This window comes from Arvicanthis niloticus, chromosome 1 (assembly GCF_011762505.2).
Source record: "Arvicanthis niloticus isolate mArvNil1 chromosome 1, mArvNil1.pat.X, whole genome shotgun sequence".
Taxonomy (NCBI): Eukaryota; Metazoa; Chordata; class Mammalia; order Rodentia; family Muridae; genus Arvicanthis; species Arvicanthis niloticus.
The window spans coordinates 146313953-146386041 of NC_047658.1; the positions used below are offsets into that span (position 1 = coordinate 146313953).

General features: G+C 36.2%; 1 protein-coding gene across 4 annotated transcripts; it reads right to left on the bottom strand.

Annotated features, from left to right (window-relative positions):
• Positions 1-744: 744 nt before the first annotated feature.
• Positions 745-43152, bottom strand: LOC117704180 (cytochrome P450 2C40-like). Of its 4 annotated transcripts, XM_076920415.1 has the most exons (10): positions 42959-43097; positions 36341-36516; positions 35892-36013; positions 35535-35684; positions 32480-32640; positions 31215-31391; positions 16036-16177; positions 13377-13564; positions 5233-5374; positions 745-1166 (listed from the first exon to the last, which is right to left on the bottom strand). In XM_076920415.1, exons 2-10 carry the CDS (start codon positions 36343-36345, stop codon positions 985-987), a joined length of 1269 nt encoding a protein of 422 aa, XP_076776530.1. In that variant the 5' UTR covers positions 36346-36516; positions 42959-43097; the 3' UTR covers positions 745-984. The 4 variants fall into 4 exon arrangements, with proteins under 4 accessions (XP_076776530.1, XP_076776526.1, XP_034352107.1 ...); XM_076920411.1 differs by lacking the exon at positions 36341-36516 and having other exon boundaries at positions 745-858; positions 35892-36054; positions 42959-43152; XM_034496216.2 differs by lacking the exon at positions 36341-36516 and having other exon boundaries at positions 35892-36054; positions 42959-43151.
• Between the last annotated feature and the right edge of the window lie 28937 nt (positions 43153-72089).

Genomic DNA, 72089 nt, shown 5'->3' on the forward strand with positions numbered 1-72089 from the left:
GAGCATCATCCTCTGAATGTGTTAGTCTCTGGCAGACCTCTAAGGAGACAGCTATATCATGTTCTTGTCAGCATGCACTTCCAGCCATCCACATCAATGTCTAGCTTAGGTGACTATACATGGGATGGATACCCAGGTGGAATGCTCTCCAGATGGCTCCTCCTTCAGTTTCTGTCCCACGTTTTGTTTCCATATTTGCTCTCTTGAGTATTTTTGTTACTCCTTCTAAGGAGGACTGAGGCATCCCTACTTGGTCTTCCTTCTTCATGAGCTTCATGTGGTCTGTGAGTTGAGCATTTTTTAAACAAATTTAAAATGTTTTAATTTTGATCTGGGTAACAACAAAGAAGGAATGGCATCACCCTGAGAGTGTATTCCACCCTTATTTCTGTACCTCTTGAAGCTACTCCTGATTACAGTTTCTCAGTTTCAAAAGTAAATACTTCCGGTAACTTTAGGTGATTCTTAGCTAAAAAGATTTGTCATATCTTTCTTACCAATAATTTCTTTTTCATATGTATTAACAGAGGAAGAGTATAGGCTGTGTGCATGTGTGTCTGTCTGTCTGTGTATTTCTCTCTCTCTGTCTCTCTCTCTCTCTCTCTTTCTCTCTCTCTCTCTCTCTCTCTCTGTGTGTGTGTGTGTGTGTGTGTGTGTGTGTGTGTGTAAAGGTGTAAGGCATCGGAGCTCAATCTTTGATTTTTGTCCTTTAGGAGCTCCCAAAATGAGTTCAGAAACAGGTAATCACAGTAGAAACCTTTTATTTGCAGTGAACTTTTTTCCCTCAGGATCTTTTACATTGACTTCAGAAACTGTATAATGGGGAACTGATATACTTGGGCAATTATAGAACAGAATCTGCAAGAAAAAATAAGTATAAAGTTGCGTTAGTGGGACAGTGGTTAATAGAGGTTTCTGTGGGATATTTCAGAAAACAGCATAGCACAAGCTTTCCTCGTCTTCATTTCTGTTTCCTGCTCTTCATTAGACAGGGATGAAACACATCTGGTAAGTGGGAGGCCCTGAAGAAAATCCAGAATATACTGGTGTTATATCGATGTCCGCTGGGTCAACCAGAGATTTAAGTTTGAAATTCTGTAAAATAGTGGTCAGGAATAGAAACAGTTCCATGCGGGCAAGGCTCTCTCCCACACACATCCGTTTTCCTATGGGAAATAAAGAGTGAAAGAAGGTAACTATGCCTTGTACATCAATGAGTTCAAGAGGCACTGTGTTGTAACTGGCTTAAGAAAATAAATTTGAATGAGTTATTGGATGAGTGGTAAAATGTATTGATGGTTGAATGGATAACTACTTACGCAAAGGCACAAAGCTGAGACATATTTTCTCTGCTAACATATGATGTTAAAAAATATATTCTAGCTTCAGGTTTCTATCTGTGCCTGAAAGCTGACCCAGTGCCACAATTCTCCCCAACTCATTCCTGCCCAGTTATAAATTGTTCCCCAAGAGCTATGACATTTCTAACCTCACAGGTGAGACCACTACTACCACCCTAATACCTGTCCCAAGAGGCACCTGCCCAGGGCCCAGAGGAACCAGGAACCCCCAGATCCAGCCAGTTTCTATCTGTCTCAAGGAGCCGACCCTGTGACACAGTCCTCCACACCCCAATCCCACCTGGAAATAACTTGCCCCCATGAGTGCTGACACACCTAAGCTCATAGAACCACAGGCTCACACAAGGGACAAGCTCCAATCAGAGACAACAAGACCAGTTAACACCAGAGATAACCAATTTGAGAGCAGCAAGTGCAAGAACATAAGCAACAGAAACCAAGGCTACTTAGCATCCTCAGAACCCAGTTCATCTACCACAGGGAGCCCTGGAATCTCAACTCACGTGAATAGCAAGATCCTTATCTAGATTCACATTTCATGATGATGATAGAGGACTTTAAGAAGGACATAAATAATTTTCTTAAAGAAATACAAAAAAACACAGGTAAACAGATAGAAGACCTTGAAGAAGAAACTCATAATCCCTTAATGAAACACAGGAAAACACAACAAACAGAAAAACAAATTTAACAAAACCATCCAGGATCTAAAAATGGAAATAGAAACAATAAAAAAACACAAAGGGAGACAACCCTGGAGACAGAAAACCAAGGAAAGAAATCAGGAGTCAAAATGCAAGCATCATGAACAGAATACAGAAGATAGGAAAATCTTGAGCTGTAGAAGATACCATAGAAAATATTGACACAACAGTCAAAGAAAATTCAAAATGCAAATAGCTCCTAACCCAAAACATCCAGGAAATCCAGAACACAATGAAAAGATCAAACCTAAGAATAATAGGTATAGAGGAGAGAGAAGATTCCCAACTTAAAGGGCCAGTAAATATCTCCAACAAAATTATAGTAGAAAACATCCCTAACCTAAAGAAAGAGATGCCTCTAAACATCTAAACAAGAAGCCTACAGAACCCCAAATACATTGGACCAGAAAAGAAACTCCTCCCATCCCATAATAATCAAAACACCTCATACACTGAACAAAGAAAGAATATTAAAAGTGATAAGGGAAAAATGTCAAATAACATATAAAGGCAGAACTATCAGAATTACATGAGACATCTCATCTGAGCCTCTAAAAGCTAGAAGATTCTGTGCAAATGTCATACAGACCCTAAGACAACAAAAATCCCAGCCAAGGCTACTATACCCAACAAAACTCTCAATAACCATAGATAGAGAAACCAAGATATTCCATAAAAATTTAAATAATATCTCCTGTAAATCTATGATAAATAATAGATGGAAACAAATTGAAGACCTCAGAATATGGAATGATCTGTCATGTTCATGGATCAGCAGGATTAACATAGCAAAAATTGGCATCTCATCAAAAACAATCTACAGATTCAATGCAATCCCTATCAAAAGTCCAACTCAATTCTTCACAGAGATAAAAAGAGCAATTATCAAATTTATTTGAAACCAGGATAGTGAAAACTCTTTTCAACAAGAGAACTTCTGGGGAATCACCATCTCTGACCTCAAGTTTTATATAGTGATAAAAAACTGCATGGTATTGTTACTGAGACAGACAAGTAGATCAATGGAATAGAACTGAAGACCCAGAATTAAACCCACACACCTATGGTCACCTGATCTTTGACCAAGAAGTCAAAACCATCCAGTGGAAAAAAGACAGCATTTTCTACAAATGGTGCAGTTTCAACTTGTGCTCCACTTGGGGGAGCTGTCTGAAGGAAAGAAGGAGCTGAGGGAAATTGCAACCTCAGAGGATGAACGACTTCAGCTGGCCAGACCACTCAGTGATCCCAGAGACTAGACAACCAATCCAGGGGTGTACAGGAAAGGATACATGACTCCAGATACATATGTAGCAGAAAATGGCCTTGCCTGATAGCAATGGGTGGAGAGGATCTTGGTTCTGTGGAGGTTTGATGCCCCAGTATAGGGGGATACTAGAGAAGTGGGGTGAAAAAGGGTGGGAGAGATCACCTACATGGAGTCAAAGGCAAGGGGAGAGAAGGTAGATGGGGGATGGAAAGTTTATGAAGGGGTAATCAGGAAGTTGGATATCATTTGAGATTTAGACAAATGGAATAATTTTCAAAAAGAGACTAATCCTTTTCCAAAATAAAAAAAAAGAATGCAAATTGATCCATCTTATCTCTTTGTAGAAAGTTCAAGTGCATATGCATCAAAGACGTAAAACTAGATACACTGAATCTATTAGAATAAAAAGTGAGAAAAATCTTTGTAAACATTGGCACGGGGGAAATTTTCTTGAACATAAAGAACACCAATGGCCCAGTCTCTAAGATCAACTATAGACAAATGGGATTTTATAAAATTGAAAAACTTCTCTAAGGCAAAAGACACTGTCATCAGGACAAATGGCAACCTACACATTGGGAAAAGATCTTTACCAATCCTCCATCTGATAGAGGAGTAATATCCAATATATACAAAGAATGTAAGAAGTTAAAATCCAGAGAACCAATTAACCCTATTGAAAATGGAGTACAGAGCTAAAAATAATTCCAACTGCGGAATCTTCAATAGCCGAGAAGCACCTAAATAAATGTTCAAAATCCTTAGTCATTAGGAAAATGTAAATCAAAATGACCCTGAGATTACATCTCCCACCAGTCAAAATGTCTAAGATGAAAACTCAGGTGAGATGCAGGAGAGCATGTGAAGAAAGAGGAACACTCCTTCATTGTTGATGGGATTGCAAGCTGGTACCACCACTCTGGAAATCATTCTGGTAGTTCCACAGAAAATTGGACAGTACTACCTGAGGACCAAGCTATACCACTCCTGGGCATATACTCAAAATATGTTCCAACATATAATAAGGAAATATGCTTTTCTATGTACATAGCAGCCTTATTTATAATAGACAGAAGCTGGAAAGAACCTAGATGTCCCTCAACAGAGGAATAGATACCAAAAATGCTGTACATTTATGCAATGGAGTACTACTCAGATATTAAAAACAATGAGTTCATAAATTTAGCAGGAAAATGGATGTAACTAGAAAATATCATCCTGAGTGAGGTAACCCAGTCACAAAAGAACACACTTGATATCTACTCACTGATAAGGAGATACTACACATGAAGCTCAGAATACCAACCATACAGCTCCCAGACCTTATGAAGCTCAAGAAGAAGGAAGACCAAAGTGTGGTTGCTTAAATCCTACTTAGCAGGAGGAACAAAATAATTGTGGAAAGTAGATGGAAGGAGGGACTTAGGAAAGAGAGAGGCAGTGGAGTGAAAAGGGGGCAAGATGAGGTATGGAAGAAGTTAAGGTAGATATACAGAGGATCAGAAAATTTAACAGTTGTATAACAGTGGGGGCTGGGAAACTAGAGGCAGCTACCAGAATGTCCCATTTTCCAGGAAAGCAAGAGGCTCCCAGGACCTAACAGGGATGGCATTAGCTTAATCTTGTTTATTCTCAAGAATAACATCTTTTGTGTCCCCAAGATGTACGTAAAGAAAAATTGCAAACGGCTAGGATGGCAAGGAAAGCATTACCACAGTGAATCCTTATTTGACTCTGTCAAGGAAAACGTGTCATCATTATCAAAAATAGTGCACAGTCACTGGGAGTAATTCTGCTGATCATGCACAAATTCCAAGTCTACCCACAACTCGGAGCCATGGTACAAGTTCCCACATAACCTCATGTCACTGGAGCCCTGGGAATGAGTTTCTATTACCTGCTGAGAAAGGCATGAAGTAGTCACTTTTCTTAAAGTTTCCATTCCCATCTAGAAAGTGGCCAGGGTCAAACATCTCTGGGTTGGGGAACTCTTTGCTGTCATGCAGCACTGATGTCAGTGATATCATTACCATTGTTCCCTGCAAACAATACACAACAGAAAATGTAATGTACAAATATATCAGAGTGTTAAACATTATATACACTTTACTCCATGGAGGAAGTACAAAAGTAGTAGGAACATTTCAAGAAACAAATCATGCAAGGAGCAGGGAGGAGTCTGATACTAGCCACAGTGGTGTGAGTAAGGTGCCTTCAGTGACATTTGAAGTTGGCATTAAGCATTTGGTGCTAATGCTTCTGACTATTTTCTCTTTTCCTGCAGGTTTGTCTCATCACCTGCTGCTCTAGTTTGTCAACAGATTTTCATTGGTCACATGGGTCATGATTTCAAATGGAGACTTGTTTTCTGTGTGAAGCAAACAAGAAGTCATTCATGCTGGTAAACAAGCAAGGGCTAGAAAGACAAATTGTTCTTATTTTTCCTCATGAACATAATTCAGGTCTTAAATATTATAGATGGAATTCTTTGCCCTCACACTCAGAGTTTATGCATATAAAAACATGTGCAAATAGACAAAAAGAAGGGAGACTGTCGAAGTAAAGTAACTAATCAATCAGGATAAGAAGCAATAGAACCCTGTTCCTATTTTTCTTATTTATTCTCTTTCATACAATACATCCAGACAGGATCCTCCCCTCCCTCTACTCCTCCCATTGTAGTCACTAAGCTCCCCTTTACCCAAGACCACTGCCCTGTTCTTTACCTTCACAAAATAAATAAATAAATAACCCCCCAAAATAAACAAAAAATGTTCCCCCCTAAGGTTATCAACTGAACATGTCACAACAAGATCTAATAAGATTAGTAATAAGTCCCCGTATTAAAGCAGAATGAGGAAACTTAGTAAAAAGAAATGTTCTTACTAAGAAGAGCAGGGACAAAGGAGTCACACCCCACTCCCATTGTTAGAGGTCCCACTAGACCAAGCCAATCAACCATAATGTATTTTCAGAGTACCTGGTGCAGACCCATGCAGGCTCTGAGATTGCATCTACTATCTCTTTAAGTACCCATGAGCCCTACTCAGTTGATTCTGTGTGTCATGTCCTCCTGTTATCTTCATCCCCTCTGTCTCCAACAACCTTACCTCACCTTCTCTTGTGGTGTTCCTAAACTCTACATTATCTGTGGGTATGCATCTCTGCATCTGCCCCAATCTACTGCCTTAGTAATCCTCTCTGATTACAACTATACTGGGCACTAATATAGTTGAATATAATTAGAAATAATTTAATGGATTTCTTTTTTTTGCCAGCTGGGTTCATCTCTACTATGGGTACCTAGGATGTTCAACATTCAGATTTGGCCATCTACACCTACACACTGTCCAGTCTATACCCTCTGACTTGGCATGGGACTCAATTTACACCAGTAAATGGTTGGCTAGTCTCACAAGTTCCGAGTTTCTATTACTCTAGAATATTTTCCAGGAAGGACAAATTCCTGTGTGAAGGTTTTATGCCTGGGTTGATATCCTAGTCCTACTACTGGAATCTTTGTCTGTTGGCCAAAAAATATATATATATATATATATGTCTAGTCCCTAATCTCCTAAAACTCGGAAACCTCTCTAGGGTCCCCTTTTTAGACTCCAAGGCATTTCTATTGCACTAGATTTCTGTGGGGAGCCGACAGAAGGCTGCTATCATCCTTGCAGCCATCTTGAGCCATATACTCTGACAAGAGACTTGATTACAATAGCCTACAACAGCTGAGCACACTGATAACATCTTGTTATAGATACCCAGGATTTTCCCTTGGGTGTGTGAGACTTAAAGGTGTGTGACTTAAGGACGAAACTTAGAGATCAGATTTAGAGACAAGACCTAAGGGCATGACTTAAAGGCATGGCTTAGAAGTGAGACATATAAAAGGTGAGAGGCAGACAGAAGAAAGCTACAAATTATTAGACATTAGGTAGTAGGTACTTGAGACTTGGGACAGGCATTAGTTATTAGGCACTTGGCACTTGGAGGAAGAACCTGGATTTAGACAGTAGACCCTTGAGATTAGACACTCAAGACTTGGAAAGAGAACTAGGGATTAGACACTTGTACTTGGAAGAAAACTTGAATGAGAGTTGAAACTAGAGCTTGAAAAGAAGCTTGGAACTCGGAGGCACTAGGGACTAGGAACTTGAGACTCGGGACTTGGACAAGGAATAAGAGACTTGGAGAGAAGAAGAGAGACTGAAGAATAAATGGGATTGAATCACACTCTGGTCTCCATTCTTCATGTCCATCCTCACTCTCTCTCTTGCTGAACCCCGACCCGAGGACCAGAGCAGCTTGAGGCAGTGTGGGCTCTAACACATAGCCCCCAGTGCTTTTGGCAGTGGGGATTCCAACATTGACAAGGTGGTCCACAATATTTTTGGCCCCCAAATATGGGACAGAACAGTTCTCAACAGATTTCCACAAAAATACCAAAAAACTAGCCAATTCTAGTCATCTTTCCTTAAACTCTTGTTTCTTCCCCCTTGTTATTTAACCTGTCATGATTTGTGGATTGTAGCATGATTATCATTTACTTAATAGCTAATATACATGTAAGTTAGTTCATACCATGTTTGTCTTTCTGGGTCTGGGTTAACTCACTCAGGATGATTTTTTTTCTAGTTCCATCCATTTGCCTGAAAATTTCATGATGTCATGTTTGTAGCATCTGATTGATACCCCACTCTGTAAATGTATCACATTTTTTAAATCCTTTCTTAGTTGAGGGGCATCTAGATTGTTTGCTATTTCTGGTTATTCTGAATGAAGCCAATATGAATGTAATTGAGCAAGTGCCCTTGTGCTAGGATGGATCATCTTATAGGTATATGACTAAAAGTGGAAAATCTGAGTCTTGAAAGAGATCAATCCAAGTTTTCTGAGGAACTGCTCTATTCATTTCAATTAAATTATCTTCTTGTGTAAGTTTGCACTCCCAACAGCAATACAGGTAACTTAGGACTAGTGACTGGGAATGAGACTAGCAACTTAGAACTAGAACTGGAATTAAGACTTGAGACATTACAGCTGGAACTGGGATTAGGACCTGAGACTTGGTCCTAGGTACTTGAGACTTGAGACTTTAGACTTGAGACTTGAGACAGGTAAGTTGGAACTGGGAAAGAGACTAGCAACTTAGAACTAGGATTAGGACTTGAGACTTGGTGCTGAAGCCCAGGACCTGAGACTTAGTACTAGGAACTAGGGACTTGGAGAGAAGAAGAGAGACTGAAGAATAAACGGGACTTAATCACACTCTGTCTGGTCTCCATTCTTCACATCCATCCTCACTCTCTCTCTCTTGCTGAATCCCGATCTGTGGACTGGAGCAGCTTGGGGCAGTGTGGGCTCTAACAGTTTAACCACATTCCAAGGCAGGTTCCAACATTGACAGAGCGGTCCACAACATTTTGGCCCCCAACGTGGGGTAGTGCGGTTCTTAACAGAGATCTTTTGATGTTCTAATATCTTCTATTTCTTTCTTCAAAGACATGAAGTTTATCATACAAGATTTGTATTTACTTGGGTATGGTTAGCCCAAAGTTTTAATATTGTTTGTAGCTATGGTGATTGATTATTGTTTTCATGTTTTCTTTCTCATTACTTATTCACTTGTATGAAAGAGGGTTATTGATTTTTTTTTTCAAATTAATCTCATATTTACCCACTTCCCTGAAAGAGTTTATTAGATGTAGGAGTTACCCTGTAGAATATTTGGTGTTCCTTGTTCATCCTGTCATATCAACTGCAAATAAATATAAACTAACTTCTAGTTTTCCAATATATAGCCACATGATTTCCTTCACTTATTTTACCATTGTGTCTAGATCTAGTTTCTGATACTAGTGGGATTTTTTTGATAGGCCCTCCCTTTAATTTGAGGATAGATATAAGCTTGATATAAATTTCATTTATGTTTAGGTATGTGCCTTGGATCTCTATTTTCTCCAAGACTTTAATCATTGCAGGGTGTTGTTTTTTGTCAAAGACTTTCCAGGCATCTATGGGATAATTCTAAGATTTTGTCTTTCTATTAGTTTGGAGGGTAGATTATTTTGTCTGGTATTTGTATGTTGGACTATATTTATATCTCTAGTATGCAACCATTCATAATAGTGAATGATCTTTTTGATTTGATCTTGGATAAATGTTGCAAATATGTTATTGAGTATTTTTACATTTTCATTATCTAAGAAAATCATCATGTAAAACTTTTTGTTGAATCTTTGTGTGGTTTTGATAACAGGGTGATTGTGGCTGCATAACATGAATTTTATGATGTTCTTTCTGTTTCAATTTTGTGGAATAATTTGAGTAGTATTGTCATTAGTTTTTATTTGAAAACCTTATAAAATTGTGTCCTGAAAAACTTAAGGACTGCCTCTATTGCTTTAGGGTTTATAGGTCTATGTACACTGTTTATATGATCTCAATTTTACTTCAATAAGTGATGTCTATCAAGAAATTTTGTGGGGGCCTCCCTGCTTGAACTGCACTACTTCTAAATCCACCATTAATGCTTCTTCTCTCCAACAGGAAGACCAGCAACAATGTTCCTGTTTTTCAACCAAAAATTTTAACATTTCCTTTTCTCCCTAACAGGAACACCTAAAGCAACAATGTTTGTGCTTCTCAACCAAAAATTTTCTTGGTTTTTGTTGTTGTTGTTGTTTAAATGTCTCCTTTTCTCTCTAATACTTGTGATATGTGCCCAACATTTTTTTCAATTTTTAAAATTTCTTCAAGGTTCAATAGTCACCTAATCTAATTCCACAGGTCAAATCAACATTTTGATCACCATTTTCCATCTCTTAATTAACAACTAGTTTCCTTTTACAGATAAACTGTTGCTGCCTACCCCAGATACATAATTAACATGATATTTTTCTCCCTCAGCCATCCAAAACAAACTCAAAGGTGCCTTCTAAGACTAAATTTCTTCAAACACCTTTGCTTTTCTAGGATCTCAATGACACACCATGACATGCTTGCTCCAGAGTAGCTTAATACTGGCTACCCATGCTTTGCAGATACCCCCCTGCCAGGGTGCTGCTTCCCTGTTGTGATTATCCTATAGGTGCTCCCACAAGTCCAGTGGAGACAACACCATCTCCTGGAAACTTCCTGGGACACAAAGCTGCCTTCTTCCAGCTACCTTGTCTGACTGAAGACCACAGACATGCATGCTGAGATCCAGGGACACACACTAAAGACTCCAGAGACACACACTAAAGACTTCAGAGACACACACTGAAACCCAGAGACATGCTGAGTCCTACAGAAGACAGATCCAGACCTTCCAGCTACAGATAAACTCTCTTGTCAAAGTCAAATAGCTAAAGTTACATGTTACTAAGGAAAACATAATGTCTATATAGATTAATCAAATGTTATTACCCTTAAACTGTACCACCTGTGTTTAATTGTTCCAATGATTCCTTGCCTTCCTAACCCTTACCCCCAGCCTCCCTTATACTATGGCTTAATTGTGCCACACCCTATGGCCTTCATATTGTTCTCTTTTGACTTCCTCTTCCAAAATTTTCACTACAGATGACAGTGACCCCCTTCTTTAAAAAAAAAACAGGGGGAGTTGTGGGGTGGTGGGCTTTGAGAAGCAGCTGGGTGCTTGGTCGTGCATAAGCCTGGAAATCTGGACCCTTATTTGACAGCAGGAGTTTGGCTCTGCTCCTAGGCCCTGGTTCTTTTCATTTAGCTTCAGCCCTCCACAGCCACTCCCACAGAGAGGTCTATGGCCATCAGTCACTAGGAACAGGCCTCAGGCCCTAGAGAAATTTACATACTAACGAGTTGTCTGAAGGCCAGAGTGTGGAGCCAATTAAGCATTCTGTCCAAGCCCCTCCCCCCTCCCTATTTAACTCAGGTCTGCCCTGAGTTTCAGGGGGTGCACATCTAGACTCAACTACCATTCCTCATGAAGATAAAGCCTGTAAAACTCACAGACTTTCTCATGTCATTGGGGCTATGCCATGAGGAACTGTAGAGAAGGCCTTTAACCAGCCACTGTAGCCACAGCCACAGCACTTAACTTCCCCCTAGAGGAACTCTCAGCATTCCCAGCCACCTTACCCACAGAAGTTCATTTGTTAGATATAAGAATGTCTATACCAGCTTGCTTCTTAGTTCTCTTTGCTTGGAAAATAATTTTCCAACCATACACTCCAAAGCAATGACTGTCTTTGATGATAAAGTGTGTTTATTGTATGCCCCCAAAGAAGGATAGATCCTGTTTTTTCATTCATTCTGTTAGTCTAAGCCTTTTGGGGGAGGGTCAAATCCATTAATATTGAGAGATATCAGTGTCCAATGATTGTATTGTTTTGGGTGGTGCTGTTCATGGTGTGTATGTAGAAGGAGGTAGGCGTCTTTATTTACTTTAGTTTTTCTGGTGTATGGTTATATATTTTCTGTGTTTTCATGGGTACAGTTAACCTCCTTGGGCTAGAATTTTCTTTGTAGTATCACCTGTAAGACTGGATTTGTATATAGATAGTCTTTGAGTTAAACTTTATCATTGAATATCTTGATTTTGTTTGTATGGTGACTGAAAATTTTTCTAAATCTAGAACTATGGACTGATATCTTTGTTCTCTTAGGCTCTGCAGAACATCTGCTCAGTCCCTTCTCCCTTTTAGAGTCGCCATTGAAATAGCAGGTATAATTCACATATGTCTATATTTATATGGTTCTTGATTTCCCCCTTGCAACCTCTCAATATTATTTCTTTGTTCAGCATATTTAGTATTTCAATTCTCATATTGTGAGGGAACTTTTATATCTGGAAGAATATATTTCAGGTCTGCTTCTTTCTTGTATTCTTGTATGAATCTCCTTTTTTTAAGTTAGGAAAAATTTCTTCTGTGATTTAGATGAACATATTTTGGAGGGTCCCTGCACTAATTTCTTCTTTTATTCCTATTATTATTTGGTCAAATAAATTTAGTCTTTTCATAGTACTGCAGAGTTCCTGGATGTTTTGTTTCAAGAAATTTTTTAATATTTAACTTTTTCTTTGACTGATATATATTTCTTTTATTGCATTGCCAATGCCTGAATTTTATTCTTCTATCCTTGTTGGTGATGCTTGTGTATGTAACTCCTGTTTAGATACTTAGTTGCTTTTATTCATTCACTCATCTTTACCTCATAATATTTATGTCAACTCCTCAGTTCTCTAAATGGATCATGAATTAATAGTATAATTCACATTTTGAGTTCCTCAGTTCTTTCTATTCTCTGAGTGCACACATATTCTAAGTGTCCTGATATACTTCTAATAAAAATTTTATTTTCATTAATTTAGAAATTAATAGCATTTTAAATTAATGATTTCTAAAATTTATCAATAATATCTTAATGGACCAATAATAACTTGAGTGGTAATGAAGTAAAAACATATAAAAATAAAATCATAGATAAAATGTGAACCAGAAGCCACCTTGAGTTCTGCATATGTTTTCAGTGAAAACATCAGTAACTAGTAAAATATATGAGATTAGGTAAAATAAAATCACATAATAATTTGTTACTATACACCATGCTTAAAAATGGTAACAAAAAATACTCATTATTTGGGTAAAACTCAAGAACTTTATACAAGCTATATCACTGAAAGGAAATTGTTATGACTCAAATAAACCAAACATAAGTCAAAATATGATGTAGCCTTTTTCATACATTGAAGAGTTAAGCATACAAACTACTTCTAATTATTTGTAGATTTTCCTCTCAATAATACAAATTCCAAAAGGTATTGGCTGAATTCAACTCTAATTGGAAAATATACATGAGAACCTAAACAATCAATTTTTATCCAAGTAATCTTTTAAAAACAAAGCAAATGTCCAATTGCCACTACCATGTCCCTGCCTGCTCATAGCTGGTTTCCCAATTGTGAACCAGCATAAGCAACGGAAAACAAAGTGTGATGGAGAGGAGTGGAACTACACTGAAACTGAAAGCATCAAGAGCACAGAAGTATAGCAGAAGAAGCAAGCTTACCTTGGGGATGAAGTAGTTTCTGAATTTAGTGTCACAGGTCACTTCATGTACCACACTGTTTGGGGCAATGTCAATGAATCTCTGGAACTCATGCACCATGGCATTTGTATAGGGCATGTGGTTTCTGTCCTGCATACAGGGGCTTCGATGTCTCCCAATCACATGGTCAATCTCTTCCTGGACTTTAGCTGGATACAAGCAATGACAAGTATTGGAATAGAAAAAATGTAGCCTGTATCTCCCATTAATTTACAGCTACCTAGGCCATGAAGTAAGTGGCTCAGTAGCATTTTGAACATACATTTCCTGCTGAGGAATAAACTTAGATACATAGGATTATTCTAGTGTAGTTTACACTATGATCCTATCACATACATAATATGATTCATTATATGCTAATTGTTTTTATCCATGTAATCAAATAATATGAGAAATAATAAATGTTGGTAATAATAAAACAGAGTACAATTAATGTGACATTATAGACATTAATAAAAGATGTGAGAAATAAGTTATGAAATTAGAGAATGTAGTAGTGATTTTAAAATTATGTCTGTGAAGATCTTGGTGAAATATTATTCTACCTATCTTATTTTTAATTATCAGTGGGCAGGTTCATCACCAGCAACTACTTAGAAAAATATTTTTATTTTAAACGATAACTGTTTCACGTACTCAATCATACACAATATTTATTGAGATATTGGTAGCAGAAAAGAACACATCAATTATTCCTAAATCCTATTTATAAATACATATCTGCAAGTAGAAATGGAAACACATATACACATGAATGCCCACACATGCATCAATCTTTGATTGCCATATTTGGTAATATAGACAAATTGTTGAAAGAGTTGAAGATGTATAAATATAATTCCCTATTTGTAATATGAGTTTATTTACATTATATACTTTTTTGATTAGTATATGTCATTCACATTAGTTTTAAATTTTCCATTTTATGATTTAGAATTACTTCCAAGTATTTAAGTAGGTGTTACAGCTCAGAATAAATGTGCACTTAATGAAGACAAGAGAATACCCATTAATTCTGTGTTGTCTCTCATTCTCTGTTCATTCCTGTAGCATCCCTCAGGTGAATACCAATCTGGGGCTTTCTAATTCTGGTGTCTAGAACACACTTTGAATGTGTCAACAAGTCTCATACATTATACAAGTATCTGGAGTTAATTGCTTTGTAGAATATTACCATAGACAGTATGATGGGAAACATCCTCAATGGTTTCATCAAGAAATCAACATAGTGAGCAAAATTTACAGTTGAAGATCTATCTTTACACTTTTGCTTTTCAATGCAAAAGACAATCACTGGCTGTTCTTGAGAATTCTGGTATAGTGTCAGTATTTTAAGTGTAGATTGTGGATAAACCTATCATCTTTGTGCTTCCATTCCATTGTTTACATTCTGGTCTTTATATTATCATTTCTGATGGATATTTGGAAAAAATGTCTATGCAAAAGAGGGAGATGTTTATAGTGCATTACAGTCTGGGTGGTAGATTCAGCAGTTGATATTCATGAAATGGTGGAGAAAAGCTCTAAGACTATCTATTCAACATTGCCAGTTCTGCACTTTCAGACTCTAAGCTATTCTTTCACTGTCAACCATTCAATGTTCTTTTATACATGGATTTCTGTTGACTTTTTAAAATAATTCTATGCTTTATGTGTTGGAAACTATCTCCAGATGGATGAAGTAATTAAGGGAACAGTAGTCAGGGCAGCCTCTGGTTCCCAACCTGATTTTCTATTTAAAATTGTTAGATGCAAAGAGGAAACCTTAGGGACACTGGAGAGGCACAGTATGCTTTTCCTATTCTATAGCAATTACTCAAGCATGTGTTCCCCCATCATCTTCCAGGGTATTTCCCCAATCACTCTTCATTACTGTTGTATTATAGATATATTTTGAAGGATTCTGTTGTCTACTGTTTTCTGATTGTCCTACCCTAAATGACATAATTCTGTATTATAATTACACTATTGTCATTTCAGTGGATATTGACAAAGGATGAAAGTGTGTTCCATTAATGGGGAATGCCTAGTTATATTTAGACATAAAATTTTTGTGATGGTGTTATTTGTAAAATAAAACTTTTTAGTATATTTTGAAAAATATTGTTCATCAGAATTTTTATTCAACATGATAAAACTCTCTATTTATAAATTTGACATCATAATGTTGGTATCAAAGGCAATAAATTTATCATGAACCAAATGATTTAAAATGCTTCACAGAATAAAAAATTTCCAAGGAAAAGACGTTAAATACAGGACTTTATTTTATGCTTTAATGAGCTGAGTTTTCTTTTATCTACCACAGAATTAAATTTATCACAATAAAGAAGGCAACTGCAAGAATTCATCTGCTCTGAGGGCCTGAATTTGGAGATGTAAACAGCATGAGACCAATATATGTTCAAGGTGCTTACTACAGATCACCTGCCAGAAAACTCAGACAAAGGACTAGTGTTTTAACAGCTAAGGACTCTTCACTTCATTCAGTCATCATTCTCACTAAAGCTAATGGAATAGGAAGTGAAATACTGATATTTAGAACAGCAACATGCAGGACACAATCTGCATCTTCCTAGCATCTTTAAGGAATGCTGTGCTTCATCACCTATGTGCTTACCTGTGATGTGTGGGTGCTTCATCAAGAGCAGAAGAGCAAACAACATCGTTGATCTTAAAGAATCTGTCCCACCAAAAATCAGATCAACCAGCAATGCTGCCAGGTGTCCATGGGTATAGTTCAACTGCTGATTGCCATTTTTCTAAGAAAGGTTTGATAGAATTATCTGACAAATATTGTCCATATACTAGAATCATCTATAATTGAATATAAAATATTGGACAAACCTATATTGTTGTTAATACAGAATCTAGAAAGTTCATCGTGGCAAAAACTATTATAGAATTTCAGAGATTGTTTTGTAGATGGTCTAAACTTCATTTTCCAAACTTATTTTTCCTGTTTGTCAGAATTGCATTCCCAAGATTATGTGTTTGTGTGGGTGGTGTGGGGGGTGTGAGTGCACAATACATAATAAGCTTACAGAAATTTTGTTTGTTGTTTATTCCAATTAAAACACATGTAAAGACAGATTTAGATTTCATCTTCCCTGGGCATAATAATATTCATTTAGTCAAATAAAGCCTACACATTAAACATAGTAACAACATTGAAAGGTCTTGACTCTAATGCTTTACATCTCCTTCATTATATCATTACTAGGTTACAAGGAGTCTCGTTGTACCTGAGTTTCATAGATCCTTTGGACTTTTAAGGCATTCCTGGCTAGACTTCCCCTTATTTATTAAAAAGCAAAATTTGACTAGTACAAATAGGGAAGTGGGATCCATTATTCTAGCTGCTTGAGGTATGAATAAAGAATTTGCTTTAAAATTTTCCTCAAAATATTTGTATGGAGTAACAATCACTGCACAGTCTGCCCAAATTTCAGATTTGTAAATAAGATAATGAATCACTCCTAGCAAGATTAGGTAGGTTCACAGTCAGTACAACCAAGCTCCACTCTATGTGAAAGTCAATTAACTGTATGATCCATGTAATATGGAAGGATTGATAATGAACATGTAAAAACAAGATACTAAGTCATGAAAACAGAGACAGACACATCTGTGACCTTCATAAGATAAAGCAGAGAAGGAGAGGAATGCAAGTGACAAAGCTGCAAAGATGGTGCTGCAGGTTTGTCAGCAAGTTTATGCCTTTAAATGTAGAGGCAGGATCATAAATAAAACATAATTACTGTTTTCTGTCATCTTGATATCATCATGTTTTCTAGATGGCCTTCAGTGCATCTAATATTGTATAAACAACTTTATCAAAAGCACTAGCATTCTCGGTATTGATACCAACCATACAAAGACACTCATCTCCTGTTGTAATGCAAGGCCAGATGGTTTTAGTACAGAAATCTATTGGACCTTCAAAGAAGATCTAATACCAATACTTCCTAAACTATTCTACAAAATAGAAATAGACGGAATACTAGTTAATTCATTCAATTAATGCAAACTTATGCTGATACATAAGCCACACAAAGACTCAACAAAGAAACAGAACGTTGGATCAATCTCACTTATAAATATCAATGTTAAAATACTCAATAAAATTCTAACAAAACAAATCCAAGGACACATCAAAATGATCACTTTTCATGATTAATTAGGCTTCATCCCAGGAATCCAGGCATTGTTCAATGTATGGAAATCCATCAACATAATTCATAATATAAACAAGCTTTAAGAAAAAAAATCAAACGTTCATCTCAATAGATGTTGAAAATGTCTTCCACAAGATACATACCACTTCATGTTAAAAGTCTTAGAAAAATCAGAAATTCAAGGCATATACCTCAACACAACAAAGTCAATATACAGCATACCAACAGCCAGCACCAAATTAAATATAGAGAAATTTGATGTAATCCCACTAAAATCAGGGACGAAAGAAAGCTGACCACTCTCTCCATATTTACTCAATATCATATTTAAAGTTCTAACTTGAACAACTGAACAACAACAGGAGGTCAAAGGGATACAAATTATTAATGAAGAAGTCAAGGTATCACTATTTGCAGATGATATGATAGTATATATCAGTGATATATACTATCATATCATATATGAAATATACTATCATATATATATATATATATATATATCAGTATATTTACCAAATTTTATACAAGAGAACTGCTACATGTCACAAACAAATTCAGCAAAATGACTGGATATATTATTAACTCAAACTAATCAGTGTTCTTCATTTATCCAAATGATAAACTGGCTGAGAAGGAATTCAGACAAACAATACATCACAGTGGTCATAAGTACTATAACTTATCTTGGTGTCACTTTATTAAATCAAATGAAAGATCTGTATGACAAGAAAAAAAACTCCTTGAAGAAAGAAATTAAAGACTGCAGATTATAAAAAGATCTCCATGCTCATGAACTGGTAGGATATAGAGAAAGCAAAACATTCCTTCATTGCTGGTGGAATTTCAAAATGGTACAACCACTATGGAAATCAATTTGGTGGTTCCTAAAAAAATAAAAATAAAAATACTTCTACCTGAAGACCCAGCTATACCACTCCTGGCTGTATACCCTAAAGATGGTCCATCATACCACATGGACACATGATCTACTATGTTCATAGCAGCCTGATTTGTAATAGCCAGAAAATGGAATTAACCCAGATGTCTCTCAATTAAAGAATAAATACAGAAAATATGGTTTATTTACACAATGGAATACTCTTCAGCGATTAACAACATGAATATCGTGAATTTTGCAAGTAAATTGATGCAACTAGAAAATGTCATCCTGCATGAGGATACTGAATTTGAAAAGGACATGTGTAATATGTACTCACTGATAAGTAGATATAATACAAAAAGTTCAGAATACCCATGATACAACTCATAGGCAGTATGAAGTTTAATAAGAAGGAAGGCCCAAGTGTGGATATTTCAATACCACTTAGAAGAAGGACAAAATAGTCAATAGGAGGCAAATAAAGTGAGGTACCTGGGTGGGAGAGAGGCGATCAGGGGAAAGGGTTTAGGATCTGGTTATGGGGGAAAGAAGAGAGAAGCCCAGGGTGTAAGGAAAATGAATGGAAACATGCAGCAATTAGGGATTGGAGTCAGGAAACCTATAGAAAGCTGCAAAGACTTGTGATGTGAGAGGTTCCTAGGACTCAATGGGGAAGGTTTTCACCAAAATGCCCAACAGTGGGGAGACAGAACTGGAAGAGACCACCTCTAGTACAGAGATATGGCACCCAAGGGAGATATAATTTTATCTACCAATCTTCAAATTTTTTGCTCCACAATTGTTCCTGTCTAAATAAAATGCTGGGACAAAAATGAAGCAGAGACTGAATGAAAAGTCATCCACTGATTGGCCCAACTTGGTATCCATCACATGTGCAGGCATCCTACCCTGACACTATTATTGATGACATGTTGTACTTGCAGACAGCTTGTGAGAGGTTCTATTATCAGCTGACTGAGACAGATGGAGATACTTGTGGCCAACCATTGGACTGAACAGAGCAACCACTATTAAAGAGATAGGGAAAGGACTGAAGGAGGTGAATGGGATTGCAACTCTACAAGTTGAAAAACAGTATCAAGTAATCAGACCAACCAGAGCTCACATAGAACTAGGTAGAAACCAAATAGCATGTATGAGCTGGTCCTTGGCTCGCTCTCTCTCTCTCTCTCTCTCTCTCTCTCTCTCTCTCTCTCTCTCCATATATATATATATATATATATATATATATATATATATATTCATCAGTAGGAGAAGATTTGCTTGATCCTGTAGAAACTTAATTCCACAAGGAAGAATGATGCAATAGGGGGTGAAGTAGGGGTGCATGTGTAGGGAGAGGGCCACTCTTTCAGAAGAAAAGGGGATTGGTGATGAGGTGAAGAAATTGGAAAGGCAAAACTAGGAAGGGGGCAACATTTGGTTTTAAATAAATTAAGCAATTTAATAAAAAGTTTAAAAAGGAAAGTGAGTTTAGCCTTTATTCCTCAGTTTTCTCTAAAAAATCATCAATGAAAGTTCTTTAAGAAAGTTCTTCTCTAAAAGGTTCTTCTCTCTAAAAGTTTCTTCTCTTGCTCTCTAAAATGTTCTACAAAAAGTTCTCTAATAAATGCCTCTCAAAAAGTTTTCCATGCTCTCTTTTCTCCTAGTCTCACTTTTTCCTCATGCTCTGTAATGCCCTTGCTCACAATGCCCTTGCCCCCAGCTGCCTTTCCTCCCAATAGTTTTATTGTCTGTGCCTTTGCAATGTAATCTTCTTTAGTGTTTTGTACCTTTTCTAAGAGAATAGATTGCATAGATTGAATGATCCCAAACATTATTTATCTTTTTTACAAAGAATCACTAGATGTTTCATCATAAATTCAAAGCATAAATTGAATAAATTTACAACACAGAGTAATTACATGCATGTCCAATAAAAGTAATTATTTGGTAAATATTAATTATTTTATCACAAGTTAAACAGGTTCCTTGAAAGTTAAAATCCATAATTTTTGTAACTATGGTATTATTGAAGTTTTACATAGATAAACCCAGTCAATTTTGTATGTTCTGTCCTTGAACCTATAGTAAATCCTTACTTCCTTTTCATGACTTTTGGTTAATTTTTAAAAAATTCTTGGAATGTGCCCTAAGCTGTAGATGCCTGCTTACTAGCTCAGAAGCAACTAACTAGTGACACTGGTAGACTATCAGTGTCCTAATTGCAGTTTTGACATCAGCAAGGACTTAAGAGCAGTCCTACTCTAAAATATCTTAATAATTACCAGTATCATTTTAGGAATTCTTATAGAAACATCATTAAGTATTAACAAATTATCTATTTTTCTATATAATACCTCTACAAGAGAATAAAACTTCATTGTTCTACAGAGTATGGGTTAATACCTAGTAATTTTATACATATTGCCATAATTGTTCCTGTCTGAAACAACTGCAGGGTTGGAAATGGAGAAGAGCCTGAGGAAAAGGAAGTCCAGCGATAGGCCCAAAATGGAATCCAGTTCAAGAAGAGGTCCAAGGGCTTGACACTATTACTAAGGCTATAAAGTACTCACAAAAAGGGACCTATCATGACTGTTCTCCAAAAGACCCAGCAAGCAGCTGAAAGAGTCATATGCAGATATTTGCACCCAACCAATGGACAGAAGCTGCTAACCCCTGTGATTAAATTAGAGAAAAGCTGGAAGAAGTTTAGGAGGAGGGTGACCCTGTAGGAGGACCAGCAGTCTCAATCTCTACCCCTGAGGTCTCTCAGATACTGGATCACAAACCAGGCAGCATATACCAGATGATATGAGGCCAACACATATACAGCTGAGGATTGCCAAGTCTGGGTTCAGTCACGGAAGATATACCTAACCCTCAAGAGACTGGAGTCCTGAGGGAGTTTAGATGTCTGGTAGGGAGGGGAACCTTCATCTTAGAGACAGGGGGATAGGGAGGAGGTATGGGATGTGGAACAGTCAGAGGGTGGACCAGGAGGGAAATAAAATCTGGAGTGTAAAAAAAACACAGAAAATTAGTAATAATAATAATAATAATAATAATAATAATAATAATAATAATAAAACTATAAAAAAGAGAGAGCAAATTAATATCAAAAATCTTTCCTCAAATAAAATCTTCTCACCCTTACCTAAAAAAACAAAATCATCAAAGCTTTACAGTCCATAGTGGAACCATCTCATGATTACCTGCTAATTTTTAGCCTTTCTAAGTATGCTTCTGGAAATTTATAAATTACAGTGCTACTCATTTGTTCAAAATAATTAACAAAGTTTAAAACTAATTCTGTGTAGAATATTTGAAAGCTATATTTAACATCACTTCAATATAATTATTAACAATGGAAAAGTCAGCTTCCTAACAGAGAAGTAACACTTCTATTAAGGTGTGAGCTTTGATGTCAAGACTATGCAGACTCATATGTAAGCAAAATGGCATTACACATGGTATGAGAACTTAAAAATTAAAACTAAAGGAAAACATACCATCAAGAAATGTCTGCACAGATATTCATAGAAAAATAACTCAGAAAATTGTAAGGTAGAAAGAATTCAAAGATATATAAATGATGAATAAGTGCATGGTAGTTCCCGTGCTTGTAAACTAAAGTTTGTTGTACTAGAAAAAGATAGTACATAGAGAAGCTGTCAAGTAAGGTCAATCTCTAAAGATCAGCTTGTCTGCTCCTCTGAAAACAGCACAGTCTGAATGCCTACCAGGAGTGTCACTGTACACAGAGAAGCCTGTAAGGTATGGTTACATACAGCTGCAGCAGGTGAGAACCCTGAGAAGCCCAGAAAACTCAGGACTCATCAACACAGAGACACCTCACCCCCTGAAATCCACCGCCCTTCATTCTACCGGGAACACCAGCTTGTCTGATTCTCTAAAGAAATCACAGCCTGAAAGCATCCCAAGAAATCTGCTGCATGCAGGGAAACGGACCAGTCTGAAAGCCTCCCAGGATTTTGGCTGCACACAGAGCAACAGAACCCATAGTCTGAATGTCTCCCAAGAAAAGAGCTCCACACAGGGCAAAAGCTGGACAGATCCTCTGAAGACCCATCAATCTGAAGGTGTCTAAGGAGATCTGCAGCAACCAAGACAACAGATCAGCAGTTTGTCTACCTCCTGAACTCTCTGCAGTGTAAAGGCCTCTCAAATAAACCACTACAGCCAGGGCAAAGGATGACCCACAGACATGCAACTCTGAAGACCCCATATTCTGAAAACCTCACAAGAGGTCTTCTATGGGAAGAGCCACAGGTCTCACAGAAGACCTACAGCAACTCTGGGATGCAGAAGACAGGCTCCAGACAGAAACACCCAGACCAGCTAACATCAGGTATAACAAGATTGAGAGGCAAGCACAAGATCATAAACAACAGAAGTAGATATATTTTGGCACCATCAGAGCCTGGTTCTCCCACCTCAGCATGCCCAGGATTCACCAAAACACTTAAAAATCAGGAAGCTGACATAAAATACTATATAATAAAGATAATACAATCAGTTAAGGAGGATATAAATAACTCACTGAAAAAAAAAAGAAAGGAAAACACAGGTGGATAGGTAGAAAGCCTTAATGAAGGAAACAAATAGATCTCTTAAAAATACAGGAAAATACCAGCAAGCAGGTGAAGGAATTGACCTAAAAGTGGAACTAGAAGCAGTAAAGAAAACACAAATGGAGGCAAACCTAGAAATAAAAAAACCTAAGATAGAGGTCAGGAACAACAGATCCAAGCATAACCAATAGAGTACAAGAGATAGAAGAGAGAATCTCAGGTGTAGAAAATACCTTAGAAGATACTGACACAACAGTCAATGAAAATTCAAACACATAACTCCTAACCAAAAACATTCAGGAAATCCAAAACACAATGAAAAGAACAAATCTAAGAATAATAAGAATAGAAGAAAGCAAAGATTCTGAGCTCAAGGGATCCAAAAATATTTTTACAAAATCTTAGAAGAAAACTTTACTAATCTAAAAAAAGAGATGGTAATTAATGTATAAGAAGCCTATAGAACATGAAATAGTTTGGACCAGAAAAGAAAACCCTCTTGTCACATAATAATCAAAACACTAATTGTACAGAACAAAGAGAGAATATTAAAAGCTGCAAGTGAAAAAGGCCAAGTAACGTAAAAGGAATACCTATCAGACTTACACCAGAATTCTAAACAGAGACAATAAAAGCCAACAGAGCCAGGACAGGGATTATTTAGACCCTAAGAAAACAAATGCTATCCCAGGCTCCTATACCCAGTAACCTCTCAATCAACATAGATGTCGAATTCAAAATATTCCAGGATTAAACCAAATTGAAACAATATCTATCTACAAATCTAGCCCTAAAAAGGATACTAGAAGGAAAAAGTCAACACAATGAGAGTGCCTACATCAAAGAAAAAACAAGAAGTTAATAGCGTCACAACAAAACTGAAAGGAGAGAATCACATACCCATAATACCAGCATAATAATAAGCATAACAGGAAGTAACAATCATCTGTCTTTAATATCTGTCAATATAAATGAACTCAATTCCCCAATAAAAAGTCATAGCTAACAGAATACATACCCAAACAAGATCCAGCATTTTGCTGAATATAAGAAATGCACCTTAATAACAAAAACAGACACCATCTCAGAGTAAAAGGCTAGAAAAAGTCTTCCAAGAAAGTGGTCCCAAGAAACAAGCTGGAGTTGCTGTCCTAATATCCTATAAAATAGACTTTCAACCAAAAGTTATGAAGCAAGATGTGGAAGGACACATTATATTCATCAAAGAAAAAATCCACCAAGAGAAAGCCTCAATTCTAAACATCTATGACCCAACTTCAATGGGACCCACAGTCAAAAAAAAAAAAAAAAAGCTTTACTAAAACTCATAACACACATTGAACCCTACACAATAATAATGGGAGACTTCAGCACTCCACTCCCAATAACAGACAGTTCATTGAAACATAATCTAAACAGAGATAGAGTGAAACTAATACATGTTATGAACCAAATGGATTTAATAGACATGTACAGAACATTTCACCCTAAAACAAAATGTAATACCTTCTCAGCACATCATGGTATCTTCTCCAATACTGACTGTATAATTTGTCAAAAACCAAGCCTCAAAATATAATAGAAGTTTAAAATAATCCTATGCATCCTATCAGATGTCCATGGACTAAACATGATTGTCAATAACAAAAAAAGAAAGAAAAAAAAAAACAGAAAACCTATATATCCGTAGATATATTCTCTATTCAATAAATACTTGTTCAGGGAAGAAATAAAGACAGAGATTAAAGACTTCCTGGAATTCAATGAGAATGAAGACACAACATACCCAAACTAATGGGACACAATAAAAGCAGTGCTAAGACGAAAATGTATAGCCTTGGTAAATAAATTGGAGAAACCGTACACTAGAGCCTTTACAGCAAAACTGAGAGCTTTAGAAAAAAAAGAAGTAAACACACCCAAGACAAGTAGAAGGTAGAAAATGCTGAAACTCGGGACTGAAATTAACCAAATAGAAACGAAGAGAATAATACAAAGACTCAACAAACCAAAAGCTGGTTCATTAAGAGAACCAAAAAATGGAAAAACACATATCCAAACTAGCTAGAGGGCCAATAGTAAATATCCAAATTAACAATATCAGAAATGAAAAGGGAGACATAACAACAGAAACTAAGAAAATTTGAAAAATTTTAAGATCCTTCTACAAAAGTCTATATTCAATTAAATTGGAAAATCTAAATGAAATGGATAAATTTCTATACAGGAATCATGTACCAAAGTTAAATCAAGAATATAAAAGCTATATAAACAGGTTCATATCCCCTAAAAAAAAATTAAAGAAGTCATTAAAATACTCTCTAGCCAAAAATCCCATGGCCAGGTGGCTTTAATGCAGAATTCTTTCAGACATTCAAAGAGCTAGTATGAATACTTCTCAAACTTGACAATAAAATGGAAATAGAAGGAACACTGCTTAATTTGTTCTATGAAGCCATAATTACTCTGATACCTAAACCACACAAGGACCCAACAAAAAAGAGAACTTTAGATCGATTTTGCTTATTAATATTGGAGCAAAAATACTCAATAAAATTCTCACAAGCCAAATCCAAAAACACACCAAAGCCACAACTCAACACTACCAAGTAGGCTGCATCCCAGGGATGCAAGATTGGTTCAATATTTAAAAATCCGTTAATGTAATCAACTAAATAAATATAATTAAAGGAAAAAATACATGATCATCTCATTAGATCCTGAAAAAGCATTTGACAAAATACAACACCCATTCATGTTAAAAGTATTAGAGCAATTAGGAATTCAGGGCCCATACATAGCATAATAAAATCAAAATACAGAAAACCAACAGCCAATATCAAATGAAATGGAGAGATGCTGGAAGTAATCCCCCTATAATCAGGGACAAGGATGACCACTCTCCCCATATCTATTCAATATAGTCCTTTATGTTCTAGCTAGACCAATATGACAACAAAAGGAGATCAAAGAAATACATATTAGCAAAGCAGAAGTCAAGGTATCACTATTTGCAGGTGATATGATCCTATACATAAGCCACACAAAAAATTATACCAGAGAACTTCTACAGCTGATAGACAACTTTAGAAATGTGACTGGATATAAAATTCACTCAAATAAATCAATAGTCCTTCTCTATACAAATGATAAATGAGCTCAGAAAGAAATTATAGAAACAACACACTCCATAGTGGATACAAATGAAATAAAATATCTTGGGATAACTGTAATGAAACAAGTAAAGATCTTTATGACAAGAACTTCAAGTCTCTCAATAAAGAATCTGAAGGAGACCTCAGAAATAAAAGAGAATTCCCATGCTAATGGAGTGGTACAATTAAATAGAAAAAAATGATCATCCTATAAAAAGCAATGTACAGATTCAATACAATCTGCATCGAAATTACAACACATTTTTTCAAAGACATGGAAAGATTAATTTTTAAATTCATCTGGAAAAACAAAAACTTAGAATAATGAAAACAGTCTTAACAATAAAAACTTCTGGGATAATCTCCATCACTGACCTCAAGCTATTCCAAAGAGCAATCATGATTTAAAACTGCATGGTGAGTACACACTATGCATATCCTTTTGGATCACAGTTACCTCACTCAGGAAGATACTTTGTATCTTTGTATCCATTTGCCTGCAAATCTTAGGATGTCCTCCTTCTTAATACCTAAGTAGTATTCCATTGTGCAAATGAACAACATTTTATGGATCCATTCTTCTGTTGTGGGACACCTAGGTTGTTTTCAGCTTCTGTCTATCACAAACAAGGCTTCTATGAACATAGTGGAACACATACCCCTGTGGTATGGTAGGGCATCTTTTGGTTATATGCCCAAGAGTGGTATTGCTGAGTCTTCAGCTATATCTATTTCCAATTTTCTGAGGAAACTCCAAAATGCTTTCTGTAGGGAGCCGTGGCGAGCGGTGACAACATTCACCATTACAAGATGGCTCTGGCATCCAGTGCTCCCACAAGTAAACAACTAATCTGCACAGGTGCAAGAAGCGAAAGCACGCCAAGTCACTGCCCATCCCGGGGTGTAATATGGGGTGATGAGTGAACAGCCACTCCAGCTCTAAGCACCAGGAGAAATAATGAAAACAGGTAACCTCTGGAGGTGGGAAGTTGAGGGGACTCTCCAGAATGTAAATGAGAGCTGGGAAGTAAGAGACTCTCAGGACCAAAAGAGAAGGACCTTAGATAAAGTGACCTACAGTGAGGAGAGAGAATCTGTGGCACACATCTCAAGCAGAAAGATAGGGCATCAAGTGAGGGATGGGGTTGCCATCCCACAGTCAAAACTCTGACCTATAATTGTTCCTCCCTGAAAGAACTGCAGGGATGGAAATGGAGAGGAGCCTGAGAAAAAGTCGGTCCAGTGATAGGCCCAAAGTGGGAGCCAGCTCAAGGGGATGTCTCAAGACCTGACACTATTACTGAGGCTATGAAGTGTTCCCAAAAAGGTACCTATCATGACTGCCCTCCAGAAGACCCAGCAATCAGCTGAAAGAGTCAAATGAAGATATTTTCACACAACCAATGGACAAAAGCTGCTGACATTTGTGGATGAATTAGGGAAAAGCAAGAAAAAGCTGAGGAGGAGGTCACTTGTAGGCAGAAATACAGCCTCAATTAACCTAGACCCTCAAATCTCTCAGACACTGGACCACAAATCAAGCAACATACACCAGCTGATATGAGGCCCCCAACAAACATAAAACAGAGGACTGCTGGGTCTGGGTTTAGTCACAGAAGATGCACCTAATCTTCAACAGCCTGGAGTCCTGAGAGAGTTTAGATAACTGATAAGGTGGGTGTGGGAGTGGGGACATCCTTGTGTAGATAGGAGATAGGGAGGAGATATAGATTGGGGAACAGTCAGAGGGTGGACCAGGAGGAGAATAAAATCTAGAGAAATAAATAAATAAATAATAAAAACTACATGGTATAGTTAAAGAGACAGACAGGTTGATCAATGGATAAAATTGAAGACCCAGAAATAAAACCACACAATTATACACACTTGATCTTTGACAAAGAAGCCAAAAATATACAATGGAATGAGGAAACCATCTTCAAAAAATGGTGATGATCTAACTGGCAGTCTGTATGTAGAAAAATCAAACTAGATCCATATGTGTCACCTTGCACAAAGATCACTTCCATGTAAATCAAGGACCTCAACTTAAAACAAGATACAATGAATCTATAGAAGAGAAAATGGGAAAGAGCTTAAAACTCATTGTATTGTGGGTAGGGGTGGGGTGGGGAGCAGTAATTTCCTAAACAGAATTCCAGAGGTTCAGGTTCTGAGATCAAGAATTGATAAATGAGAACTCATGAAACTGGAAATCTTCTGTAAAGGAAAGGACATAGTTAACAGGACGAATCAGCAATTTAAAGATTGTGAAAAAATACTAACTCTACATCCAGTAGAGGACAAATATCTAAAATATATAAAGAACTCAAAAAATTGACCAACAACAACAACAACAAAAAAAAAACTACCCAAAATGGACTATAGAACTGAACAGAATTCAAAACATAGGGATCTCAAATGGCTGAGAAAAACTGAAAGAAATTCTCAAATTAGTGATCAGTGAGATACAAGTCAACACAACCATGATATTTTATCTCATACCAATCAGAGTGGCTAAAATCAAAAACTCACATGACAGCACAAAATACCAAGAATATAGAGAAAGAGGAACACTCCTCTATTATTGTTGTAATTGCAAAGTAGTACAATCACTCTGGAAATCAATTTTGAGGTTCCCTCAGAAAATTGGAAATAGATCTACCTGAAGTTCCAGCTATACCACTCTGGGCATATGCCCAAAGCATGCTTCAGCATGCCACAAGGGCTGCTGATCCACTATGTTTATAGCAGTATTTGGGGGGTTTCCAGAATCTAAAAACAACCCAGATGTTTCATGAAGAAAAAATGGATACAAAAAATATGGCTCATGCACACAATGTAATACTCCTCAGCTATTAAAAATAAGAATATCTGGAGTTTTACAGGAAAATGGGTGAAACAAAAATATCATCTTGAGTGAAGTAACTCAGACACACAAAAAATTCATGGTATGTACTCATTAATAAGTAGATATTACCCCCCCAAATATACATAATATGCAGAAGACAATCCTTAGAATTCAAGAAGGTTAACCAGCAGAAGTGCCCAAATGAGGATGCTTCCATCCCACTTGGAAAAGAGAAGAAAGAAATAACCAGGGCAGGGAGACAGAAGGAGGGAGGGTCTTGGGTGGGATGGGACGCAGAGACAGAAAACAGGGAACATGATCAGGTAATGGGGTGGGAAACAAGACTGAAGCCCCAAGGACCAGCAGAAAGAATGGAAATAGGCCACCTTGGTAGATAGGTGGTGGGGTTTACTCTAGAATGTACCAGAGACCTGGGAAGTGAGAGATTCTCAGGACTCAAAGGGAGGGACCTTAAATGAAATGTCCTTCAGTAGAGAGAGGGAATTTGTAGAGTCTACTTCCAGTAGAAAGACAGGACATCAAGTGGAAGGATAGGGCTGCCATCCCACAATCAAAAACTCTGACACAGATTTGTTTTCTAAATAAATGCAGGGACAAAACTTGAGAAATAACTGAGGGACAGGTTATCCAGTGACAGATGCAAATTGGGATCTAGCTCAAGGTGGGAGAAGGGAGGGTTCAAGGCTTGACACTATTACTGATGCTATGGTTTGTTTATAGGCATGAACCTAGCATGGCTGCTCTCTCAGAGGCAGAACAAGCAGCCAAAAAGTCAGATGCAGATACTTACACCCAACCAATGGACAAAAATTGTGGTTGAATTAGGCAAAAGCTGGAAGAAACTGAGGAATAAGGCAAACCCATAGGAAGACCAGCAGTTTCAACTAACCTAGACCCCTGAGATTTCTCAGACACTGAGAACAAACCAGGAAGCAGATACTAGCTGATCTCAGGCCTCTGGCACATATGCATCAGAAGACTGCCTGGTCTGGCCTCAATGAGAGATGCACATAAGCCTTAAGAGACTTGAGGCCCCAGGGAGTGGTGAAGTCTAGTGGGCTGTGGGTTGGGAGTGTGGGGACATCCTGTTGGAGACAGAAGAGGAGATATGTGTTGAGGAACATTTAGCCTGCAGACCAGGAGGGGGATAACCACTGGAGTATAAAAAAGATTAAAATAATAATGATAATAACAATAATGATGATAATAAACTGAAGGAAAATCAATATTCATAAAACAGGGCTATCTCTGTATATAATCTCACTGTCCTCATTACAGAAATTGAAAACATCTTAAAATTCATATGGAAGTTTAAAGGATTCAGACATATCAAGCAGTGTGAAAAACAAGTAACAAAGTCCAGGGACAGACAGTGCTGAATTTTTAAATAATGTTTAAAAGTTTCATTAATGGGGAATTCTGACACTGTATCTCTAGTGAAGGATATAAACAAAGACAAAAGAGCAGACTGACTCTTAACAACAAACCTGAATGTTATCAATTGTTTTATAAATTTGAGTGTCAAAGAAAGTGTGGAAAACCGGTCTTTTTTTCTAAAATACAAAATGCCAATAGTTAATCCAGACAGCACAACCAACAGACACCTATCTTTAACCTCACTAGTGGAAATTCATCAAAAACTATTCTCAGAGCTTTCATCCACCTACTCTTTCCAATGGTACAACATAAACATGTATTTAAAAACCTCCATAGTGTCTACGGTCGCAAAAATGTCCATATCATTTTAAATACATATGATATACAAGTGATCCACACACTGGCTAATAATGATGAAGTGTTCATGTTAATACAGAACTTCTTGTGATTTATAACTTGATTGAAATTTGTTTCATCTTATCTGCTATTTGTCTTATTGTTCTATTCCATTTATTTTAAGTTTTCTTTTTGTTTTTAATTTAAAGAACAGGACAATAATCTCAATTTAACAAATTTGCTCTATTTTCCCAGGCCACACCCACATATGTATTAAAAATAAATTGTTTTAAAAATAATACTTGCATGGTTTTAAACATTACTTGTAAATCAGTAACTATTGAATGAACTATACCATCCACAAGCATTTTACTCATTGTATAAATATATATTAATCCTTTACCTGACTTCTTTGAATGAGGAAGTAATCAATGAAGTCCTGGGGATTTGTAACATCCAATGATTCTTCATGTTCTTTTATTTTCTCCAAAACGTAACTCTTAATACATTCATAATTTTTAAAAAATAAGTTATGACTTCCTGGACAATAATCAAGAAGTAAAGGGAATACATTGCAAACCTACAAATAAATGCAAGAATTTACTAAATGAATACACTTTAATGAGGTAATAAAGATATATTTATAACATAATGCATGATTGTTTTCATTGACAGCTCAAGATATGAATGAAATTCATCTTAGGTAGGTTGTTTATATATATATAAATTTCATTCTATTAGAGATATGATGGACAAATTTTGCAAAATGAAAAAAGATCATAATAAAAATTTCCACATTCACATTTCTTTTGAGTATGAAAGAATGTTCATCTTAGCTACTCAATGATTCAAATAACTCTGTTCTACAAGTTTGAATGATTACTAAGTCTCACACCTTTAACAATAGAAGTTTAAATTTTTTGGCTAATTTATACAAGAAATCTAGTGCCTGAGTTCCATTTCTATCTACCAGCTTCTGACATGTAATATGTATTTAGAAGTAGGTTCAAGATGCCCTTAAATGAACAGCACACTGTACCACTTTATAATTTCTGCATGATTAAACAATTGATTTATTTGAAGTGTGCAGTCAATGCTAGTTCACGCTAGGACAATTCTGTGGGTATGTATATTGTCCACACACTATTAAAATATTCATGTTTTCACTTTGACCTGTCCCTTTGTTAACTATTATCCAAGCTGACCTGATAAACAACTGTAATTATTCAGTTTTCCTGAAGGTTTTCATTCCCATTAATACTATTCCTTAGAACATTCTTTCTATACTGAGGTATTCCTACCTAGTAATATGATTTTTAAAAAGTGTTTATTTGTTTTAACGTAGGGAAGGAATTTCCATAGTATAAAAATGTTCTATATGTGACTGCCCACACTTGTAGAAGTGAATGGAATTATTTTACAAACAATTCTGTAGTAGTCACTGAGAAAACTCATGGATATCTAGCCAGCAGGCTTGAGCGATCCTGGCATTGTTTTACTTGCTTGTATATAGCTAAAGGCTTACAACTCACCTCCAGATACTTTTGTATAATATGTTAGTCAGAATTGTGGTGCTTGTCATCTTACTACTTGGTTACTATTGATCTTGACCTGTGAGATACAAAGATGATAAAATGTGTTTTCAGAAATAAAAGACCTTGGCTTTACCTGCAACCAAGGAGAGCTCAAAATTTTAATGCACTCCTTCACTTTTTCTACCAAGTTAATAAAGTTCTTATCTTCATAACCAAAACGCTTCTGGAAGACAATGGAGCAGATGACATTGCAGGGAGCATATCCCATGATGAACTGGGGATCACAGGGTGAGCCTGAAGATTGGAAACAATTGTAAAATTGTTTTAAAATATATATACATTTGCCCTTGTTAACAGGTTAAGGTATTTTAAAAATTGTAAGCAGTATCTTACCATACTTAACTGCTAGGTACTTACCTGATAAAGAATCAGGATCATCTTAACATAAACCTGATAACATAAACCTGATTTAGTTTTCATTCTCACAAGTTAAATAAGACTGTTCACTACCTACATTCAAGGCCCTCAATTTAAATGGCATAACCACCTAAAATTTAGCCAATAACTTCAGTATATGGTATTCAGAATGACCAGAATATTTATTTTTATAAATGTGTGAATGTGACCAAAATGTACCCTACATTAAGTTCCAAAATAAACATGCAATAAATATGCAAGCTACAATTCTTCAATGGTATGTGTGGACTTCCTGGAGGTCTCTGTGCTTATTCATAGGCCATACACACTAAAAGCTTTTTTGGATTAGGTTAGCATGATAAGCCACTTCAGTGTTTGCACATAAGTGTTGCACTTCCTTCTGATAATGGAGAATAGTTTTTAGCATTACCTTATTAAGCTAAGTTGCATCCATCTTTTCAAAAATGGTGGAAATATCACTGTGTACATGTTTGTTGTCAAACTCCATAGATTCTCCCTTTGGTACATTGACAGCCTTAGAATATATCACTTAAGTATTTTCATGATTAATTTCTTTCTCACTACCATAAATTTGTTCCTGTACTTATTCCAAGCATTTTCTAGAAAATTCATATTTGGCATGAATCTTTTTGACACATTCACTTAGAGACCTATTCTGACCATCCAATGAATATTTGTATCCCTCAAAGCTCTGTATCATGTCTCCTTTATGATATATAGAATCCTTTCCCTCTTTATTTATTTTTTATATTTTGGTATTGCTGTCACAGTCTCACATATTTCCTTTTTCTTTTCAATATTTTTGGAATGAATGTTCAGAACATATGGTGTTATGTCTAATATGTTTTGGTGCCAAAAGGCTTTCCAAGAATTACCTATTGTGTTTGCTTCTTTGGCTTGACATGTAGATGTGTTACATTAGTCTAACAGCTTAAAGAATTAACTTTTGGTTCTACCCATTCAAAATGTCTTACAACTCATTCATCTATGAGGTATATTGACAATATAGATTTTATTCTTGACATCAAACTGGGTCTGTGCTCCCAGGTCTCAGCCAAAATATTGATTGGAATACATCAATATTGGCAAAGTCATCATGTTGACTAAGACTCTTTTGATTCCATTTCCTATGCCCTCAGCCTTGGCAACGAAATGAGGTATAATGATTTGGATTTGATAGAACAGTTCTGAAAGAATGTGATTAATATTAGTCAGATATTTTCTCTAATTAATGGTTTTATCTATAAGATGACAAAAAAAAAAACTTTTAATGTAAGTTTTTGGTGTCTTCTGTGTGAAGAAAAGTGGATAACATAAGTGATTTCAGGAATTTTCAGTTCTGACATGATTTCGCTACCGAGCTTGTAAACTCTTGCTTCTGTGCTATATATTCTCATCATAGGTACCAGTGGATGTACAAAGCTCATTCTTTCAAATAAAGATATAACTCCAATGGGGTTTGAAATAGACTGTGAGAAAAAGGCACTTAAACTCTGTTGGACAGGCAGAGTTTTTGTATTTAGGTATGGGGGGGTGCAATTTTAAGAGCAAATTCTGCAGTATCCCTTTTTAAGCCAATAGCACTAACCCTGGCAACTTGGAGGGGACAGTCTGTAATCCATGACCAAATCTGAATTGCAGATCAGCCTGGTCTATAGACCTACTTCCATAACAGTCAGATCTACTCAGAATAATAGAATCTCTAAAACAAACAAAAATAAAAAACAAAAATATAGACAGTATAAAACAAAACAAAAATTATAATCTATTTGGAGAGTGTAGTGGAAATACTTGGAATCAAATACATGTGGTGACATTAAAGAATTAGAAGGAAAAAAATTAAAAACCAGGATACATCACTGTTATATGTGAAGGAAATATAATGTCAACTTCTGCTAAGTATTACATGATACACTTATATGAATAAGTCTTATGAGAGCATTTAATGTCCATACAAGGTAAAACAAATGCTATGTCAATACAAATGTATACTTTCCTTTCACATGGTCATTGTTTAAACAATGAATTTTACTTTCTAAAAAATATATGTCATGGAAACATCCACTGGTAAAGTATATTAAGAGCAAAAATGGGTGGTATCTAAAAATAATGTAAGAAAATATAAGAGAAAAAATACTCTAAGGTCAAGCAAACCCAAAATGCATAATCTACAATTACAAAAATATTTTTATGATCTTGATCCAGCATCTAGTACAACTGCAACAATAATTTTTACTGAAAAGAAAGTAAATATTTATCAAGGCCAAAACTCATATTTAATATATTTAAGCAAAACTTAAATGTGTAGATATTTTTCATCAAGTAAAATTCAAGGTATTGTATCACAAATATGTTTATAATGTGTGCATTATATTGGTCATGTAATTTATTTTACTTGTAATGAAAATAAATAATCAGTGATTGTCATGTTGTTTTAGTCAAGTTGACCACACTACAGTTAACTCAAAAGAAGGAACCTCAGTTGAGTAATTTCTCCAGGAAACTAATCTGGGCTCATGTCTCATTCTGTTTCTTCATTGCTAATGATGGAGACAAGCTAAACCCACTATGGGCAGTGTCAGTCTTGAGTACATGATTCTGAACAGTAGGAAAAAGGAAGTGAAAAAGACAAGCTGAATAGATCACTTAGCAGCTATCCTCCATGTTTTCAGTTGCAGTTAAAACAACGTGACTCATATACAGCCATGCATAGACCAAGATATAAAAGTCAGATTCTAACCTACACTTACCATTGTTTTTTTTCAGTTCCTTCACAAGCCATTGTGCTTCCTCTTGTACTTTGACCTCAATGGTCCTTTTTCCCATTCCCATGGTCCTCAGAGTACTGATTGTGAAGTGCCTTGTGGCTTTCCATACATTTCCATGGCTAAAACCAATACCTGAAGAAATTGGGACACTGAAAATCTCAGACACAGAAGGAGCTGGCAGGTAGCATCAGTGGAGTCATACCCTATGCCTGAAAAGCAAGCATGACCTCTACTCTCCACCTATCAATTCACTGTAGAAACTGCCCAGTATACACATAAGCATATGCACACACACACACACACACACACACACACACACACACACACACACACACTTACCCTGTCCTTTCGAAAGCTTATCAAAAATTGGAAACCTTCCTCTTCCAGAGAACTCTTCTCCATGATCAATGAGGGCTTCTTTCACTGCTTTATAACCATGCAATACCACAGTAGGCTGTGAGCTGAAATACAGAGTGAACACTGGGCCATAGGTTTTAGAAAACTGAAAAGAAATAGCAAACAAATGTTAGTGAAAATGACATTGTATTTTCCATAGAGTCAATCTATTTAGTTTTTTGATAGTATTGTGTTAAAAAAATTTATTCAGAAAAACTCAATTTAACTTCTGTATAATTAATTACATTGTGATGATTATCATACATTGATGGCCTAGAGTGTACCAGAAAATCTCCCAGGTTGTTGATACACTAAAACCAAAGATTTATCATACTAAGATTATTAATCTGATCTGTTCTTCATATTATGCAAAGAAACTGCAGAAAAATTACCACATTTATTTCCAAGGTTCTATTGCAAATAAGTAGACTCAAATTTGGCTCTCTGCTTATTCATTGCTGGATATTGAGCATCACTTTCATGAGAACCTCATACTATAATGATTTCAATAGTCAGATGAGTGTTGCATAACCAGTTGGAAAACACTTCCTGTTAAAACTAGAGATCCCTGTGATGAATAGTAGAAATAAAATTCCTTAGATTAAGACAAATATTTGACTACCATTCTCTTTTATTGTTACAAATGTACATAGAGTAGGCATCATACAAAGTGTACCATAGCATGAAGCATCATAAAAAAAAGCACATTCTCACTAATCATCATTCTAGGCTCAAGTCACAGTCTATGAATAGAATAATAGATGATTAAAAAATAACACATATACTGTTTATTGATTTTATTTCATGTATGAGCTCATGCATATTGGATTTACTTCAAATCCAAGAACATTGCATGTCTAAAATTCTGAGTCATTAAATGAAATATTACTTACTCTTCACCTTCAGTCAAAATAATAGAAAAGGCCACAACTATTTGCACCCTAATCCCACCCAGAGAGAGCAGGTATCCCAGGAGTGCTGATACACCAAAGATATACCTGTGAGCCTGTGGTCTTAGGTGTGTCAGCAGAGACTATGACAGTTGCCCAAATACCAGGCCCAAGTGTGACCTAACAAGAGCCCACAAGACCCAGAAGCCACTGAGCTCCCAGCGGCAAGATCCTTTTAGTTTCCATCTGTGCCCCTGAGCTGAGCCTGTGACACAAGTATCATTTCCTCAATTCTACCCAGTGAGAGCAGGTCTCTCAGGAGTGATGACACATCAAGGATCAAAGGTGAGACTACCACTGCTGCCCAAACACCAGGCCTAAGTGGCACCTGCAAGAAGGCCACAAAACCCAGGAAATTCAAGCAGCTGGAGACACAATATTTCCGGTTTCCATCTCACCACTACAGCCAACCTTTTGCCACAACTATAAACACCCAAATCCAGACCAGAGAAAGCAGGTCTCCAGGAGTGCTGACATATCTAAGACAACAGGCTCATAGACTCACAGGAGGGACAAGCTAGAGTCAGAGACAGCAAATCCAGCTTACACCAGAGATAACCTGAAGGGGGGAGGCAAATACAAGAACATAATGAACAGAAACCAAAGCTACTTGGCATCATCAGAACCCAGTTATCCCTCCAGAGCAAGCCCTGAATACCCCAACTAACTGAAAAGGCAAGATTCTGATTTAAAATCACATTTAATGATGATGAGAGAGGACTTTAAGAAGGACATAAGTAACTCCTTTAAAGAAATACAGAAACAAATAAACAGGTAGAAGACCTTAAAGAGGAAACACATAGGTCTCTTAAAGAAATACAGAAAAACACAACCAAAGAGCTGAAGGAATAAAATAAAAAATTGAGGGTCTAAAAAAGAAAGTAGAAACAATAAAGAAATCATAAAGGGAGATGACCTTGAAGATAGAAACCCTAGGAAAGAGATCAAGAGTCAGAAATGTAAGCATCACCAACACAATATAAGACATAGAAGAGAGAATTTTAGGAATAGAAAAGGTATGCTAGAAAACATTAACACAACACTTAAAAAATGCAAAATGCAAAAAGCTCCTAACCCAAAACATCCAGGAAATCTGGGACACAATGAAAAGACCAAACCTAAGGATAATAGGCATAGAAGAGTGCAAAGATTCCCAACTCAAAGGAATAGTAAATATCTTCAAAAAATCATAGAATAAAACTTCCCTTACCTAATAAAAGATGACCATGAACATACAAGAAGCATTCTGGATTTCTGACGGGGTTGAAAACTTATAGTCTTATAGCCAATCCTGGCTACTTACCTTGAGAGAAAAGATTTGAGTGGATGGTTTTTAGCTGACATTCATTCTAAAGCCAAGGAAAAAACCAGATTCAGAACTAAGTGTTTTAGTTAGGAGAGATGACAGAGGTTCTGGTTAGTCAACAAAATGATGGACTGGGTATTAGGACTATCTTGTACCTCACTGGTACAAATTGGCATAATTATGTTCTAATTGTATTTTGAGAGAAAAGTTTTATTTTAACAGGAAGGGTGATATGTAGGAGGAGCTAAGGTGGGAGGAGTACCTAGAAGAAGAGAAGGAGTAAGGAGAGGAGGAAAAGGAGGAGAGGAGAAGCTAGGTGATGAGAGAGAAAAAGAGAGAGGAAGAGGGGGGAGTATAGGGGCAGATGTTCACATGTCTCTACCAGTCAAAGATAGTTGATATATCTAGGTTGGGTATTGGGTTACACTTCTGATTGAGCATTACCAAACTTATAAAGCCTTTAATTAACATTTTTAAAAAGTATATAAAAGCAAAAAGGAAAATGGGGCATGGGATAAGGGTTTTCGGGGGGCGAGGGGGGCAATGGGGAAAGGGGATGGCATCTGAAATGTAAATAAAATATCCAATAAAAAAGAAATTTAAAAAAAGAAAAATATTTATAGAACATTTCATACTAAAATAAAAGAATATGCTGCCTTCTCAGCATCTCATGGTACTTTCTCCAAAACTGACCATATACTTTGTCAAAAAAACAAGTCAAAAAAATAGATTCAAGAATTATCCCATGCATCCTAGCAGATCACCACAGATTAAGGTGTATGTTCAATAACAACAAAAACAAAAAAGTCCGGGCAGTGGTGGCACATGCCTTTAATCCCAGCACTTGGGAGGCAGAGGCAGGCGGATTTCTGAGTTCAAGACCAGCCTGGTCTACAGAGTGAGTTCCAGGACAGCCCGGGCTACACAGAGAAACCCTGTCTCAAAAACAAAAAAAAAAAAAAAAAAAAAAAAAAGCCCACATACACATGGAAGCTGAACAAAACTTCACTGTATGGTAATTAGGAGGTCAAGGAAGAGATAAAGAAATTAAAGACTTTTTAGAATTTAATGAAAATGAAAGTTCAACATACTCAAACATAGAGGATATAATGAAAGCAGTGCTGAGAGGAAAATTCTTAGCTGTGAGTGCTCTGAATGAGAATTAACACCAATACTCTTCAATATATTCCACAAAATAGAAACAGAAGAGACATTTCATTATTCATTCTATGAAGTCACAGTTACACTGACACTAAAACCACAAACAGACCCAACAAAGAAAGAGAACTTCAGAAAAACTTCTTTGATGAATATTGATGCAAAAAAACTCAATAAAATTCGTGCAAACCAAATCCAAGAACATATCAAAAGGATCATTCATCATGATCAAGTAGGCTTCATCCCAGGGATGCAGGGAAGTTTCAATATAAGTACATCCATCAATTTAATCCACTATGTAAACAAAATCAAGGAAACATAACCAAATATCATCTCACTAGATGCTGAAAAAGCAAATGACAAAATTCAGCACACTTTGATGTTAAAAATATTGGAAAGAACAGAAATTCAAAACCCATACCGAAACATAGTAAAAGCAAAATACAGCAAACCAGTAGCCATCAGTAAACTAAATGGAGAAAAAAATGAAGCAATTCCACAAAAATTTAGGGACTAGACAAGGGTTGCTCTCTCTCTCCCTAGCTAGTCAATATAGTACTCAAAGTCCTAACCAGAAGAATTAAGCAACAGAAGAGGTCAACAGGATAGAAATTGGACAGGAAGAAATGAAAATATCCATATTTTATTGTATATTTGTATATTTGTATACGTAAGTGACTCCAGGTCCAGAGAAGGTAGTAGAAGGGGCACAGAGTAGGACTCTGGTATAGCCTTTAAAGTCTGAGGGTCTCAGGGCTTTCTGGCTCTCTGACCTGTACTAAAATGATGATAATAATTTCTAAAAAGTCCTAAAAATTTCTTCTGATGGTAAAGGACTGCAGGCTTAAGTGATTAAAACCTGTAGCCTAATAGAGGAGGATTAGGCTATGTGGCAGAAAGTCCCAAAATTCCACCAGAGAACTCCTTCACCTGAAAAACAACTTCAGCAATGTAACTGATTATAAAATTATCTCAAATGAATCTGTAGCCTTCTTCTACTCAAAGGATAAAGAGACCAAAAAAGAAATTAAGGAAACAACTCCCATCATAATAGTCATAAGTAAAATAAAATATCTTGGTGTGACCTTAACAGACAAGGTCTGTATGACAAGAAATTCAAGCATCTGAAGAAAGAAATAGAAGACCTCAGAATATGGAAAAATCTCCCATGCTCAATGGATTAGGAGTATTAACATAGTAAAAATGGCCATCTTACTAAAAGCAAGCTACAGATTCAATGAAATCCCCACCAAAATTATGACTCAATTCTTCAAAGAGAAAGAAAAATCCATTCTCAAATAAATTTGGAACAACAACAATAAAATAAATAAAATAAAATAATAAAATAAAATAAATAAATAAAAAAACTCAGGTGCCAGGAGCCTCCAGGTCCAGAGAAGGTAGTAGAAGGGGCACAGAGTAGGACTCTGGTATAGCCTTTAAAGTCTGAGGGTCTCAGGGCTTTCTGGCTCTCTGACCTGTACTGAAATGATGATAATAATTTCTAAAAAGTCCTAAAAATTTCTTCTGATGGTAAAGGACTGCAGGCTTAAGTGATTAAAACCTGTAGCCTAATAGAGGAGGATTAGGCTATGTGGCAGAAAGTCCCAAACACCAGGAAAGCAAGAGGCTCCCAGGACCCAATGGGGATGACAGCTGAAATAACTAACACAAGAAAGGGAGAACCTGTAGAGACCACCCAAGGGTTAGGAATGTCCCCCAGTTGAGGGATAGGGCCTTCTACTCTTCCCAAAATTTTAACCCAGAAATGCTCCTATTTAAAGGAAAGACAGGGACAAAAGTGGAGCAGAGAATGAAGAAAAGACCATCCAGTGTCTGCCCCACATGGGAATCTATTCCACATGCAGCAACAAAATCAAGTCACTATTGTTGCCAAGTGTTGGGGGCCGACTTTTAGCAGAAAGCGCCTATCAGCTTTGCAGCCATCTTGAGCCATATACCCTGACTTGAGACTTGGATTACAATAGCCTACAACAGCTGAGCACACTCCGATAATCTTGGTTTAGATACCTTGGGTGTGTGAGATTAAAGGTGTATGAGATTAAAGGTTTGTGACTTAAGAGTGACCTAGAAATCAGATTTAGAGACAAGACCTAAGGGCATGATTATAGGTGTGACTTAGAGGCATGGCTTAGAAGTGAGACATATAAAAAGCAGAGACAGAACAGAACTGAGAATCAGAATTAGACACAGCAGAGAGAAGACAGAGGAGACAGAGAAGAAGACACTTCAGAGAGTACAACTTGGAGTACAACTTGGAGTAGGAATTAGGCATTAGGTAGCAGGCACTTGGAAGGGAACTTGGAAGAAGTAACTTGGAACTTGGAGGCACTAGGGACTAGGAACTTAGGGCTTGGGACTTGGAGACACTTAGAGGAAGAGAGACTGAAGAATAAATGGGATTGAAACACACTCTGTCTGGTCTCCATTCCTAGTGAGTGCCCTCATTCTCTCTCTCTTGCTGAACCCTGACCCGTGGACTGGAGCGGCAGCTCGGGCCTCAACATTTTTTGGCGCCTGAACGTAGGGCTAGTGCGGTTCTCAACAGCCAAGAAGTGCTTGCTGACCGAAGTTTGATATAGCTGTCTCCTGAGAGGCTCTGCCAGAGCCATATCAGTACAGATGCTGATGCTTGCAGACAGCCATCTGACTGAGCACAGGGACCCAAATGGAGGAGTTAGGGGAAGGACTGACAGGGATGAAGAGGATTTTAACCCCATCGGAAGAACAACAATATCAACCAGCCAGACCCTCTCAGAGTTCCCAGGGACTAAATCACCAATTAAAGAAGACACATGGAGGGACCCATGGCTCCAGCTGCATATGTAGCAGAGGATGGCCTTATTTGGCATCTATGGGAGGGGAGTCCCTTGGTCTTGCTATGCATATGCATATATATTTGTATGTGTGTATTACAGCACATATATATGCATATATATGCATGTATGCATAGCCTATGCATGCTATGGTGTGCTTATAGATAAACTCCTAGCATAGTTGTACTCACAGAGTCCCAACAAGCATCAGATTAAGACAGATGCACATACTTAAACCCAATCATAGGACAGAAGATGAGGACCCCTGTGGTTGAATTAGAGAAAATTTGGAAGAAGCTGAGGAGGAGGGTGACCCCATAGGAAGAACTGCAGTCTCAACTAAAACCTGTACCCCTGAGATCTCTCAGACACTGGGCCAACCAGGCAGCATACATGTTCTGGTCTGAGGTCCCAATACATATACAGCTGAGGAGTGCCTGGCATACACACACACACACACAAACACACACACACACACACACACACACACACACACACATATATATATATATATATATATATATATATATATATATATATATATATGCATTTCAGTTCAGGTTCTTGAATCTGAAACCTAGAGCATTACTATTTTCCTGACTAGAATTAGAGGCAAAAGTCAGAATATACATATAACTTTATAGTTTTTTACTTTATACTCAATTTCACAATATTTTTTGCAGATATAGAATTTCATTGAAAACATTATGGCTTATATCTCTCTTTGCAATGTACCTGCAGAGCATAAGGCATACTTACATTGGTTAAGGATTGGTATATGTTCTTCACATCTATCTGGAGAAAATTTCCAATAATTGGGAGAGGAGTGGGGCCAGGAGGGAGCTTCCATCTCCCAGAGCTCTGAATCCATAATGAGAAGAGAAGAAGACAGAAGAGAGTGAGCACCAGAACCAGGACTAGATCCATGGAGACCCTTCTTACTTACCTGGTGTAATTAAGCAGTCCAGAGATTTTATAATGCATCCCCAAAATCAATATTTTGTGTTTGGTCATTTTTGTATAAACAGCTAGGCACTGTTTAACTCTCTTCAAAATAGACTTTGTCTCAATAATAAAACAAAATAATCTCCTTGATCTTGTTTTTGTAGGATGTCTGTAAGAGATTTGAACTAAATTTTATTGAGTTGTGATATATATTGTTCATAAATATGATCATTCAAAATTTGAAATATACTTGAATTTTTAAAATTTATTTATGAATGTGATTGTACTAAAATTATGTCAGTTTCCTCATCTTTCTTTTTGTATCTAAAACATCCAGTATTTGCATTTCATTATTCCTTTTCTAATCTATGGCTCTTTTCTTTAACAGTCTTTATACATATACATATATACATACATACGTACATACAGGTATACAAATATATGTGTATATATTATGTATATATTGTTTATATATAAAGAGTATACATATAGTTTACATATATATATTTATATGTTTGTAAAGATATAAATGCTGTCTGTTGTCTGTATAATGTTGATTATAAATATAATTTTTTGTAGAGTTGAGGTCTATGGCGCTTTTCTTCCATATGTAAAACACTTTGTTAGTGTCTTCCCTCGAGGGTATTTTAGGGGAGATATTTTGGTGAGATTTTATAAGTAGACATGCTGACATTGATAGGAGACACAATCACTTGAGGTAACTTTTAAATAAAGAAAAAATCCTCAAAAGTCTTCATTTGTAAAGCAGATTCCACATGGGAATTAGTAATGAAAGAATATTTTGTGTTTGCCATGATATGTGCTTATTTAATAAAATATTACTTTGGACCTTAGGGTGGCTCAAACTCATGCCTCTTCTAGTGCATCCTACAAAAGCTAGAAATATATGAACATCTGATCATATGCATGTATAACTGTGTATTTAAACTTGTTGTTGATAATTTCAACATATGGACATAAGCTTTAATTGTAAATTCAGTACAAGTCTAATATATTCTTTGAGCAACACAACTAAGACCAAAGACAAAAATACCTTATATTAGTAAGATACATTTTAAGAAGAAAAAATATTAAGCCTTCCTGTCTGGGCTTGAGCACTGAGCAGATCCTGGGCTGCAGCTCTGCTCCCATTCTCACAGAACCCAGAGGAAGTGGGCCTCCAAGGAACTCTAACCTGGGCAGTATCTTAGGTAAGGAGACAGCAACATCCACCCCAAACAAAGAGTAACTGGGACCCACTAGGACCCAGGAATTCACTTCTGGCCTGGAGCACTAGTTCTGTATGCTCTGGGCCTGAGGACTGAGCAGATCTTGGGCCCCAGCTCTAAACCCAGTAGTAACACCCACCCCAGACATTTTTAATACCAAGATAATAGAAAAAACAGGCTCCAGTCAGAGACAGGGCAGGTAGCACTAAGGAGATCCAGATGGCAAAAGGCAACCACAAGAACATAAGCATCAGCAACCCAGGGTAATTCACATCATTAGAACCTAGTTCTCCCACACTAGAAAGTCCTGAATTACCCATATCACTAGGAAAACATGATTCAGATTTAAAAATCACTTCTTTTTTTTTTTTTTTTTTTTTTTTGCAGAATAGTCGACTGATTATATCTGCCTAGACAGAGTAATCAGCCCTTAATAATTCTGCAGCACTAAGGTCTGTCAGATGATCCTGGGCCAGAAGGCAGAAGAACAGATGCTCCAACATTTTGAAGTAGAGCGAGTGTCAATTTATAGAGGTCTCTATAAATTGGCTAAGTTTTAGAAGCTATGCTTTGTGCTTCCCACAATTATAGTCAACTCAGTCATTCTGGATTTCTGACGAAGTTGAAAACTTATAGCTATTTACCTTGAGAGAAAAGATCTGAGTGTATGGTCGTCAGCTGACATTCATCCTAAAGCCAGGTTCAGAACTAAATGTTTTAGTTAGGAGAGATGACAGAGGTGCTGGTAGGTCAACAAAAGGATGGACTGGGTATTAGGACTATCTTGTACCTCACTGGTACAAATTGGCATAATTATGCTCTAATTGTATTTTGAGAGAAAAGTTTCCTTTTAACAGGAAGGGAGATGTGTAGGAGGAGCTAAGGTGGGAGGAGTACTGAGAGGAAGAAAAGGAGTAAGAAGAGGAGAAGAAGAAGGAGAGGAGAAGCTAGGTGATGAAAGAGAGATAGAGGGGGGAGACAGGGAAGCAGATGTTCATGAATCTCCACCAGTCAAAGATAGTAGATATATCTAGGTTGGGTAGTGGGTTACACCTCTGATTGAACAATACCAAACTTATAAAGCCTATGATTAACATTTTTTTAAAAAATGTATAAATGCAAAAAGGAAAAGGGGGCATGGGATAGGGGTTTTCTAAGGGGGGGAATGGGGAAAGGGGATGGCATCTGAAGTGTAAATGAAAGATCTAATAAAAAATCACTTCTAATGATGATGATAGAGAACTTTAAAAAGGACATAAATAACACTCTAAAAGAATTTGAGGAGAATACAAGTAAACAGGTAGAAGCCCTTTAAAAGGAGACACAAAAATCCCTTAAAGAATTGCAAGAAAACACAACCAAACAGGTGAAGGAATTGAACAAAACCATCCAGGACATAAAAATGGAACTAGAAACAATAAAGAAATTGCAAAGGGTGACTACCCTGGAGATAGAAAACCTAGGAAAGAAATCAGGAGTCATAGACACAAGCATCTTCAACAGAATACAAGAGATAAAAGAGACAATCTCAGGTGATGACAATAGATACCATAGAAAACATTGACTCAGTTGTCAAAGAAAACACAAAATGCAAAAAGTACTTAGCACAAAACATCCAGGACATCCAGGACTCAATGAGAAGACCAAACCTAAGAATAAGAGATATAGATGAGAGTGAAGAATCCCAACTTAAAGGGCCAATAAATATCTTCAACAAAATTATAGAAGAAAACTTTCGTAACCTAAAGAACAAGATGCCCATAAACATACAAAAAGCCTATAGAATGCCAAATAGACTAGATAGACTAGACCAGAAAAGAAATACACATAATAATCAAAACACCAAGTGCACAAAACAAAAAAGAATATTAAATGCAGTAAGGGGAAAAGGCCAAGTAACATATAAAGGTAGATCTATCAGAATTACACCAGACTTCTCACCAGATACTATAAAAGCTAGAAGATGCTGGACAGATGTCATACAGACCCTAAGAGAACACAAATGCCAGCCAAGGTTACTATATCCAACAAAACTCTCAATTACCGTAGATGGAGAAACCAAGATATTCTATGACAAAAGCAAATATATACAATATCTGTCCACAAACCCAGCATTACAAAGGATTATAGCAGAAAAGCTCTATACAAGAATGGAAATGTGGTTGAGGGTCTAGCAATATAATAGTTGCAAATAGTTGAGGAACAAGCAATAAAATAAGCACAAATAGTCAAAGAGAAAGCAAGGCATTAAATACAGTTATGTGAACACTCCCATGGTCACTGTTTCTAAAGGCTTATCAGGATGAACAAATTACCTGAGCCTACTTCCCTATCCTAGCCCAAGGTCATTTTCATATCCAAAGCCTACTTCCTTCTTCTAGCCTAAAATTTAGAAGCCTGTCTGAAATTATTTATTTGTTCTGGCCTAATATTTAGATTCCTGCCTGAGATTACTTTTTTGTTGTAGCCTACAATTTAGACTCCTACCTGAAATTACTTCTTTGTTCTAGTCTAATGTTAGATTCCTGCTTGAAGCCTTGTTCTTGGCCAATGCCATATTCCTGTCAAGCAGTCCCTTTCCTTGTAATTGGCACATGTCAGCTTCTTGCCAAGCAGCCCCAAAGGCTCACCACCTCTCCCCCTTTTTTATTTCATAACAAGACTGAGCCTGTCTTAGATTGTTCTGACAAGAATGCCTTCCTTACCCATCATGGAATATGCAATATCAAAAGCAATGCACTTATATCTTAGGTTGTTAGGGCTCTGTGCAGAATCTTACCTGTGCTTGGCTTATCAGCATGTTAATCTAACAACTTTGGGGGTCTATTTTCAGGTTTAAGCCATGTACTTTGGCTGCCAACATGTTGATATTATTAAAGATAAGCTTTAACACAATGGGAAGGATAACAATATTCCCAGGACAAGAAGGGCAAGCCTGATCAAGCTATATATACCATTCCTGAGGTTTGTTCAAAATGGAAATACTGAGCTCAGGCCATGGGTAATTTTATTAGCATTGTCTGCAGCATCAAAGGTCAACAGAGCAACATTCTTTAAATTCATAATCTTATTATGCAAAGTTAAGACACCCAGAGAAGTGTTAGGATTATGCCAAATATCCTACAGGTGTCTTTAAACTTTTTTCTAATTATAATGACAATCATTGTAAATTTAAAAAGTAACACTACTCCAATAATATTTGTCATGACTCTTGGGATGGCTCCTAACTCTTGAACCCTCAACCTCCTTCAGATAATTTGAATAGGTTATAGAGCATCATTTGTTGTTCCAGATACCTATATAAATCCTTTTGTATACTCAATACATGAGTACCATTTTTTTGCTAGATGGTTAACAAAAATAGTTGTCTTAACTCCTTGTGTCAATGCTATTGCAGAAGGAGTGGTGCTAGCAATTAATGCAATTAATGTGAAAATGACTTTGGGCTAGGACTGGAAATTAGGCTGAGATATTTTGGTCATCGTGATAAGCCCTTAGAAACAGTGATCATGGGAATGTTCACAGAATTTTTTTTTACTGCCTTACTTATTCTTTGACTAATTGTGTTTATTTTCTTGCTTGTTCCTTGACTATTTGCATCTATTGTATTGCTAGTCCCTCAACCTAGAACTGACCTTAAAACTTGCATGTGATTAAAATGGTATAAAAGCAAAAAGGAGGAGAGGGATTCAGATAGGGGTGTTCTAGGGAGGGGAAATGAGGCATCTTTACAGGAGACTTTGATCAAACGGTGCTATTACTGCTCAAATAAAAAATGTCATTCTTCTTGAATTTAGGTACTGGAAATGTATACCCATAGTTATTTAATTTTGCTTACTCTGGTCATTTATAATTACAATTTTGACTTCTATAGAAAACACATGTTTTATTACTGTTTCACATTTAACAAAACTTCCTTATAATGGAGCAACTGTTTATGATTATTATCAATGTGAGAATAAAATGAACAAAAGCAATATCTCTGGAGTACTTCAAATTATATAATATAGTATTTCTGAAGAGCTGTAATTTATTGTCATGTCTTCAGTCATACTGATCTAGTCTCCCTTCTTTAATGATGGTAAGTGGAGAAACCTAATAACTGTAAAGCTACAGGGAGTGTCTGTAATTACAAAATAATCACACTGAATTTTAAGTTGTTTCAGCTATGAATTGTGACACACTTGTAGTCCTTTTGTTATAGTGCTGACAACAGAAAGAGAGAGAAAGAGATAGAGGGAGAGAGAGGAAGGGATGGAGGGAGAGGGAGACACACACACACAGAGAGAGAGAGAGAGAGAGAGACAGAGACAGAGACAGAGACAGAGACAGAGACAGAGACAGAGAGAAAGAGAGAATTGCCATGTTTTCTGTTGGATTTCACAGTGGTAAAGCCATACAGCTTTCCCTATGTATCAACTTAATATGTTTTCTTTTTTTTATTTTGAATTTCTCTTTTTTATTGGATATTTTATTTATTTGCAGTACAAATGTCATCCCCTTTCCCCATTTCCCCTCTCTAGAAGTCCCCTCTCCTATACCCCTTCCTGTTTTATGCTTTAATACCATTTTGATTACATGCCAACATGTTGATGTTGTTAAAGACAAGCTTTAACACTGTGGGTAGGAAAAATGTATTCCCAGGACAAAAAGGGCTAGCATGATCAAGCTATGTATGCCATTCTTAAAGCTTGACCAAAATACAAATACTGACCTCAGGCCATGAGTAATTTTATCTGCAATATCTATGGCATCACCACTCAGCAGAGCAGCATTCTTGAAATGCATAAGCTCACTCTGTAAAGTTAAAACATCCAGAGACGTGTTTTAAGCCAAACACACTGCAAGTGTCTTTAAATTTCTTCCTAATTAGAATGACTACCACTGTAAATTTTAGAATTAACGTGAAACCAATGGCATTTGATAAGACACTCCAGATGGGTCCTTACTCTTAAATTCTCAACCTCCTTCCAATAATTTGAATAGGATAAAGAGGATCAACCCATACTTCCAAATGCCTATCTAAATCTTCTTATATATTCAACACATTAGCACCATTTTTTTGCTAAAGGATAAACAAAAGTAGCTGTCTTAACTTCTTGTATCAAAGCAATTGCAGAAGAAGTGGTGCTATCAATTAATGTAATTAAAGCTCTTATACCAGCAATAATCAAGGCCACTACCCTCTTGCATCTGCTTAAATCCTGACTCACTTCTTCCAGTACTTGCAAGCTCTTTTTAGTGTACAAAGGTTCTGTGATACTCAGGGCAATAAAACAAAAGCTGTTTGATAGACCTCTGTAACTGATATCCCAGCTTTCAAAACACTAACACAATTAGAAGGTGTACAAGCAATACAACTTACATTAAATACTGTAGAAAAAACAAAAGTAATTTTAACTTGACAATTAAAAGAGTCTTAACACATGTACTAACACCTGTTTTAAATCCAGATCCTGCCCCAACTTTATCTCTTGCTAACATAACATCATAGTGAACTGCAGCTAGCTTCCAAATATGTTTCTGAAAATGTCCATAATGAGACTTCCAAATGAAGACTGTGACTTTCAATATTGGATTGATTTCTAGACCAATCCATTAATGAATCTGAATAACTGGTCACATTTAAGAACAATACAAGAGTCATTATAACTTCTTTTGAATCTCTGCTCCACAATGTCTAAAAACTTGAGGCAAGGCAGCTTGTCCCATCAGGCTTATAGGTAAACAATGGTGGGTTGGTATCATATGTCCAATACATTTTCCCAGTTACCATTATCAGGGCACTTGGAAAGCTCACAGGTCAACATCATTCTTTGTCCTGATATCAGCATGTCTCATCTGTCACTCTAGGAGCCACAATGCTCCTTTAGCATCCTGCAGAATATACACAAACATTTCCTCTTCCACATATTTAATACCTGATCAGGATCAGGTCTTGTGCCAGTAAGTTGATCCTTCCCTTTCACCAATGCATAAGCATGCCTAGTTGTTGAGTGTCATAGACACTCAGCAGAAAGTTCCATGGCATCCAATTTTCTTTTAAAACATTACAGTTAAAAAGAACATGATTTAAATAAATTTGTGGTGTATGGGGATATATCTCCCACTTTTTTATTTTATGAAGATATTGTTTTAAAGTTTCATGGGTCTCTTCCACAGTCTGGTGATATGGGTCACTCCATGTGTGTGACAATTATAAGGAATCCCAGTAATATGGGTAATGTTAAATTGCTTCCAAAAAGTCTCAAAAGTTCAACTGCCATAGCCAGTTCCATTATCTGTTTCCTTGTTTGTTTCTTTTTTTATTATTTTTGTTTGATGCTTTATTTATCTACATTTCAGATGTTATCTCCTTTCCTCATTCCACCCCTCAAAAATCCTCTAATGCATTCTTCCTCCTCCCATTTCTATGAGGGTGTGTTCTTACCCATCCACCCACTCCTTCCTCCCCACCTTCAAATTCCCCCTCACTGAGGCATCCAACATTCATGTGACCAACGACATCCTCTCCCAATGATGCCCACCTATTCCATCCTCCTCTATGAATACAGCTGGAGATATGGGTCTCTCCATGTGTGTTCCCAGGATAGCAGTTTAGAACCTGGGAGCTCTGGCTGGTTGGTATTGTCCTTCTCCCCCTTGTGGCCCCTTCAGTCTTCTATCTTTAACTCCTCTACTGGGGATCCTGTGGTCAGTTTTATGGTCAGCTGCAAGCATCAGCCTCTGTATTTCAGGCTCTGGCAGTGCCTCTCAGGAACAGGTATATCAGGCTCCTGTCAGAATTCACTTTCTGACATCCACTTCATTGTTGGCATATGGTGATTGTACCTGGGATGGATCCCAAGGTTGAGCAGTCTCTGGATGGTTCCTCCTCCAGTTTTTGACTCAAACATTTGCTCCTCATAATTGCTCCTGTGAGTATTTTGTTACTCATTCTAAGAAGAACCAAAGCACCCATACTTTGGGCTTTCTTTTTCTTGGGCTTCATGTGGTCTGTGAGTTATGTCTTGGGTAATGTGAGATTTTAGGCTAACATCCACTTATCAATGTATGCATACCACATGCCTTCTATTGAGATTGGGTGACCTCACTTAGAATCATATTTTCTAAATCCATCCATTTGCCTAAGAATTTCATGAATTCATTGTTTTTAATGGCTGAGTAGCAATCCATTATATAAATGTACCACATTTTCTGTAACCATTTCTCTATTGACATCTAGGTTCTTTCCAGCTTCTTGCTATTATAAATAAGGGTGCTATGAACATAGTGGAGCATGTGTCCTTGTTATATGTTGGAACATATATTGGGTATATGCACAGGAGTGGTATCTCTGGATCCACAGTTAATAATATGTCCAATATTCTGAGGAATCGCCAAACTGATTTCCAGAATGGTTGTACCAGATTACAATCCCACCAACAATGGAGGAGTGTACTTTCTCCACTTCCTCACTAGAATCTTCAACATCTGAGTTTTGAAACTGAACCATTTTGACTGGTGTGAAGTGCAATCTCAGGGTTTTTGGGGTTTTTTTGTTGTTGTTGTTTTCTTGTTTGTTTGTTTGTTTGTTTTGATTTCCATTTTCCTGATGACTAAAGATGTTGAACATTTCTTTAGGTACTTCTTGGCCATTTGATATTCCTAAGTTGAAAATTTTTTGCTGAGCTCTGTACCTCATTTTAATAGAGTTATTTAATTGTCTGGAGACCAATTTCCTGAGTTCTTTGTATATTTTGGATATTAGCCTTCTATCAGATGTAGTATTGGTAAAGATCTTTTCCCAATGTGTTGGTTGCCATTTTGTCCTATTGACAATGTCCTTTGCCTTACAAAAGATTTGCAATGTTATGAGGTTCCATTTGTCAATTCTTGATCTTAGAGCATAAGCCATTATTGTCCTGTTCAGGAACTTTTCCCCATGCCCATGTGTCCAAGGCTCTTCCTTACTTTCTCTTCTATTAGTTTCATTGTGTCTGGTTTTATATGGAGGTCCTTTATCCACTTGAACTTAAATTTTGTACAAGGAGATAAGAGTGTATGGATTTGAATTTTCCAACATGCTGACCTCCACTTCAACCAGCACCATTTGTTAAAAATGCTGTCTTTTTTCCACCAAATGGCTTTAGAAACTTTGTCAAACATCAAGTAATCATAGGTATGTAGGTTCATTTTTGGATCTTCAATTTTATTACATTGATCTCCATGTGTATCTCTGTACCAATACCATGCAGTTTGTATCACTGTTGCTCTGTAGTACACCTTGAGGTTAGGGATGGTGATTCCCCCAGACAATTTCTTATTGTTGAGAATAGTTTTTGCTATCCTGTTTTGTTGTTGTTGTTATTCCAAGTGAATTTGAGAATTGCTCTTTCTAACTCTGTGAAGAATTGAGTTGGAATTTTGATGGGGATAGCATTGAATCTGTAGGTTGCTCCCCACAAGATGGCCATTATTACTATAAATCCTGCCAGTCCAGTCTTTTATTCTGAAGTAGTGTCTGTGTCACTGAGGTGTGTTTTCTGTATGCAACAAAATGTTGGCTCCTGTTTATGTATCCAGTTTGTTAGTTTATTTTTTTATTGGAAAATTAAGTCCATTGATATTAAGAGATATTAAGGAAAAATGATTGTTGCTTCCTGTTACTTTTGTTATTAAAGTTATAAAAGCCTTCTTCTTTTGGGTTTGTTGGAAGAAGATTACTTTCTTGCTTTTTCTAGGGTATAATTTCCCTCATTGTGTTGGTGGATTTCTTCTATTTTTCTTTGTAGGGCTGGATTTGTGGAAAGCTATTGTGTAAATTTGGGTTTGTCTTGTAATTTCTTGCGTTCTCCATCTATGGTAATTGAGAGTTTTGCTGGGTATTTGTGTTCTCTTAGGGTCTGTCCAAGATCTTCTGGCTTTTATAGTCTCTAGTGAACAGTCTGGTGTAATTCTGATCTCTCTGCCTTTATAAGATACTTGATCTTTATCTCTTACTGCTTTTAATATTATTTCTTTGTTTTGTGGATTTGGTGTTTTGATTATTATGTGATGGGGCAAATTTCTTTTCTGATCTAGACTATTTGGAGTTCTGTAGGCTTCTTGTAGGAATCTGTTTCTTTAGGTTAGATAAGTTTTCTTCTATAATTTTGTTGAAGATATTTACTGGCACTTTGAGTTGGGAATCTTTGCTCTCTTCTATACCTACTATTCTTAGGTTTGGTCTTCTCATTGTGTCTTGGATTTACTGTATGTTTTGAGTTAGGAGTTTTTTTGCATTTTCCTTGATAGTTGTGTCAATGTTTTCTATGGTATCTATCATCTTCACCTGAAATTCTCTTTTCTATCTCTTGTATTCTGTTAGTGATGACTGAATCCATGTCTCCTGATCTCTTTTCTAGGTTTTCTATCTCCTGGTTAGTCTCCCTTTGTGATTTCTTTATTGTTTCTACTTCCATTTTTATGTCTTGAATCATTTTATTCAGTTTTGTCACCTGTTTGATTGTGTTTTCTTGTAATTCTTTAAGGGATTTTTTTGTGTCCTCTTTAAGGGCTTCTACCTATTTACATGTGTTCTGTATTTATTTGATGGATTCATTTATATTCTTCTTAAAGTCTTCTATCATCATCATTATAAGTGATTTTAAATCTAAATCTTGCTTTTCTGGTGTCATGGGGTATTCAGGACTTTCTATGTTGGGACAACTAGATTCTGATGATGTCAAGTAACCTTGGTTTCAGTTGCTTATGTTCTTGCACTTGCCTTTTACCATCTGGTTATTTCTAGTGTTACCTTCACTCACAATCTCTGACTGCAACCTGTCTCTCCTGTTATCTTGAGTGTGTCAGAACTCCTCAGAGTCCAGCTGTCTCTGTGAACATGTGATCCTGGTTGTGATACCTCCTGGAACTCAGGTTGTTTCTCGGATTCTGAAATCCTGGTGTGACCAAGTTCCTGATATCCAGTGATCTTATTATCCTATGCTCCTGGGCCTGTTAGAGCTCCTGAGAGTCCAGCCTCCTCTGGGTTTTGGAGGATTGGGTGCACAGCTGATCCTTAGGACTGCTCCGAGCACAGGACCACTGGAAGTGTCCTGCACCACTGGCCTTGAAGGATTTCCTTGGTCACTGCGGGTCCCACTTACTCCCTTTTTGGGGGAGCAGGTGCTCATCCTACTCACCTACACTACTGGGCATGTTAGAGCTCCTGAGAGTCCAGCCTTCTTTCTTATATCCCTCTCTTATGTCTTTATACTTTTTCTACTTACATTACTGTGGGTTATTTTGTTGATTTTTGTTTTGTTTTGTTTTCTTTTGTTTTGTTTTGTTTTACATATGGAAAAGAGAAGCTGGGTCTTGGGGATTCATAACCTTGGTAAAACAGAGAGAGATGACAGATGCTAGGTTGAGGCTTAAGTCCATGTCAATTGTGTCTCATCTCTTTCCCTAAATACATTTATTCAATCACTTGTGTCAATCAACAGTGCTGACTTTGTCCTAAGTTCCAATGTTGACTGTATTCAGTAGCAATCGAAATAAATAAGGAGTTGCTCAATAGAGCCTCATGATTTAGAACATGCATTTTAAGTATTTGCTTTCTATTATTTATAAAATATTAGTGAACCAACATTTTTGAGATCTCCATTATCTATAACAGAATAAGCAGTAATTTGTGACTGACTCATGTTGCTCTAAAATTATGTGCCCCAATTTTGTATAATTTATATTGATAAAAAATGTTGCATATACTTCTTTAAAAGCAGAATGATTTTACATCCAAAGTAACAGTTGTTCCTTCTCTATTTATCCATTTCTTTTGATGAGAATTTGTACAGACTTTTATCTCTTAGAGTAAAAACAGTATATCCCTTTTAGAAAGGGGCAACTTTTAAAATATTTTTAACTCTTTGAAGTTTGTATATTGCATTTTAATTTTCCCCTTCTCTAATTCTCATGGGTCTAAGTCTAGTCCCATATCACCGAATTTTGTTCTCTTTCTTAACCCATCAAGTCTAGTTCATACTCTTGGGCATATGATATTTCATCTTAACAGGGATATACATTTAAGGAAATTGGGTACAGTTTCCTATTTCTGGCATCTCTCAATTACTAGTAGCTCCTCAGATAATGGTGATAAAATATGTTTGTTGCCAGGCAACACATACTTGCTGGCATTTTGTCTGCTTGCAGTTTTACTTGTGTTGTGCTTGTCACAATTGTTTACATTAATATATGCTGATCCCCATTTTGTCTGGAAAGCACTGCTTCCTTCTAGTTTTCCTAGTCTTTTGGCCTCAGTTTTGAAATATTTCCTGAATCTTGAAAATTAAGGATATGAATAAAACAAAACTCCACTCATGACTGAGCACTCTGCAGTTTCTTATCCTCTGCATCTATTGTTCCCTGTGATAATTGTCATTTAATGATTTTGGTTTTGTTTGGTTTTTGGTTTTTTAAGAAATAAAACCAACTTTTCATGTAAGTACTATATTTTGAAAGTAGCAATAGTTGGCTCTTTCCTGGTATCTTTGACCTATCTAGCTACAAGTCCTTGAATTTGATAATAGTTCCAGGTATATGTTCTAGCTTCTTTGGTTGGGCCCTTAGTATTTTATATGGTAGGTCCCCTCAAGTTGACAATGCAGACCTCATTTCTGTCTTCTTTGTCTTTTTTCACCTGTTCATCTCGCTGATGAATGTACAGTAGCCATCTTTATTTTCTTTGTCCTTGTTTCTGTCTTCTTGGTCTGTGTTTGCTTACATTTGTAACCAAATACTTTTACTTTTTATCACAGTTTGAGAGTGAGAATATGGACATCTTTTCTGTCATTTTTACCTTTTCCTGCTCATTTTCACTTTTGGTTTTGATTCATCTCAGTACCTGGTATAGGGGCTGGTCTCCCAGGCAAAGGTATCAGGGAAAGGTTTCCAAACACCTTTTTCATCCCAGGGATACTGGGCAGGGATAGGGCCTTTAAGGTATACCTCAGGGAGTCCTCTGCTTAGTATATGACTTTCATCACCTCTCTGTCATATTTGTCATATTTGTTCATTGCTTGTTTCCTTTGTTCTCATTTATATGTACTCCTTCCCCTCCATCATCAAGGAACCCCAGATTAGGACATACAGGCAAAGATTATAAATTTTCTTCTTTTGTGCATTTATATAGGCTTCTAGCAGAAGCTGTTGCCCAGATTAGAATGTGTTCTTCCCTCAAGATGTGGATTAGAAGTGAATATACCTCCAAAATTAAGCAGAAATATCTCATTTGGGTGCCCTTCATTTTTGGATTTTAGTTAATTCCAGATTTTTTAATTTTAGTTAATTTAATCAAGTTAATAATGAAAGATAGCCATGACAAGTTCACCCTTTTCAATTTATGATGCAATCATTTCTCCTTATATCATCATTAAACTAAAATGTAAAAAATATACAAGTTATGTAAATGTCTAAACATAATATGCCTACCCCACATACTATTACAAATGTACCATACATTTAACAATATTATAATTATGCATAACATGTTATAACTACCACATATAAAATACAAATCCATTATAGATTTAGAATAAAAGGCCATATTTCTTGAGTCACATTTTTGTAAAATTTCAAACTGAAATGTGATTACCATAAATATAATCTTAACTGATGTTATAGGACTTGACAAAGAAATTGAAAGATAGTACAATAATCTGTATAAATAAATTTTAACAAAACACAACACAATGATTAATATCTAGTGTAATCCACATTTCTATAAGTTATCGTAAAACCTGTGCTGGTATTTATACCTATCATCCTCTAGTATCCATTTATATTTCCTCTACTCCGTGTAAGCTTCACTGCAGTACTTGGCTTGTTATCTAGGTATATGACCCATATTTTCTTTCCTGACTTCTCTGTACCCTATGACATCCTGTATGGCTTATGGTGCTGCAGTTTCCAATTGATGTTAGTCATGGGAGTTGATAACACCAAAAGATACCGTAAAGAATTATCTACATTACAGACACAAACATTTGCCTCCATTGTGTTGAAGCAATACAGTTTCCCCCATGAATCTGGATCAATCATCCCTAGTAAAACTGTTTTTCTTTGCTATTGGCTTTAGGTTCTCAGAAATCCAAAGTGGACATGGGAACTTTGACAGTACATTTCAATGAAATGTTTGCATTGGCTCCAGGCATGAGCACTCCCTGCTCTGGAACCAAAAGTCTAAGTCAGCAGAATATAAGGTTGTTGAAACATAAAAGAAAAGTTTCCATTTCAAACTACGTCCTGCATGTATTATGATTCTGTACTTTCCAGTTGATGTTAATCATGGGAATTGATAACACCAAAAGACATGATGAAAAATTTTCTGCATTTCAAACATAAATGTTATGGCCTCTACTCTGGAGAAACAAATCAATGTGGCCATGGATCTGGATCAATCTCTCCTACTTCAACAGTTATTCTTTGCCTATTGACATGAGGATCTCGGAATCCCAAAGTGTCCATGCGAACGTTGACCTTCCAGTTCAATAAAATGTTTGCATTGGCTCCAGGCATGATCACTCTCTACTCTGAAACCAAAAGTTTAAGTCAGCAGAATATAACTCTGTTGGAACATAAGAGAAAATTTTCAATTACAGTCTCTATATTGCTTGTTTGGAAGAATCACACACAGTCTCACCACTGTAGACTCCCTAGAGTGTCCTCATTTCTAGGTCTCCAGATAGTTCTAGATATGTCCCCACTGATTTCCATTCTCTCTCCCAGCCCTCTCTCATAGCCCTTCTCCTCATACTAGAATCCCATATCCATTCTGCTTCTTATCCACTCTACCACACACTTCCCTCTCTTTATCTCCCTCTAATGACTATTTTATATCCACTTCTGAGTGAGATCCATGCATCCTCCCTTGGGATCCTTCTTATTATTCAGGTTTTTTGAGTCTGTAGATTGTGGCATGATTATCCTGTACTTTATGATCAATGTCTATATCATAGGTGAGTATATAACGTATGTGGTTTTTCTGGGTCTATGTTACCCCACTCAAGATTATATTTTCTACCTACATCCACTTGAATGAAAATTTTATGCTATCCTTGTTTTTAATGGCTGAATAGTATTCTGTTGTGTACATGTACCACATTTTCTTTTTCCGTTCTTCATTTGAGGTAAACCTAGCTTGTTTCCAGTTTCTGAATATTAAAAATAAAGCTACTATGAACACAACTGAGCAAGTGTCCTTGTCTAATAGTAGGACAAGTATCCTTGTCTTATAGTAGAGAATATGTCATTTGGAGACATTCCCAGGATTTGTTTAGCAGGGTTGTGGGATAGAATTATTCCCAATTTTATGAAACTGCCAAATTCATTTCCAAAATGGTTGTACTAGTTTTCAATCTTATGAGCAATGGAGGAGTGTTCACCCCTTTTCACATCCTCTCCAACATGTTCTGTCACTTGAGTAGTTTTTTTTTTTTAATCATACTCATTCCAGTGTGTATAAGATGGAATCTCAGAGTCATTTTGATTTGCATTTCCCTAATGCCTAAAAAAGTTGAACATTTCTTTAAGTGCTTCTTGGCTCTTAGAGATTCCTCTGATAACAATTCTGTACATAGCCTTGTGTTTCATTTTTAATTGGGTTACGTGGTTTGTTGGTGTTTAACTTTTTGAGTTCTTTATATATATAGTTTTATATTAGTTGTCTGTTGGATGTAGGGTTGGTAAAGATTTTTCCCATTTTAAGCTGCCTTTCTGCCCTATTGATAGTGTCCGTAACCTTGCAAAAGCTGTTCAGTGCTGGGAGCCAACACTGGTAGTTCTTCCTTCTTGTTTGTTCTTCAGACAGTGGAAAGAGAAGAATGTTGGTAGGGTAAGACTTGGTCTTGGGAGATATTTAGGGTTGCTGTATAATAATAAAATATTTACCTGTCTTATGTCTATGTCACTGTGCTTCAGTGTCAGATCTACCTTCTGTGAGTTCCTCTGAGGAGAGAAACTATTCAACACCTCATCATAAAACAGCAGGGGATGAGTAAAAGGACTAATTACTAGTGCTCATTTCCTTAGTAAGTCAGATATAAGCTTCTCTGGATAAGCTGGTTAACTCTTTGTGAAACAGAGAGGAAGAACAGGAAAAGAATTAAGATGCTCTGTACAGATAAATATGCACAGACACATATACAATCAAATATTCATATACCCACAGACTGGCCAGGCCTGATCATCTGTCACAATCAATTCCACAAGTATTCATGCATGTTTACCCATATACTTATATACCTACAAACAAACATAGACAAACAGACATGCATATTTGTATGAATGGAAAGATGGATGAACAGGTGGGTGGGTGGATAGATGGGTGGATGGACAGATGGGGCAAAGCTTCCCATACCAAACCATTCAACTAACATTATTTCCTGTTTCTGGTCTTTTTATACATTCTTACACTGAAAGTGCTTTAGAAAGTTACCTCATAATTTAAATGTTACATAACATGGGAATTACAAAAGGATATTAATATTAACATCAAATCAGTGATTCATTATAGCATATACTTTACAAGTTCTAAACAAATGTTTACTGGCTTTGCCTTATCAAAGTACATATCTGTGACTTTATCCTTGGACCTAAATGCTTTTCTGTAAAAACAAAATTCTCCAAAGTCTATTTTTCTTTTTGGTATGGTTATGAAAGCTCATTATATTTCTTATAATGCAGCCTCTACTTACTATTCTGATGAGTGAGCCCATTCTATTCTTGATTCTAAATTTATTGCATTCTTCTAGCAACTAAGACCATCTCTAAAAAATTTTTCCCAAAATTATTTGAATTACATTAGGAATACTATGAAATCGTTATCTAGTTGTCTATGTAGCATCAAAATAAGTCATACATCTTCGGTATATACATATAGAGATCTGCACAAAAGGGTGAGATAATACCTAGTGATTATATATATATATATATATATATATATATATAATCAAAACACTATATATATCACCTACTGATTATATATATATATAAATATATATATATATAATCAAAACACTATATATATCACCTACTGATTATATATATATATATATATATATATATATATATATATAATAACAGAAAAGGCATATTAATAGCAGGAATTTTTCCTAAAATGGATTTCTCATGGAGTTTGCCTACTGTAGGAAATCTGTTGTGGTTTTAATATAAGGTAAACTCATCTCAGGAAGATTACCTGCTGGTTTTTAACTTCTATTTGTCTCCTGACATTTCAGTTTCATGAGGTCACATTTGTAAATTATTAATCTTAGTGCCTGAGTTCCTGGTGTTCTCTTCAGAAATTTGTCTCCTGTGCCAATGAGTTCAAGAAATTTACCCCAGTTTCTCTTCTATGAAATTTAGTGTATGAGATCTTTGTTGCATTTGGATGTAGGTTTTGTATAGAGTAGTAATAGCTATGAATCTGTTTATATTCTTCTACATGCAGTTATTGAATTAGACCAGCATCATTTCTTTAAGAGGCTTTAATTTTTGATTATATTGTCAAATGTCAAGGGTGCATAGGTGTGTGGGTGCATTTCTAAGTCTTCAATTCTCTTCCATTGATCAACCTGTATGTTTTTGTTCCAAAACCATGTGGTTTTATTACTATTACTCTGTAGTATAGCCTCAAATCAGAAATAATTGTACATCAAGAAGTTATTTTATTGTCCAGGATTGTTTTATCTGTCTTGGAGGATTTGTGGAATAGTTTGAAGAATATTGATATTAGCTCTTCTTTAAAAGTCTGGTAGAGTTCTGTGCTAAAACTAATCTGTCCCTGAGCATTTTGTGTTTGCTTGGGAGACCTTTAATGACCGATGCTATTTTCTTAGGGCTTATCAGAATATGTAGATTGTTTACCTGGGCATGATTTAACTGTGATCACAGGTACCTGTCTAGAATATTATGCATTTAGTTTGGATTTTCCAACGTTGAGGAGTTCAGGCTTTTGAAGTAAGACCTAAACATTCTTTGAATTTCCTAGATGTCTCTTGTTATATCTCCCTGTTCAGTTCTGATTTTGTAAATTTAGATACTTTTTCTCTGTATTTTAGTTAGTTTGGATAAGGTTTTGTCTAACATCTGGAGTTATTGCTTCCCTGAATTCAAGCTGTACTACGTAACTATAGTAATATTTTTTTAAAACACCACTTTAATGGCATAAAAACAAATAATTTGATCAATAGAATCAAATTGAAGACCACACATAAATCCACACAACTACAGAAACTTGGTTTTGATAAAGAAGCCATATTTATACAGTGGAAAATAGAAAACATCTTCAACAAATGGTGCCAGTCTTGCTGGATGTCAACATTTAGAAGAATGCTAATAGGCCCATATCTATCAACCTACCCAAAACTCAAGTCCAAATTGATCAAAGACCTACCTCAGCATAAAAGCAGATAATCTGAACGTTATAGAAGAGATGGTGGACAATGACCTGGAACATACTGGCACAAGAGACAACTTCTTAAACAATATACCAATAGTACAGTCACTAAGATGAACAATAAGTACAAGGGCCCCAATGAAACTGAAATTTTCTGTAAGATAAAAGGCACTATCAATAGGACAACTGACAGCTTACAGAATGGAAAATGTTTTTTTACAGATTACACATCAGATAGTGGCTAATTTTCAAAAACATAAAGAATTCAAGAAGCAGACATCAATGAGACAAATAATCCAATTACAAATTGAGATATAAATTCATGCATAAACTTTTGAACAGAATAATCTCAAATGGCTGAGAATCATTTGAAAAATGTTCAGAATCATTAGACATCTGTGAAATAAAAAAGGAAAACATCTATTAAAATCACTAAGAGAAAAAGTCTATGAACAGCTCATGCTGGCAAGTATGTGCAGTAAGAACACTACTCCATAGTTGTTGGGAGTACAAACATGTACATTCAGTTTCGAAATCATTCTGGTAGTTTCTCAGAAAATTTGGACTCCATCTACCTTAAGATCTAACTATACCACTACTGGGCATATACCCAAAAGGTGCTCCATTCTTTCACAAATACACTTGCTCAACTTGTCCATAGAAACTTTAATCATAATAGCCAAAAACTGCAAAGGACCTAGAATGGCTCAACAGATGAATGAATAAAAAAATATGTTTTACATAAGACAAAAGTCTTACCTATATATCTAGTAAGGCAAAAGTCTTACCTTCTGCCAAAACTCTTCCCCCTCTTTCTCCAATGCTTCAAGGAGAACTGAAAAGAAAGAAGACCAACCTGGCATACCTCTTAGCAGCCCAGTACACTCATAAGGACATAGTCAGTCTTATCAAAGTCTTTACAAAACTCACAAAATCAAAATCGTGCAACAACACACTGGGCTATGTGCCCAAATACAAAATGAACACAGATGCATCTGCTTTAAAGACCTAAAAAGAAAAGAGAAAGCATAAATATTAGTAAAAGTAAAAAACATTGTTACTTGATATCTATCTAAAAATGATTCATTTCATCTAAATTTTTCAGGTTTGTTGAGTATAAGTTTTTGTAGTAGGATCTGATCATTTTTAAACTTCTTTAGTTCTATTGTTATGTCTTCCTTTTAATTTCTGATTTTTCCTAATTTGTATACTCTCTCTTTGCCCTATGGTTAGTCTTACTAAAGGTTCTAGACAGATACCAGGAATCAAAGTTAAATCAGGATCAGATAAATGCTATAAACAGTCCCATAAGCCCTGAAGAAATAGAAGCAATCATTAAAAGTCTCCCAACCAAAAAATGCCCAGGACCAGATGGTTTTAGTGCAGAATTCTATCAGACTTTGAAAGAAGACCTAATACCAATACTTCTCAAACTATTCCATAAAAGAAATAAAAGGCACACTACACAGTAAATTCTATAAAGCCACAGTTACACAGATACCTAAACCACACAAAGACCCAACAAAGAAAGAGAACTTCAGAGCAGTCTCCCTCATAAGGATTGGCGCAAAAATACTCAATAAAATTCTAGAAAACTTAATCCAAGAACAAATCAAAACAATTATTCACCATGATCAAGTAGGCTTTATCCCAGGCATACAGGGATGGTTCAATATACAGAAATCCATCAATGTAAGCCACTATAAAAATAAAATCATAGAAAAATACATGATTATATTATCAGATCCTGAAAAGTCTTTGACATAGTACAACACCACTTCATGTTAAAAGTATTAGAGAGATCAGAACTTCAAGGTCCTTAACTAATTAAAATAGAAACAATGTAAAGCAAACCAATCACCAACAACAAATTAAATGGAGAGAAACTTCAAGAAATCCAACTAAAATAAAGTACAAGACAAGGCTGCACCCTCTCCCTCTATCTATTTAATATAGTACTTGAAGTTCTAGCCAGAGCAATTAAGCAACAAAAGAGATCAAAGGGATACAACCTGGAAAGGAGGAAGTGAAGATACCACTATTTGTGGATGATATACTATACATAAGTCACCCCCCAAAAAAAATCCACCAGAGAACTCCTCCAGCTGATAAACAACTTCAGCAAAATGGATGGATATAAAATAAAGTCAAACAAATCAGTAGATTTCCTCTACTCCAAGAACAAATGGTCTGAGAAAGAAATGAAGGAAATGTCACCTATTATAAGAGTCACAAGTAATATACGATATCATGATTTGACTCTAATCAAGCAAATGAAAGATCTGTATGACAAGAACGTCAAGTCTCTGAAGAAAGAAATCTAAGACAACCTCAGAAGAGGGAAAGATCTCCCATGCTCATGGATTGGCAGGATTAACATAGTAAAAATGGGCATCTTACCAAAAGCAATCTATAGATTCAATGCAATCTCCATCAAAATTTTTACTCAATTTTTCACAGAGATAGAAAACACAATTCTTAAATTCATTCGGAACAACAAAAAAAAAATGTAGGATAGCAAAAACTATTCACAAAAATAAGAGAAATTATGGGGAAATCACCTTCAAGCTATACTACAGACAAACAGTGATTTTTTAAAAAACCACATGGTATTATTACAGAGACAGGCAGAAAGATCAATGGAATAGAATTGAAGAACCAGAAATGAACCCACACACCTATGGTCACTTGCTCTTTGACAAAGAAGGCAAAACCATCCAGTGGAAACAAGACAGCATTTTCAAAAAATGGTGATGGTTCAACTGGTGATCAGCATGTAGAAGAATGCAAATTGATCCATTTCTTATCTCCTTGTACAAAGCTCAAGACCAAGCAGATCAAGGGCCTCCATATAAAATCAGATACACTGAATGTAATAGAAGAAAAAGTGGGGAAAAAAACCTCAAACAGATTGTCACAGGGGAAATTGTCTTGACCAGAACAACAATGGCTCATGCTATAAGATCAAGAATTGAGAAATGGGACCTCATAAAATTGAAAAGCTACAGGAAAGCAAAGGACACTGTCAATAGGACATAATGGTAACCCATGGATTGGGAAAAGATTTTTATCAATCCTACATTTGACAGAGGCCTAATATCCAAAATATACAAAGAACACAAGAAGTTAGACTCCAGAGAACCAAATAACCCTAATAAATATTAGGGTACAGAGCTAAACAAAGAATTCTAAACTCAGGAATCTCAAATGGCTAAGAGAAAAGATCCGAGTGGTTGGTTTTTAGCTGACATTCATTCAAAAGCCAAGAAAAAAGCCAGGTTCAGAACTAGGTGTTTTAATTAGGAGAGATGACAGAGGTTCTGGTAAGTCAACAAAATGATGGACTGGGTATTAGGACTATCTTGTACCTCACTGATACAAATAGGCATAATTATGCTCTAATTGTATCTAGAGAGAAAAGTTTTATTTTAACAGGACAGGTGATATGTAGGAGGAGCTAAGGGGGAAGGAGTACCTAGAGGAAGAGAAGAAGTAAGGAGCGGAGAAGAAGGAGAGGAGAAGCTAGGTGATTGAGAGAGAGAGAGAGAAAGGGGAGGGGGCATGGAGGCAGATGTTCACATGTCTCCACCAGTTTTCTGTTTAGCTCTATACCCCATTTATTTAATATGGTTATTTGGTTTGGGAGAGGTTAATTTCATGAGTTCTTTATATATTTTGGTTATTAATGCTCTGTTAGATGTAGAGTTATTGAAGATACTTTGCCAATCCATCGGTTGCCAATTCATCTTATTAATGGTGCATTTTGCTTTATAGAACCTTGTCAGTTTTATGAGATACCATTAATCAATTCTTGATCTTAAAGCCTAAGCCATTGGTGTTCTGTTCAGGAAATTTCCCCCTGTGCCTATAAGTTTCAGGCACTTTTCCACTTCCTCTTCTAATAGATTCAGTGTATCTTGTTTTATGTTGAAGTCCTTGATCCACATGGACTTGAGCTTTGTGCAAGGTGAAAAACATGGATCTATTTCCACTCTCTTATATACAGACATCCAGTTAAGCCAGCACCATTTATTGAAGATGCTTCAAACCATAAATTCGACACTTGTAGTTAGAAAAAACATGAAGTTGTATTACAAAGGGCAATAAGTGTCTTTGGTTGTAATCAATACAAAGAACAGTTGTGCTTTTATTAATTGAATATTTTATTTGTTTACACTTCAAATATTATCCCCTTTCCTGGTTTTCCCCCTGAAAACTTCCTATCACATCCCCCCTTGCCCTGTTACTATAAGGGTGCTCAACCACCCACCCACCCATCCACTCCCACCTTACTGCCCAAACATTTCTCTGCACTGGGGCATCAAGCATTCACAAGACAAAGGGCCTTCCCTTCTACTGATAACATATAAAGACCCTTCAGACCCTTCAGCTCCTTCAATCCTTCCACTAAATTCTCCACTAAATTTGGCTCTCAGCCAAATCTGTATTGGTCAGGATCTGACAAACAACTGTATCAGACTCCTATCAACAAGCACTTCTTGGCTTCCACAATAGTGTCTGGGTTTGGAAACTGTATATGAGATGGATCCCCAGGTAGGACAGTCTCTGGATGGCCTTTCCTTCAGTCTCTGCTCCACACTTTTTCTCTGTATATCCTCTCATGGGTATTTTGTTCCCCCTTCTAATAAGGACCAAGGTATCCACACTTTGGTCTTCCTTCTTCTTGAGCTTTATGTGGTCTGTGAATTGTATCTTAGGTATTCCAAATTTTTGGTCTAATATCCACTTATCAGTGAGTGCATATCATGTGTTCTTTTGTGATTGAGTTACCTCACTCAGGATTATATTTTCTAGATCCATCCATTGGCAGGTGAATTTCATGAAGTCATTGCTTTTAATAGCTGAATAGTACTCCATCATATAGATGTACCACATTTTCTGTATCCATTCCTCTCTTTAAGGACATCTGGTTTGTTTCCAACTTCTGATTATTATAAATATGGTTGCTATGAACATAGTGGAACATGTCATGTCCTTATTACATGTTGGAGTATCTTCTGAGTATATGCTCAAGAGTGGTATAACTGAGTCCTCAGGTAATACTATGTTTATTTTTTCTGAGAAACCACCAGTCTGATTTCTAGAGTGGTTGTACCAGCTTACAGTGCCACCAGCAATGAAAGAATGTTCCTCTTTCTCCATATCCTCACCAGCATCTGCTGTCAACTGAGGTTTTGATGTTAGTCATTCTGACTGGTGTGAGGTGGAATCTCAAAATCATTTTTTTGTTTGCATTTCTCTGATGGCTAAGGATGTTGAACATTTCTTTGGATTCTTCTCAGCTATTTGAGTTTCCTAAATTGTCAATTCTCTGCTTAACTCTATTCTCCATTTTTGATAGGTTTATTTGGTTCTCTGGAGTCTAACATCTTGAATTCTTTGTATATCCAGTATGCATCAAAATGCTGTGTCTTAAACAAGACCTATCCAGTCTGATAGTTTATGTCTTTTTACTGGAGAATTGAGTCCATTGATATTAAGAGATATTAAGGAAAAGTGATTGTTGCTTCCTGTTATTTTTGTTGTTAGAGGTGGAAATATATTTGTGTGGCTATCTTCTTTTGAACTTGTTAAAAGATTATTTTCTTGTTTTTTCTAGGGTGTAGTTTCCACTCTTGTGTTGGAGTTTTCCATCTAGTATCCTTTCTGAAGAGATATAGGATTTCTGAAGATATATAGTGTACATTTGTTTTTGTCATGGAATATCTTGGCTTCTCCATCTATGGTAATTGCAAGTTTTTCTGGGTATAGTAGCCTGGGCTGGCATTTGTGTTCTCTTAGGGTCTGTATGACATCTGAAGTCTGATGTAATTCTGATAGATCTGCCTTCATAGGTTACGTGGCCATTTTAACCTTATTGTTTTTAATATTCTTTCTTTGTTTTATACATTTGGTGTTTTGATTATTACATGGTGGTAGGAATTTATTTTTTGGTCCTATCTATTTTGAGTTCTGTAGGCTTCTTGTATGTCCATGGGCATCTCTTTCCTTAGGTTAGGGAAGGTTTTGGTTTTTTTTATAAAATTTTGTTGAAGATAATTACTGGCAGTTTAAGTTGGGAATATTTGCTTTCTTCTATACCAATTATCCTTAGGTTTGGACTTCTCATTGTGTCCTGGATTTCCTGGATGTTTTGGATTATGAGGGTTTTTTTTCTATTTTGTGTTTTCTTTGACAGTTATATCAATGTTTTCTATGGTATCTTCTGCACCTGAGATTCTCTATTCTATCTCTTGTATTCTGTAGGTGATGCTTGTATTCATGACTCCTGATCTCTTTCCTAGGTTTTCTGTCTCCTGTGTAGTTTCCTTTGTGATTTCTTTATTGTTTCTACTTCCATTTTTATGTCCTGGATGGTTTTGTTCAATTGTGAACCTGTTTGGTGTTTTTTCTTGTAATTCTTTAAGGAATTTTATGTGTTTCCTCTTTAAGGGCTTCTACCTGTTTACCTGTGTTCTCCTGTATTTCTTTGAGGGAGTTATTTATGTCCTTCTTAAAGTCCTCTATCAACATCATAAGTGATTTTCAATCTGAATCTTGCTTTTCTGGTGTCATGTGGTATTCAAGACTTACTCTGGTGGAAGAACTAGGTTCTGATGATGCCAGGTAACCTTGGTTTTGTTGCTTATGTTCTTGCACTTGCCTTTGGCCATCTTGTTATCTCTAGTGCTACCTTCACTCACTGTCTCTGACTGGAGCCTGTCTGTTTTATTATCTTGGTTGTGTCAGAACACCTGAGAGTCCGGCTGTCTTTGTGATCCTGTGATCCTGAGATCCTGGTTGTGATAGCTCCTGGGAGTCAGGCTGCTTCTGGGATCCTGAAACCCTGGTGTGCGCAGGCCCCTGAGATCCTGTGATCCCTATGTCCTATGTTCCTGTGTGTGTTAGAGCTCCTAGAAGTCCAGCCTCCTCTGCATTTGGGGGGATAGGGTGCAGAGCTGGCGCCCTATGACTGCTGAAGGGTCACTCCTCGAATGCCTTTCAATATTCTTACTATGTTTTATGTGTATGCTTTCTTTGGAGAAATGCATACCCTTATGCTCAGATAAGATGAAACCTAAATCTTTTTTACCTGTGTTTTTATTGGCATAAACAACAAACAAAATTAGTTTCTCTTCATATTTTCTGTAGACCTATTATACATTGTACACACAAACACACACACACACACACACACACACAAGCATGTACTGGGAATGGAATGTTGACAAACAGAAAAATAAGTGTGGAAAATGAAGTTTAGACCATCTACACCACAATCTCTGAAATGCTATAATAGTTTTTGCCACTAATGAACTTTCTAGATTTTGTTATCAAAAATATAGTTTTGTGAAATATTGTTTATTCAATTGTAGTTAATTGTGCAAAGACAATATTTATCAGATAATTGTATCAAACCATCCTTAGGAAAATGGCAATCAGCAGATGGACTATACATACGAAAACCTGGTAACATTGGTGACTGATCTGCTTTTTGGTGGGACAGAGACAATAAGCTCAACGATGAGATTTGCTCTTCTGCTCTTGATGAAGTACTCCCACATCACAGGTAATGACATAGGTGATGATGCAAAGCATTCCTAGAAGATGCTAAGAAGATTGTGTCCTGCACGTTGTTATTCAAAATGTCAGTATTTAACTTTCTGTTCCATTGCCTTTAATGAGAATGATGACTGATTTAAATGAAGAAACCTTAGCTGTTGAAAAAATCAATCAAGGCTAGTCCTTTGTCTGAGTTCTCTGCCAGGTGATCTGTAGTAAGCACCTTGAGCTTATATTGAGCCAGAGTTGCATAATGTTTTCTTCCCCAAATTCTGGCCTTCAGAGCAGATGAATACCTGCAGTTGTTTTCTTCATTGTGATAAATCTAATTCTGAGGTAGATAAAAGAAAACTCAGCTCATTAAAGCATAAAATAAAGTTCAGTGTTTAATGTAATTTCCTGGGATTTTTTTCTCTGTGAAGCATTTCAATTTTTTGGATCATTATGAATGTATTGCCACTTATGTCAAGGTTATGATATCAAATTTATAGAATAGTTTTATCATGTTCCATAAAAATTCTGATGAACAATATTTTTGCAAATATACCAAAAAGTTTCATTTTATAAATAACATTATCATAAAATTTTATTTTTAAATAGACCCAGGCATTTGACATTAATGAAACACACCTTCCATCCTGTGTTAATATCCACTGAAATAACAATAGCATAACTATGAGACAAAATTAGTTCATTTAGGCTAGCAAATGAAGACAAAATTAAACACCAAATCCTTCATAATAAAACTATAATACTATATTAATAAAGAGTGAAGATGGAAAGATCCTGGAAGATGATGAGGTAGCATATGCTTGAAGAAATGCTATAGAATAGGAAAAGGATACTGTACCACCCCAATGTCCCTAAGGGTCCCCCATTGTATCTAAGAATTTTAAATAGAAAACCAGGTTTGAAACCAGAGGCTGCTCTGCCCACTGTTCCCTTAATTACTTCATCCTTCCAGAGAGAGTTTCCAACACATAAAATATATAATTACTTCAAAAAGTCAACAGAAATCCATGTGTAATAAAACATTGAATGGTTGATGGGGAAAGAATAACATAGAGGATGAAAGTGGAGAACTGGCAATGTTGAATAGAGAGTCTCAGAGCTCTTTTCTCCAACCTTTCATAAGTATCAGCTGCTGGATCTACCACCCAGACTGTAATACATGATAAACATGTCTGTGTTTTGCACAGACAATTTTTTCAAACACACATCAGATAAAACAAAATCAAGGCAAGAATGTAAACAAAGGGATGAAAGCACCAAGATTGGTTCAGGTTAATTCACAATCTACACTTAAAATACTGACACTACACAAGAATTCTCAAGAGCAGCTTGTGGTTGTCTTACTCATTGAAAAGCAAACGTGTAAAGATAAATCTCCAACCATAAATCTTGCTCCCTATTTTACTTTCTTTATGAAACCCTGGAGGAGGTTTTCCATCCTATTGTCTAAAGTAACATTCTAGGTTGTAATTAACTCAAGATTCATGTATAGCCTATGAAAGAAGTTGACATTTTGAGAGAGTGTTCTGGGCACTAGACTTAAAAAGCCATAGAATTGGTATTTACCTGGTGGATGTTGAAGGATTGAACAGAGAATGAAGGACAACACATAAGTAATGTGTATTTTGATGCCCTTGTTAAATGTACATTTATTCTAGAAGTTGAAACATCTAACTTGAATTCTTGGAAATACTTCTAAATCATGAAAGCAAAGTCACAAACTAAAATGAAAAGCATGGACTAATCAAAAAGTATGTCAATAATGTAAACTGACTCTTATATTGGAGATAGGGAATCATTTATATATCTGCAACTCTTCACACAATTACTGTCTATATTACTAACTATGGTAACCTAAGAATGATGCATGTGTGTGCACTCATGTGTATATGATATGTGTATAGATATTCAATATCTACTTGTAGATATGCATTTATAAATAAGATATAGGTGTAACTGATAGACCTATTTCTGATACAAATATTTTAATAAATATTTTGTATGATTGAGTACATAAAAACACTTATTGTTTAAAATACAAATATATTTCTAAGTAATTGTTGGTGATGAACCTGCCCACTGATAATTAATAGTAACATAGGTAGAAAAAATTGCACAAATATTTTCACATACATAGTTTTAAAATCAGTACTACATTTACCAATTTAATGACATATTTCTGATATCTTTTATTAATATCTATAATATCAAATTAATTATACTCTGTTTTATTGTTACCAATATTTAATTGTATCTCATTTTTTGCTGCCATGGATAAAAATAATTAGCAAATGATAATGAATCATATTAGTTATGTGATAGGATAATGGTATAAATCTATATTAGAATAATTCTATATATCTAAGTTTGCTCCTCCACACAAAATATATGTTCATAATGATATTCAGCCATTTTCTTCATGGTTTAGGTAACCAGGCATTAATGGGAGATACAGGCTATATTTTTCCTATTCCAATATTTGTCACTGCTTATATCCCACTAAAGTCCAGGAACAGGTTAATTATGTGATTGGCAAACACCACAGCCCCTGCATGTAGGACAGGAGGCACATGCCCTACACAAATGCCATGGTGCATGAGGTCCAGAGATTCATTCACATTGCCCCAAATGGTATTGTACATTCAGTGACGTGTGATACTAAATTCAGAAACTACTTTATCCCTGGGGTAAGCTTGTTTCTTTCTCCTGCACTTCTGTGCAA

Excerpts from the sequence above, each read along its gene's own strand:
- LOC117704180 (XM_034496216.2), bottom strand. The coding sequence starts at position 43,126 with ATGGATCTAGTCCTGGTTCTGGTGCTCACTCTCTTCTGTCTTCTTCTC. Across the intron at positions 36,055-42,958 it reads TATACCAATCCTTAACCAAT|TTTTCTAAAACCTATGGCCC; the intron begins GTAAGTATGCCT and ends ATTTCTTTTCAG. Across the intron at positions 5,375-13,376 it reads GAAACTACTTCATCCCCAAG|GGAACAATGGTAATGATATC; the intron begins GTAAGCTTGCTT and ends TATTGTTTGCAG.